Source organism: Rutidosis leptorrhynchoides, chromosome 8 (assembly GCF_046630445.1).
Source record: "Rutidosis leptorrhynchoides isolate AG116_Rl617_1_P2 chromosome 8, CSIRO_AGI_Rlap_v1, whole genome shotgun sequence".
NCBI classification, from domain to species: domain Eukaryota; kingdom Viridiplantae; phylum Streptophyta; class Magnoliopsida; order Asterales; family Asteraceae; genus Rutidosis; species Rutidosis leptorrhynchoides.
The window spans coordinates 297039265-297111353 of NC_092340.1; the positions used below are offsets into that span (position 1 = coordinate 297039265).

Sequence of the window (72089 nt, forward strand, 5' to 3'; positions counted from 1 at the left end):
TATCAGATCAACTCCGGACTAACAGGCCAATCAAAATCAGTCATACTAACTAATACCTAAAGCATGGTACTTAACAAATCTAACATGTTGCATACAATAAAAGTAGCAAATCCAAACTAGCATGTAAACACGCTACAGTAACTAAGCCACTATGTACTAGCTAAAAAGGAAAATTTTCTAAGGCCATTTAACCGTTTCCACTACCACATCAAACAACATTTATGAAGCATACATATCCACAAATGACGACTTACAATATGCACTAACAGATTACAAAATATAATAAAACACGTACCGGCATTTAAGTCATCTTATGTATCACAAGCCTCCGTCAACATCTAACATGCTCCAACTATATCATCTGTGGGGTTTCTCCTCTCCTGTCCAACAACAAGAGCAGAAGATCACCCGGCTGATAAAGTCTGTGCCCCGGACCCCACCCCAGAACTCAATCTCTGATTTGCCGAACACTGTAACGCTTTGTATCCCATAAGTTGATAAATCCTTTATATATATGTATTATCTCTGCAAGAATCCAACTTCGCCTCTTGATTTATCATACCACATCCCACATTTAACATCGCAAGAAGGAATCATACCCCGAAGTAGAACAACCTGTACCTGTCACTCCTCATCTTTTACAAAGAACCCATATCGTTTCATCTTTATCCTTCTACTTGATTAAATCCAATAAACTTCCTAATTCACTGATCAATTTAACCTGGAATACCTAATAGGTCGAGTACACCAACTCCGTCCAACAGAATCTTTTTCTTTATTATTATCATTATTTTATTACTTTTACTACTGACTACGAATGCTTCTGTATCAGATAATAGTACGGTTGTCTAACTGTTGTCGAGGTTGTATCCTCGGTGACTAAAATACTATCCATCGCGGTTACATCTAAGCAGAAACTGAACATCCACCTGACACTGACTAGACCGTCTGATCTGAAGTATAATATCTAAGTCCACTTGTACTTACTGCTCTAACGTATATTACCTGCCCTGAATCTTCAATAACTGTCCTTACAACCTTGACATCTGTCTCCGAGGTTCTTCACCTGATATAAATCTGTACTCTGCAGCTCTAACTGTTCTAGGGGCGTTGGGGTCACAGCGTTACCGTCACTATCAATCATACCTGTACTGCACATCATCTTACACCAAAGCTTAGTATAAACTCGGTTAGTACTAACAACTAACACATAACCTATCCTAATACTCACTTAACCCATCCCCAGCATGTTATGTTTGACATGACTCTTCTAAGTTTGGGAACATGACATGTAGATCACAATGCACATGCTGCCAAACTAAGCTCTGATACCAACTTGTGACACCGCTGATTTTTTTTTTTTTTTTTTTTTTATAAATACGTGGCGGAAGCATTAACGTTAATTAAACCATTATAATAATATAAACATATCATAATTACATAACCAAAACAGTTGACAGCTAGCATTTAACTAATACATTTGGTGTCACGTGACGTTTCAACAAAAGTTTAGTTTTATAGGAAAAGACACATCAGAGTTGGCTCCTGTCAAACATAACATCAGCATGCCCCGTCTTCTCCCCAAAAGCATCATCTCTACAAAAGCTAATAACCTGCAGGGAGGAGATGGAGGGGAATTAGCACGAAGCTAAGTGAGTACGACTAACCACAGGCAATAGTATACAGAACAGTTATACTAATCATGTCACAAAGAGCTAACACACAAACATCACCCAAGTGCCGTCTACAGAGACTCTGGCGGCTCGGCCAAACCATTAACCACCAGTTGATCGGGTTGGGGCTTACCAGAAGTTCCTCCACCACCGTATGTATATACATAATCCACACGCGACGGACGCGTCATTCACATATATATACACCACGGCTGTCAAGGCTACCACAGAGGAACCCAACTCGCAGGTTGATCTCTCCTACCGAGGCTACCACACAATAGGGACGCACTGGGCTCCAGCAGACAAGCATCAACTAACATGCAGTCATCACAATAAACTAACTAACTGTATCAATAAGTACAACTAACTAGCATGGCAGTCATAATATAACATGCTACTCTATACTAAATTCCACAGTTAGTCCCACTCACCGATTACCAGCAAACGAGAAGGTGTTCAGCTATCTAATCACTGAACCTTCTCTTTCTCCTTTTCTCCTGAGAAATACATATACACGAGTTAGTTTATGTCCATAAACACCAAATAACACAAATATAGAAATTTTGTCAGAAAATCTGTCCGCTAAAATTTTTCTGTTAAACACTTCTGCACTTTTGAAATTTACATCAAAATCTCAAAATACAAACGGACAGCATAACGGCTAGAAATCAACACTTAGTAAAAATTTCACTGTCTAAGACCATCGGTCCATCGTCAGAGACTATCGGCCGATCGTCACTACTCCATCGGCCGGTGGACTACACCATCGGTCGATCGTTAAATTTTCAACAGTTCGTCGAAGGACTTCCACCATCGGTCGATCGTCTAGTCCGTCGACCGATCGTCTCACTCCATCGGTCGATGGTCAGAGACCATCGGCCGAGGGTAGTTCGTCTGCAGAAGCTGAAGCCAAAGTGACGGGTTTCACCCAAATTCATCCAATTCTTGCTCTAGAGCTCGATTTTTACCTCAAAACTGACCAAATCTAAGACACTATACATCAAGAAACATAAACCCACAAGATTTGGACTCAAACAACATCAAATTCAACTCTTTTGACCCAAATTACCCACTTTGTAAAAACTATCACAAAAACCCAATTTGAGCAAGAATCACTACATGAATCTATGAGAAGCTTACCTTAAAATGATCACGAAATCACAGAGAACAAGAAGCTATGATTAATTGAGCTCAAGACCTTGATTTGAAGATTAGGGTTTGATAGGATGGAGAGGTGAGTGAACGGGTGGGTTTGGAGAATTTTCTAGAAAATGGAAGAATAACCCTCCCACCAAACACTTATGAGTCTTAAAACTCATACATCACAACACACGGGTATTTATCAGTTATCTGATATCTTTCGTACATCATTTGGCAACCCAAACGAAGTCCAAATTAAATAAACAAACCTGTTCTGTGACCCTTGTCACAAACTGGTCCTAACCACATTATTATTTAATAATAAATATTAAATAAAAATAAAAGCATATAATAACACAATACAAACTTAAGGGCAAAATAGTAATCTTACATCTAGGCCCGATTGAGGATGTTACAAAAACACTAGACAAATACTCTCAAATCTTAAACTAAAACTCCTAAGTGTGGGATACACTAGGAACATTGAGGACAATGTTCGTCTAAGTGTGGAATGTTGGTATAATCTTTTTATGCTATATTATAATAACCCATTACGAAGATTCCAAGTCCTTAAGCCAAATTTCAAAATTTTTGCAAAAGAAACCCTTTTCGAAAGAGTATTTTTGAAAACCTGAAACGTTTGTCAATAAAAATAAGGCTTAAGTAAGGTGAAAATCTTGTTAGAGTAAAATCTCTAATAGAGCATTGCATGACTAAGGCATTATCGACCTAAATTGATTATGGTGAGGCACCCCAAATAAGACCAGCATTCATCTTTAATGCTTCACTATTTTCCGTTGAGAGTGCCGATGTCTGTGCTCAGAATCAGAACTTGCTTTAGATCTACATCTCCAAGCAGCGAAACGCGATTCGGTTGTAATCAAAATAACTAGCCATTTGTCAAACATAAACCTTCCGCACCTCCACTACTTCTAATCCACCACCACATCCACATCACCTTTACTATTTCTCGAAAAATCCAGAAAATGAGATTCCTTCCGAAAACCCGATGTTATAAACCTCTCAAGTATCATGGCAAAGGTCTTGAAAAAGTTTACCGGCAAAAATTTTCTCGAGATGAAGTCTCAAAAAAAAAAAATTAGTTCTGAGAAAAGGAGCAGATCTTAATAAGAGAAATGCCGAAGAGAACTCGACCGAAAATGATTATCAAATGAAGAAAAGTTCCAAAAGTTCTTCTCAAAATACTTCAGCACTCCTATCTATCCGAATAAAAGTCTGTATAAAGACCACATTACCCTTTCATCTCACCCCTCAAAACAACTTCACTACCACTCTAAAATTCCTTTCCCATCATTGACAAATGACCTATAAAGTTGAGATTACTACCGTTCTCGCATTAGCAGCAAGGATTTGAGTCTTTATCAAGCCTATGACGATGGGTGCAGCATGACTGGCTATGAGTGTATTCATTTCTTAGATCTATAGGGAACCCTTAACACTTGAGTGATTTGAGTGACCCGTGAAAGCTAGTCTATGTCATGTAACCTCTTTGCATTCTTGCAGAGATAACTTCAATCCTAACATAGATAACTCATCTTATCTTTTGCTCTTATAATAAAAGAAAACCGCTTAGGCTATTAGAAAAGAAACACCGAAAAGATTCTTAAGAATGAGAGTTTGCTTGAGGATAAGCAAAGTCTAAGTGTGGAATATTTGATATCGGCTAAAAAGTCACGTTTTCACCCCGGTATTAAGGCCCAAAAACAATAAAGATTCGAACTTTATCGACAAAATACCTACTTCGTCGGTTAGAATTGAAGAACAAGTAATTACGAAGGCGGTGCAAAAAGAATCAAGATAATCGGAGCTAAAACGAAGATTCTAGAGCGAAAACGGTGAAAGACAAGAAATCAAGTTACGATCCGGTGAATCAAGGCTGACCGGCATCAAAAACGGCCTGCCATATGGCCTGCCAGTATGGAAACGGCCTGCCAAATATGGCTCACCAAGCGGCCTGCCATACGGGCTGCTAGGCAAACGGCCTGCCAAATACGGGCCACCAAACGGGCTGCCAAACGGCCTGCCAGCCGTATTTTGACAAATTCCTAGTCTATTTAAAGGGGTTTTGTCATTCATTCCAACACACACTTCAATTTACTTCTTTCTCTCTCTTGTACAATATTAGTCATACTCTCAAGGCCTTCGACTCCGTGCGGGAAACCTAGTACCCAGAGAAGAACGCTGAAGATTGTATTAGGAGCGATCTGGAGTCTTGAAGTTGTCACTTTTGTATTCAGAACTCGTTTAATCTACTGGTACTTCTATCCTTTATCTTATATATTGTTTTATTATATTGTTGCCATGATTAGCGAGTAGTTATCTTTAGTGTATGCTATGATGAAGCAGTTATAATGCCGAAATAATATTATGGTCTGTGTATGCTGTTGAAATGCTTTCCGATTATGCTTTAAACTCAATCGCTTTTCCAACTAATAGAACGTAGTTATAGGCTCTGTTATTGTGAAGTCGCGAACCCCGATTCAGAGTACACTATCTGTGTCACCCCTTGGTAAGAGAAGTCTATCGGATACAACGTAAGATCGACCGAGGCACACCGGTTGTAGTAAGTCTATCGAGCTTTGGATTCCGACTAAGGAATCTTTCGTAGTGAAACATCTGACTAGACCCTTAGTACATTGTCGGTCCTAGACCATGCTAGTGTAGTCACCAAGCATATAAACTTCGTACGTGCACGCTGAAGCACATCGGTTGTTGTAAGGTGTACCTCTGCTAAGTAAGGCCATGGAACCCGGTTAGTGTTGACCAGTACACTGCACCATAACGCGGTCTCAAGCATTGCACCCCGCTTGAGGGATTCTTAGTTAATTAAGGAACTGTTTGTTTAGACACATAAAGGATTGGACCGTTAGGATAACCGAACGTGTTCATGGAAGTCAGCTTGACTTGGCCATGGTGTTCTTTATGGTTGAACTCTTTTTAAGGGCCTAACTATCTTTTACCAATCATTAACGAAAGCATTAAAACGCATCACGTCTCTCGGATATGGTAAACCATGTATTCTATTATGCTTAAGAAAGTTTAGACCATTTCGAAATGTTAATACATCACCCAACCGAGTCGCTCAATTGGATGAGCCGTCTGAACGTGTATGCCTGTAGTCAGACTGCACGGGCGTCGGGGGTAAGGGACGTTGCTGTCTATTCAGAATCTTCAAGCCTAACGCAGTACCCAGTGACATGTCTTATGACAGGGGCGTTTAGGACCAGTGTAATGAATACAAGGCCTCTGCCTATTCATGAGCCAGCATTCCATAATCTCGACAGAATAACTAATGAAGTCATAGTATGCACTCACTTTAACCTTATCTGAATTACGAATTTTATCGCATTTACTTTATCTGTCTTATAAATTAGAAAACCCAAAATAAATATTCACTACTCCCTAAGTATCTTAGGCTTAAATATAGGTTCGATTCTACTGATATCTCAAAAATACGACCCTAGGTCATACTTCCCTTACTTATAAGGAGTAGTAAGATTTAGGCCCCGCTAAATATAAATTTAAAACAAGTACCTTCCTCCCACGAGTGGCTGATCCTGGAGAGTCGCGGCCTGACGACATTGCGCGAATAAAAACCGTCCGTTTCGGCCATATCATCGCCCCTTGTATAATGACCGTTGTATCTATATGGACAATTTTTCCATGCCCAATGCATGAAATCTAGACTACCCAACATTCCCGGAAAACCATGTATTTCCGCATGCTTAGTTACAAGTCGTTGTACGTCTTGTGGAGTCAGTTTTCCCAAATATTCAAAAGCGTACAAATGAAATACACATTTACAAAAATTATTCAATCGTATGATGTTTGTTGGCCCATATGTAAATATTCATCAAAAACATCAGGTACAGTACTGTATGCTAATTGTCGTATCGTGGATGTGAATTATTGAAAAATATTGAAAGCAAGCAACGGGGTAGCATCCCACCTTTGACGAAAATATAAAAAATAATCCAGAATAAGTTCTTGAGAGAAATTAATTATACCTTGGCATATGCGTATGAACAATGGCTGACTCATTCTATAATGTTTGCGAAAATAATCTCCGGGAAAAATGGGATTATCGGAAAAATAATCATTCCACAAACCCATACCGGTTCCCTCTCGATCTCTTGGTAAAAATCTTCTAGCCGCTCTTGGGATCGTTTCGACAATTTCTTCGTCTTCTTCATCGATCATATCAAGTAGATCAAGTGTGACATTATTAAAATCGAAACTCGCAATATCAATTGCAAATTGTGTGAGAGTATTCAATTTTGGAGCCGGATGGGTGATATCAAGTTAAAATGTGACTAAATTTAGAAAAAAGATATATCTTCACCCTATATATCTATACACACAAACACACACACACACACACACACACACACACACACATATATATATATATAATTGCAAATAAACAAAAAAAGAATATAATGGTAAATAAATTTGAATATAGGCATTTAAATTTTTTAATTATGATTAAATTAAAAAAATGCACAATTTGAGAGTTTTGAGGTTTAAGTTAGGTATATATGTAATTTTGATATCTAGGTGGGGAAATATGTAATTTTGATGTTTACTTAGCGAAATATGTAATTTTTGATGTTTAGGATGGGTATATATGAAATTGACTCTAAGATAACTCCAAATATATAGTGGACCTAGTATACATTGGTGGGAAGTGATATTTTCAAACAAAATTTTGATAGATCCACACACTTTTCTTGACATTTTCCAATAATGCCCTTCAGTAAATTGTAGCAAAAAACTTGGGCAGCATGTCATTAAGGGCAGTTTAGTAAATCAGTGTGGATCTATCAAAAAGTTGTTTGGAAATATCAATTCCCTGGTTTAAAACTAAAAATTTTACAGATAGCTAGGTTTAAAATATAATTTGTTAATTCTTAAATTATTTCTTGAATGCCACATACCTACAAATACGTATTTGAGTACCACTCAAAATCTAATTTCTAACTCAATGATATAATAGGAACGCTTTCTATTATATTATATATCCACTTTTAGCCTATTTCATACATTCAATCTTACATTAATCACTCATGGCTGCATCGAATAAAACATCATCAAGTTCCAACAAGACGATCAAGTTACATTACGGCTATGGCGGTAAAATTGTGTATGGTAATGATCGAATAAGGTATCATGGTGGCACAAACAAGATTATGGTGGTTAATCGTGATATCTCTTATACGAAGTTAATCATAAAGTTATGGGACACATGTGGACCATCAATGCGTTTGAGGTTTAAGTTGCCGGGAGATGATCCTGATTTGTTAGTATTAGTAACATCGGACGAAGATCTTAAATATGCTATTGAAGAGTACGATCAAATGCGAAAGGTTCAAAAATTGAAGTCATCCTTGATGACTCCTTATCAACTGTCGTTGAAGAGTGTAAAAGAGAAGAGACTAAAGTCGATGATGGTTTCTTGCGCTTGAAGGCATCCTTACAATTTGGTTATAAAGTTTTCGCAGATTAAGAATTTTAGTTAAGCATTTTTATATGTACGTACGTACGATTGTGGTTTAATAGTTAATGGTTATATTTTAAGCAAATTTTAACAAGATTATATGCATGTGAAATTTTAATGTAAAGCTAACTTAACGAATATTATTGATTTAATCAGGTTGTATGTTTCTTGATCTTAATATTTAGGTTTATGTAAGTTCCATGATTTTTTTTGTCAAAAAAGAATATTTATGTACAAATTAATTTTATAACACGTGCTAATTAGTTTGCCGAGATCAATATCAATATATAATTATTACATGAAATATATTAATTGGTATATATACAAACTTTCATCTATATATGATGCTTGAAGATATAGTTTTTCTTCTTCTTCTTTTTCATGAGAAAGAGATCGAGAGTGATGGGATACTAACGATTCAACTTTTTAGTTCATTATTTTAAATATAATTATTTTAGTTAATTTTTAATTTAACTTAGTAAATAAAGTACTTTAAAAAATTTTCAATTGGCGAATCACATATTTTATAGTTAACTTCTTTTAATTACATCATACATTGAAGAATATTCAAATGAATCTAATTTTTTAAGTTGAGATTCAAAGGACCAATTAGAGTGTGATATGTGTCACGACAATTACATGTAATTAAAAAAAATTCTTTTTTTTTTCAATTTTTTTTTCGAATTCTTTTATTTAATCACATGTGATTGAATTTGAAATGCAGTAAATCACATGTGATTCTGCATACTAATCACATGTGATTGTAAATTTCAATCACACGTGATTCTGCATATCAAATTCAATTACATGTGATTGGAAAAAAAATATATTTGAAAAAAACATTTGAATTTTTTTTTCCAATCACATGTGATTGGATTTGACATGCAGAATCACATGTGATTGGGTTTTACAATCACATGTGATTGGATTTGACATGCTAAATTTAACAAAAAAAAACAAATTTTTTTTTTTCTCAATCACATGTGATTGTAGCGCCGCATGTCACGCTCTGATTGATCCGTTGAATTTTTAGTAAATTATTGAATTCAGAGGATTATAACTCTACATTCATCTTATCATATTGTTGTTCAATTCGTGTATTAATATTATAATATTATATTTAGTATTAATATAATATTATAATATTATATTAAATATTTAAGTTATTGTTATTATTCACAACGAAAAAAACTGGTCCATTCCATATATATCGATATACGTTCTCTTTATATTACTCCGTACTTATTAGAGTTAAAGTTATAAATACGCTATATACTTTCAATTTTGTTTTAATGTAATGTATGCTATATAGCCAAAAAAATACCAGTGTAGACTATATATTTTCAAAAAGTGTGCTAATATGAGCGCATTGAACTTCTTAACCGGATAAAACAAAAATGAGAGAACAAAAGTGAAATTATATAGCCTACATCAGAAAAAATCATTTTTGTATATAGCCTACATCGGAACACAAATGAAAGTATATAACCTATTTGTAGCCATATAAAATTAAAAAAAAATGTTAAAAAATCGGTTCAACAGGTAGTCGGTCACCAATAGCCTACATTAGAACACCTTTTGAAAGTATGTGACATACACTGGTAATTTATTGAATATATAGCTTACATTAGAATAAAAGTGAAAATACATAACGTATTTATAGCTTTAACCCTACTTATTAATTATAAATTATTTAATTAATTAGTGTTTATTAATTACAAATTTACAATAATTCTTAATAATTTATAAACCTGATGTATATTATTAGTATATATCATCAATTGCTTAACTATTTCTTAACAATTATTATTATTATTATTATTATTATTATTATTATTATTATTATTATTATTATTATTATTATTATTATTATTATTTTTAATTTTTTAGAACGGCAATTTTGTTATCGAATCCTCTCATTTGTCACTCACACACCCGTTATGAAGAAACTCATCGCATTCATCGCGCAAAACATACCCGAAATGTTTTAGGTTAACTACTTGGCCCGTACAGAGTGAAGAATACCATAACTAACTGAGACTTTTTACCACTCAACCAATAGTTCGGTATTATTATTATTATGAATATGGTCCAAGCTAGTAAGACCACTCCCAACCATGACATGTTTTTTTAAAAAGACTGAGTGATATATCAGCGATACCTCAACATTTATTTAGAAATATTGAAAAAGACTTACTACTACCAACAATAACACACTTCTTCAGAAAAAAACTAGGACGGACTCATCATCAATTAATCAAAAACTAACATTTTAAATAAAAAAACATCACACTTTTTAGGATAAAAACGTAAAATAAGAAAAATGGGTATATCCGTATATGCAAGATTTCAAAGATTAGTGGGCCCCATTTAACTGACATGGTACCGTCTTCTTTGATTTGTAAATAGACGAAATGAAAATTTGTGTACAAAATGACGAGAAAGACAATCATATACTGTGTCTTTATTTTCTGAAAATTGACTATTAAAAAGACTAACCCGTTGGTACTACTAGTCTAATAAATGTGATTTCAAAAATCATTTTATGTTAACTTTAATAACTATGTATGAAAAATTGCAACTCACTCCGCATGAAAATGGTTTATGGAGTTGATCCATTTGCTAATAACAATACACTGCATCACCGGTCAACAAGATCACTGCATCAAACTTTTAAGTTATTCAAACACAATGCATCTTGTTTATAGGTAAAAAATAATCATATGTTTATAATTATGTTGGTAATATTTTGAAAAATACTAACAAATTCTAATAAAAAATATAAAACAAGTTCTCAATTAAAAAAATAGCTTGACGCGGTTCGACTTAAAACATTATTTACTTATTATGAGTACATTTTTAATATAATTAATCAAAGTTTGTAAGCTGGCTTGTAATTTTATACTTAACACACTCGATTTTTTTTTTTTTTTTTTTTTTTTTTTTTTATAACCAAAAATTCCATATACTGGGTTACAAACCTGCAAATCTGCAATACAAGTATACAAGGTGCTGTACATATATCCTCAATGACAAACAAAAATGCAAGGTTTTCATCAGCTAAAACAAATTACATCAGCTTCGTATAGTTACGCAAATTTGGTCATCTCGTGTGCATTAAATGCGCTTGACCTGTAATGTACTTAACGGCTTGACCAGTGAAACTCTTGTACCATTATCACATTCAACATCCATACATTAGAGAATAGGTCTTGTATTTGTAATCACTCAGTAACAAGCCAGCCCGGTTTGAAGATAGGGTCATTATTGAAATCACGACCTGTCACCGATGTCGATTCTCCCTGGCGTCGAAAACACTGCAAAATTAAAGATGGACGGAAATCAGTTTGGGTCAACAAGGTCAAACTTTGAACTAATATTATTATGAGGTAGTGAATCAAAGTAAGACACCTTGTAGCAAACTATGGTATCGTCTGGATACATTGCAAATAACTTTGTACCAAGTCGTGCATGACATGAATCACATAGGCTCTCATCGTTTATCTGTACAAGTCGAGACCTTTCCTCTAATCTTGCTAATTTTGCATCAAGATTAACTGCTCGAGATAAATTATGGACAACCTGAAATGGTGACAACTTTGCACAATTATAATCTGAATATCTCACGTTAACATACATATCGTGTTTTTCTTAAAATCCTCACTATTTAACAAGAATAACAGATAAACGATTTGAACAGAATGTACCAAATATGACCCTTTGAAGACGTTAGTATTTTCATAACATTTATTCTTGAAAACCCATATTTTCATTTTTAAAGTAAACAACACGAAGCTACATATAGTGATTCTGGATAGATATTGTAAAGCTTTATTAAGAAACGGTAAGTAAATAGTGAGACGAACGTACTTGTCCTTGATAATGATGATGATGGCGAGCTCTTAGCATTCTTAATATTGTATCAGAAGCAAGTTGTAAAGGCATGCTCGGAGATAATCTCTGCAAATTAAAAAAGAGACTTTATCAAAAAAAAAAAAAGGAACTTAATCAATATTACCGATTGGGGGGTATGAATACACCATTTTATAGGTCTTATATTTTGTTTATAAATGTTCAATATATACATTGTGTTAAACATAATTCAGACGGTAGTGTGTTTGGGTTGGGTCTTAATCACTGAAACATCAAGAAAATATAAGATTAGATACCTCAAGAACCTGCATCGGATCAAGCAATTCTCCATGATTATGAAGAAGCCGAACAGCAGCTTTAAACATGGGCTTTTTGCCATCTGTGGGGTTTAGGTAAATATCAAGCAACCTGAAATTACAAATCATGATGTATAAAAATGCATGTTTAATATAAACCACGTCTGAAGTATATTATATGTTTTTGTTTTTGTTTTGGTGTGTATGAGTGAGAGAGAGAAAGGGATGTGTGTATGTGTTTGTGTGTGTATACTGTATAGGGAGAGGGAGAGGGAGGGAGGGAGGGAGGGAGGGAGGGAGGGAGGGGGAGAGAGAGAGAGAGAGAGAGAGAGAGAGAGAGAGAGAGAGAAGGGACCAACTGCATATAGGCATCTGGTCTACCAATCTCGGCACAGTAGTGTTCCGCAGCATCACTGTCCTCCAACTTCCTGTAACATTTTACGTTATACGAATTGTGAGCTTAACAACAAAAAATAGTTAAAACGATATGGTGTATTTCTTTATTGACTTTATTTTAGCCAATACTGTTCTTAAGTAAGATCTAAATTTCTATATCAACCTTTTAGATTCAAATTCACACATTTCACCTTGCTATATTCCGTTTACAATCATTATCATTATTTAGTAAATATAAGCAAAAAATTTAAAATTAATTTGTTCCATTTATCCCCCTTACAACCTAGAAACATTCTTTATAGAGACAGAATGTTTCCATTAAGGAAAGTATTAGAGTACCTTTTTGACAAACTTCTGGAAAAAAAATCAGTTTCCTAACTTACGCATGTTTTACATAATTGTACATACCAACTGCTTATTTTGAAAAACTAGTAAAAACTTACACGGCCAGTATTTGGAGCACCAGTGTTTCTTGCCCTAGTTTTCGATAAAGAATAGCCTGCCAAAAAAAAAAAAAAAAAAAAAAAAAAAAAAAAAAAAAAAAAACATAATAATTTAACCCTCTTGAAACATGCAAGAACGTGATGTGACCCGTTACCCAACCCGCCCGACCTCTATCATATTACTACCTCTAAGCCCAATAAGAAATCAGGGTGGCAGAACACACCATTATAACCGACCTTTTCCAACCATAACTCTGATTCTTCTATCAAATCGAGAATGTCTTCGGGATCATACAAGTCTGAAGATTGTAAGAACACTTGCAGTCTCTCTCGAATAGGATTTTGGAATATTAAATGGCTTCCAGGCTCTGAACCACTCATCTTCTCTAATTGACTTTTTGTTTGATAAGTTTCTAGTGCTGATCTGGTGAGTAAGAGTGCATAGGATGTATGAAACTGAGGGCCCTCAGACCCTTGATCTTCAATTAACCATTGAAGATATCTGTGACGTTATAAAACAATATGAAAAAGGAAAAAGATGTACATCAATAATCACAAATCATTTTTTATAATAAATCATTAATAAATAAGTACACAGATGAGCAGAAACTTCAGGTTGTACCTCTGAAGAATTTCGGGTTTCTTTGGATCGATTGCAGCAATTACTTCATCTGTAAATAACAATATGTTAGAACTCTATAACAGAATAACAACAAATCTATCCATAGATTCGAATTCACGTTTTTTTATAAAATCACTCACAAACTACGGTATTTTTCTAATACAATTTCACAAACACGAGAGCCTTAAATGAATAGAGGCCATGTGCAATAAAATGGTCCACTCTCACCAAACAAAATGCTGCAATAAAAAGGACACTAAGAAAAATTGTTCAAGCTATTCACAAGTAAATAGAGCTTGAGAAAAACGATGCTCAGAACGTTAAAAATAGAAGTGCCAAATTACTGGTGGCTCACACGGGTTGAGTAATAATATGTCGCTTGAGCCCAGGCCAAGACATGTAAATTTATAGCAAGGGCCATAAAGCTTCATTTTGACCCACAAATATGAAATATGATAATATGAAAATATATTTTTTAGAGGGTTTGAAGCTTAGAGAACACATTTGGCGACTTTCAGTCCATTTGAACAGTTTCCTTTTTGGCTATATTTTTAATTTGACCTATTTAGGATGACCTGTTAACAAATCAGCTCCATCATTCATAAAAGAGTATAAGATTGCCAACAACCAGTTTAAAAAAGTTAAAGGTCCAGATTTTAGCCATACCTGGGGAGAGTTGATGACTCCTTTTCTCCGACGTCAATACTTGAACAGTAAGCACCTGATTGATATCTGCAATCTAATTGAAAAGGCCAGCATTTCATGAGCTAGCAAAAAGTAAATGTCTGATGCAAAAACTGACAGTCATCGATTATTCGAAGCACTAAACACTTTGCTTTTCACTGAAAACAAAACATTAGATCTTGCAAAAATTGCCAAAACAAATAGACAGTTTTGAAAGAATTGGTGATTTCTGGAAAACTGAGGGAATATAAACAATTATAATCTTCATTGATATAAAATTGTTGAAAAGTGTAGCATTTCATTTGCATTTGGTAAAATAAATCACTTTCTTTTGATTTTATTTTATTTTATTTTATTGACCATCATGCTAGTACATCATTCTAGCAATAATGTCATAAATATTTAATTACACTTCAACTTGGAAAAACTGAGCAACTTTTGACAAATCAAGAAAATATACATGTAGAAGCAACCATTGTACATTGTGCATTTCGCTCCAGTCATTCCTTTTTGTTAAGCTAAAAAAACAAAGTACTTCGGTTCAAAATGTCTATAATTCCTTTTTACAAACCCAAGTAGAAGTAGCAGATTTTACCAGTTTATTACAGATACGGGTCAAACTGACGAATAAAATCAAACGAGTCTAATGCATCAAAAGCCATCTAAATTGGACTCAAATGCATATAAAGAAAGCCCTATATTTATTTAATTAGAAAAATCAAAGAGGTTGTGGGTTGGTAGCCCGACCAGATACGACCCGTTTGACGAGCACGAAAAGATTATCCATTTTAACATTCCCCAACCATTTTACCAAACTAATACTTCTTAAGTTCTTATATAATAAGCCATACCCATCCAAGATGTTGCAGTATCAAATCCTGATCTGATAATTTCTCAAGGATCCGTACAGCTTCAGTTGCTGCAGTCTCTTTACCCGACATAATATTTACACCTAAACCCTGATTTTCATTTGTTAGTGTCGGGTCCTTCCAGTAACCAGATGAATAGTTTCTTGCCAAAATACGCCAAATCGCAAGCGCTTTCGCGCTCATCCCTTTACTTTCACAGAGAAAGGCAAGTGTCCTTAAATGTCCTGAATCGTGTAATATGCTTTCCAACTCCTCCTGCATTATACCAAACTTTTATTTGTCATATTCTTCAATAGATCAAATTTAACTGTAAGACATATATCAAATGAATCATTATGGCATATATCATCTTTGTAGTAAAAGCTATCTAGTAAAATCAATAAGGCCAAACAAGCCGGTTAATCAGAATAATGATAAATCCAGAGAACTGCTCATTGTTTCCATTGAAGAATCTACAAGTATGAAGTTTAGAAGAAGACGAATGTCAACATGCCAGATTTAGCATTTTTTTTTCGTGGCAAAAATAACGAAAACTCAAGCTAGATTTAGCAATTGAGAAGATTAGATAAACGTGTATTAATTCAAGCTAGTAACCTCATCCACCGAACTTGCCAGCTAATAGAATGCGACCTTAGGTTAAATGCAGAGGTTGCAATTTCGGTCAAGCAATCACAGTTGGATCCGATTCAATCAGTTATATTTCTATGAGGTCACACAGAACCTACTATATAATTTCATTCAGATATTTGGATTATTAGTAAAAAAATTTGTTTTCATACAATCTTTACGTCTTTGGCAAACTATTATTCATACAGAATTTAGATAATTTGACATCCAATCCATCTTAATTCTTGCCAAAAAGAAAAAACTAGATTGACCAGAATTTCGTATAATACAAATCAAGAGTTGAAGTGATCAGAATTTCGTATAATACATATACAAAGATACGATGAAAGATAAAGTAAGGCCAATCGTACCACTATACACCAGTTTTCAGAGGATGCAAGTTTCTCCATTTCATTAACAGAATTGAGAGCTCTATATAGATACATTAACAGTGTGTCAACTCCCTCCCTCACAGATGATGTCAGATCTTTCTCACGCGAAGCTTTCAAGTACCTATAAAGTTTTGAGAAAGGCATGAAGTAGAAACTCAATAAAAAGGGAAACTAATTTCATATCAAAGCATCTGAACCTGATCAAGTTTTTTATTGCAGAGTTCAACAGATCATCTCTATTTGGAGGATTTAGAAGAAACTCATCATCCACAGCTGTCTCCAAACCAGCTTTTTTAAGAAATATCGCTCTTTGAATAGCCATTAATCCATTGTCAATAACAGTCTCGAGAGTGGCAGGTGGAGGATGTAAACCCCAATAACGATTTCTAGGTACCTAAAATTAACTTGTTATCAAAGACTCGAAGATATAAGAAGTGCTGATTGCATACAAATTTAGCCAACTTTTGTATCATTTCTATTTTACGATAAGCAACTCATCTATGGAATGAAAATATCAGTCCAGACAGAAGGTAATCAAATTCTAAAATATCATTTTTTTATATATATGTGATCAACACAGGGTTATCTTTTTTTTTCATGCAATTAGCCTGATAATAACGAACAAATAAATGATGGAAGTAAGCGTATTCAAGTGTACCAGCAATGACCAGCGGTTTGGATCTGGCATGATGAATGGAAATATTTCAGAAGGTTCCATCATTTCAGAGAGTAAAAAGTGGTCCACGGCTTCATCAAAATGTAAGTCGAACATCAACTGGAATCCAACTTGAGCGTGAATAAGTGAGAGGGTCTCATTTGTAATTTCACCATCATCATAAAGCTCCTCAACTAACGTGATGGCCTCCTTAAAATCCTTCTTTTTTAACAGATCTTTAATCTGTTCTTCCGAGGGTACTCTCAAGTAACAAAAAACCTATATATGGAATATATGCACAAAATTATACTAAGTAAAACTAGCAGTCATATCCCCTTATAGCATTTTACTCATCTAAGGAAGATCAATACAATGCGCATGAAGTTCTATCAAATATACAAAGTCAGTTTACACTAGCAAATGTGATATGGAAATTAAATATAGTTAGTTTCATAGTTCAATAGGTACAAACAAGGTTGAAAAATATGTGAGATGGAGACGAGTCGGTCGGGACCTTGAAAGGTCGAGTCAGTCGAGACGGGGTCGAGATAGACGTTGACCAAACGTTGACATTAAATGATAATATATTAAAGGATAGGGCCTAGTTGACAGACTTTTGACCTAGTTTACACTAGAACAGAGCCAGAAAAAAAAAAGTCAATTTATGACTGATGTTGACAAACTGATTCCCGACTTTGACTTGATTTTTTGCATTGACCGACTAATTCGACTTTTTTGGGTGAAATGTGACGCACTAGTCACCAAGCCGCCGCAACCGCCGTTTGCAACCATGGGTACAATTAGTCACACATGACTGAGAAAATGATCTGCAGGCTACCATGAGACAAAAGATCTTCTTTCTAAAGAGATTCGATTCGGAACATGATCTCTTGCTGATACAAGCTGATAAAAGTTGATTGTTAAATAGTCTAAACAGCTAAATTTAACACAACAACAAAACCTAATCCAACGAAAAATACTAAATTCACAATATAGGCTTTATGGAGTGCATGCATAAAACCTTCAAGATAGATCGTTAAATATAGGTGAATATACACATTCCCCCCATTCTAAAAACTACTCGTAGATCAATTATAAATGGAAGCATACCTTGGATGACGTTGCTACAACAACCAACTTGCCAGTTCCATCTTGATCATCGGCTATGACACATTGACCAACACCATCTGCTACGACAATTTTCTGAACACATTTTCCCGATTTTTTTAAATACAACTCCATCTTACCACTATGAAGAGCAACGACACTCGAACCCATCTCCCCGAGACCATTCGGGGATCCATGAAACACCAAACTTCCACCCACGGGTTGCCCATTCGAATTAACAATAATCCCCACATTATCAACCATCATAACAACATTATACTCTTTCCTCAACACCTTAAGCCTTGGTGTACTCGAAATATCAGGCAAAGAGAATATCAACCCACATTGACCAGTAACACACGAACACAAATAATAACCACTTGAACTACCTACAATAATCGAATCATCTATCCAAACCATATCCTTAACCAAATCATCACATGAAATCTCCTTCAACGTTACAAGTGACCCTGCAACACTATCATAATTCTCACTGCTCCTACCAACAAGTCCCACCAAAACCATTTTCTTCCCAACAGCAGCAGCAAAAACACAATTATCATCAATAGGCAGATCACTCACACCGCCATTCACCCTTCCGCCGCCAGCACCGCCACCTAACCTCTGCAAAAAACTCGATCCCCCGACTGAATCACCTCCACCACCAACTGTCAACTTTGAATAACTGTCACTTCTGTTACTCCTCAACCTCCTAGCAACTACACCAACACCTTTCAAAGCACTAATCTTTTTCACAGGCCTAAGTAACTCTAAATCAACAAAATGTATAAAACCATCTGAAACTACTAAAAGCTTCTCAATTTCACCAAATACATGTATTGATTCTACTGCACGATCACTTATTAACATATGGCGTACAAATTTAACTTCATTATTGTCATTACTACTGCTATTATTACTAGAATTACAGTTAACTTCATGATGATTAACTGATAGTAAAAGGAGATTACCGGAAACAGTACCGACGTATATTAGGGTTTCGAATTGAGTTGGGGAAAATAGACATAGAGATCGAATTGATGATGCAGAGGTGTTGAATTGTGTGAAATGATCGAGGATCGTGCGTGATTTGAGTAAAGGTTTAGCCATTGCAAATTAAGGTTTTTAGGGTTTACAGCTTCGAAATTTCCGCCATTGATGTAGAGAATGTTGAAGATGATGATGGACGGATTATGAACTTATCTTTAGGTGATTTTAACATTGATCATTCACTGTCACTACAATAGTATATATAGTATAGTATACTCCGTATAATATATGAACTTTGATCGGGGTGTTAGGGCGTCAACTGTGTTTAATGTGGGTAGTACAACTCATGTTTAGGATTTGGAGGGAGCTTCTCCTAATTGCTTGATAATATTTTTTCTTGATATGTGTAGATAGACTTTGAGATTATGAAAGTTATTATCAAATATTTATATTTTTTTGTGATGATTAGTTGTAGGTCATTAATTTGATTAATGATGATAATTATGTTCAAATGTGAAAGTAATGGAAACTTATTAATTATCTTTTGAAAATTCATATAATTATGCGTTAGATCGAGTTTCAACCATTAATGGTGTCAAACCATAACTGATCATTAGATTTGAAAGTTGTGTTTTGATCAGTTAAAAAAACTACGATCGATATATGGTTTAGCCGCGATGTGGACCGTGTGGTTACAAAGCATGGACGGTATATCCAACGGTCCAACCGTGATAATTGTCATGTGTATGCTTTGATTAAAATGACATTTTTCTTATTTAAGCATTGTGTAGTTTGATCGTTTGCTAGAGAAAAAGTAAATTTATGAATTTGCATTTTTTACTTTAACATTACTTGTCAATTTTTATGATTATTGTCATTATCAAAACATAGATTAATGTCAAACCTTAAACCAACAATCACATTGAAGTGTTTTAATGGAGAGATCAGATTGCGTTTTAACATATGTATTGAAAGCTTTAAAGATAGAAAAGACTTGTGATTTGTGGGCAATTGGGAAAGTTCAAAGAAAATTTGTGAATTGTCCAAAAAGAATACTTAATATCTATGTCCTCAATTGATTATGATATGGGAGGTCCATAGGTCACTATGAATTATATCAAAAGGTGCAAGTGTAGTAAGAGACCAGGTATCAAAGGTAAATTTTATTTGCTTGCCAATCACACAAGAAGAACAAACTATATTAATAGAATTACTATTATTACTATATATACTAATTGTGGTAAATGTCATCCAACCACATTCCAACAACTCATCAAAAGTTACTGTTACACTGTAGCAATTACTGTAGCTTTTTTTTTCTTTTTTTTTTGGTTCTTTGATGCTAGAAGTATCCAGATGAATCTTCACCTGATTAAGCCCCAACTCCACCTAATTCTCATCATTTATTTCTTGACTTTTTTCTTGCTCGATTTTTCACGCTCCCAATTTCTATTCTAATTTAATTTTGTATGATCGAATCATGTAGAATATAGTAACGTTTAAAGTCACGATTTCCATGTCACAAATTGGGGTGTAAAGTGTTTGAATCGGTTGTTTCAAAAGACTCAGATTTAGGTTTTAATGAGCTTCAGAAAATAATTGATCAGAGAAACGATTTGGAGAACAATTTGGAAAAAATGATTGATTCAAACACAACGCAAAATTGCCGTTGTCTGCTGCTGTTAATAAAGGTCGCCGCATATTTTCAGGTACGATGTTATCATTTCTTTTTTTTTTAATTTATCCGTCTTCATCTCATACCGACGCTTTGCGTTATCATTACTTATTTTTCGTTTGTTATTAATATTTATGGAGTGTATAGTTTTGCAATTTACATCTGATTGTTGTTTGCGTTATTCTTCGATTTGTTTGGCAATTGTTTTGAACTTTACATTCGCTTGTTATTTGGGTGCTTCTTCGATTTGTATGCTGCTGTTTTTGGTTCAATATGTTTTAATTTTGGTAGTTGGTTGCGAGTATAAAAGTGGGTTGATAATGCCTCCTATGAAAAGAGTTAAAAAAAATCGTGTATATACAATATGATCATAAAGCTGATGTACTCAGATTTTCAATAGTGCTATGGAAGCTTCTAATGGAAGAGGTAAGTGAATTTTGAATAATAAATGAGAAGTTTTAGTTTTATTTTGACTTACATTTTTATGCTTGACAGGTTGTTTTTGTTTCACCCTTTTAGATCAGTTGTTGTGGTAAAGATTGCGGTTTCTTTAAATCGACTGAAGATTTGCTTATAAATTTGGGTCTGAAACGAATGTCTTCAAACTGTCACCTCAAACGGTCAGTTCGTAGTAAGTCGAAAGTAACTTCATTCTTCACTTTCTCTTGGTTACGCGTACGTTCCGTTATTCGATTCTTCCAATTAGAATGAGAATAAAGAGGGTTGTTTTTTTTTCATTGCGGAATCAATTTCCACTTAGAGAATACAGTCGTGTGTATATATGTGTGGGTTTTGAACTGTATTGATTTTTTGCAATGTTAGACCGAGTCCCGACGAACAACTATTGTTTCATATGCTTATATTTTTTCTTTTTCTATGCAGGCTTATATTTTGTTAACTCGGTTTCCTCGGAAGGAGGCAGGGAGCATATTTATATATATGTGGTGAAGTCAAAGGTAAGGCTAAAGATGTACAACAAACTCTCCACATCACTGACCAAGCACAATAACAGGTATGTTGAACTTTTCATCACTATAATTATTTCAAACTTAATATGATTTGTGAGGTTTTGTAGAATCAAAAACATGGATATGGTGTCACAGTAATGCATTATAAATGTATATCCTAATTATTGCTTAATAGTGAAATGGAGGTGGATGTGTCTTTGGATACCAACAATTCTAAAGGTATGTTTTTTACATGTGTGATGCTACAAGTGCTCTATGCAACCTTTCGATTAAAGCTATATTTCAACTTTATAGGAGTTTGATAAAGATGTGCAAATGTCAATTAAATTGCGACTATTCAAGTGGATAGAAAGCGTTTGATAAAATATTTGAAAGAAATGTAGTTACATGGTACGATATCCTTAACAGCTGCTTTCATTTACTAGATAGAATTGTGGTTAGTTTTTGTTTTATACTACTATTAGTTACATGATCCACACAATTATGTGCATTGTAGAATGTGATATAAATTTACTACGTATTCCAGCATTAACTAATGAAATCCGTGTCTTTGTAGTTGTTTGCATTTTATGAAGTTGGATGCTCGAAGAAATGTCTAATTGAATTTGCAGAGGCGACGAGCATAAAACCATACTATTTGACTCACTGAGATTAATGCAACATTAATGTATGCATGTCAAATGAATGTATCAATGTACTGATTCATTTCTAACTGCATTTGCAGAGGCGACTAGCATAAAACCGTGAAGCTGTATGTAAAGTTGTTTAATGAAAAAGGTAGGTGATAATGCTAAAAATGAACACATATTTAAAAGCATTATCCTTCAAGAAAGACAAGCTTTTAGTTGCAATTGTTCTATTTACAAGTGATATTCGTTTAAATATTAAAAGGTGAAGACAAAAGACAGATTCGACGATTTGAAGACGCAAACGACCAAAAAGCTAAAAAGTATAAAGTACAATCCAAGTGGTTCAAATTATTGGTGAGAAACGTCTAAGAATTACAAGAGTACAAGCCGCAAAACGCAAAGTACAAGATATTAAATCGTACGAAAGGACGTTCGAAAATTCGGAACCGGGACATGAACCAACTATCAACGCGCGACTCAACGGAACTGAAAGTATAAGTCAACTATGCACAAAAATATAATATAATATATATTTAATTGTATAAAATTATATATATTATATTATATATATTAAATAAAACGTCGGCAAACAAGAAAACAAAAATATGTGAGCTGTCCCAGGCCTCCATGCAATCGTATGGAAATAACACTCCCAGGCCATGCGATCGCATGGCCCCAAATTATTGGTCAAGTGCTATAAATTGCAAGTTTGGGCGACGAGTTATTTACACCTTCATCATGCACTTCTCTACACTCTTTCACTCTTCTTCTTCTGTAAGAAATATATATATTTATATTTATAATATTAAGTTTAATTTAAGTTTAATAATAATTGGGTTAATGTAAGAAATTTTTTACGGGTTTTAAAGTCGGAACTCTGTCCGTGTAACGATACGCGATAAATAATCACTGTAAGCTATGTTATTCCCTTTTAAATTAATATATCGTAACTAAGTTATTATTATGCTTATTTGAGCCGAAGTAATCGTGATGTTAGACTAAATATTAAGATGGGGTTATTGGATTTTGTACCATAATTAAGGTTTGGACAAAAGACCGACACTTGTGAACATTGGACTATTGACTATTAATAAGTATGGGGTATTTTCTAATTGAATGACAACTCATTGGAACCTGTCGAACATATCTTCAAATTAGTTAATCTAATAATTATTAAAATGATTATGTATGTCCTATTTAGTGACGTTTATACGACATCTTTTACGATCATTTAATTAATTATTCGGGTTGGGTAATTGATTATTCATTCTGATCAAGTGGGTAAATTAATATTCATATCTCATTAAAACAGGAGTGGATTACATACAAGGATAATTGGTGTAATTGTTAACAAAGTATTAGAACCTTGGATTACACGTAGTCGATAACCTGGTGTAATTATTAACGAAGTATTAAAACCTTGTTACAGTTCGAATCCCCAATTAGTTGGAATATTTGACTTCGGGTATAAGGGTAATTTGACGAGGACACTCGCACTTTATATTTATGATCGATGGACTGTTATGGACAAAAACCAGATGGACATATCGAATAATCCAGGACAAAGGACAATTAACCCATGGTAATAAATTAAAATCAACACGTCGAACATCATGATTACGGAAGTTTAAATAAGCATAATTCTTTTATTTTATATCTCATCGCTCTTTATTTATCGTTATTTTATTTATCGTACTTTAAATTATTGCACTTTTAATTATCGCACTTTTATTTTATCGCATTGTTATTTATCGTCATTTTATTTATCGTACTTTAAATTATCGCACTTTTAATTATTGTACTTTTATTTATCGTCATTTACTTTACGCTTTAAATTAAGTCATATTTATATTTAATATTTTACATTAGGTTTTAACTGTGATTTAAATCTTAAAATCGACAAACCGGTCATTAAACGGTAAAAACCCCATTTTTATAATAATAATACTACTACTTATATTATATATATATTTATACAAATATAGTTTAAAATATATATAGCGTTAAACTCAGCTAGCTCCCTGTGGAACGAACAGGACTTACTAAAAACTACACTACTCTACGATTAGGTACACTGCCTATAAGTATTGTAGCAAGGTTTAGGTATATCCCATTCAATAAATAAATAAATAACTTGTGTAAATTGTATCGTATTTAATAGTATTTCGTAGTAAAATATAATCTATTTCGTACCCCATCGCTTTAACATCAAGTTTTTGGCGCCGCTGCCGGGGACTCGGTGAAAAACGCTATATTTTATTAAAACTATATTTTTCTAAAAATATATTATTTCTTATTTCGTAAAAATATTTTATATTTATAATAAGTGTTAAAAATATTATAAAAAGAAAAAAAATATTTTTAAGATTTTATATATAAAATTAACAAGTATTTTTATTAGATTTTAAATTATAAGTTTATTTTAATTTATATAAATAATAAATAATTTCTAATATTTTGTAAATTAAAATTCAGAAAAAAATAGAAACTGGGCCGAACCAGTCGAAGTCCAAAACTTATCTGCAATCCAGGCCCATGCGATCGCATGAACCTGATGCTTTAAAACCATGCGACCGCATGGTGTTGTCTGACAGCTGAAACCTAGTACGCATTAAATACAGTTTAGGATTTAATTAATTTTTATTATTATTATCTAACCTAATTAGGGTTTTAATTATTTAATTATTTAATTAGTTTTTAATTTTAGTTTATAATTATTAATATTAAGTTTTAATATTATTATTAGATATATAGATTAATACTTTTATAAAATATAATATAAAAATAATATTTTTATAAAATTTATATTTTTATCATTTTATTTTATATTTTGTATCTTTTTATCATTTATTCGTAGTTTTTAATATTTGTAGTTCGTAATATTAATTTCGTAGTTATAGATTTGCCATAGATTTTTAGCTTTTAAGACTTTGCCGTAAAATCCCTTAAGTGCTTTTTCTTTAGAATTAAGATTTAGGCACTTTAGAATTTTGCGACGCCGTTTATATATTTTAGTGCCGTTTAAGTAATTGCCGTTTTGGATATAGAATTCCTTTAAGCTTTAATACTTCTAGACGCAAGTTTTAATTTTTAGTTTTTAGACTTTTAAGTTTCGACGCTTTACTTTCTTATTATTATTTTTCGATCTTTTTATTTTTCGACGTTTGTTTTTCGACTCTTATTTCTCGACGCTCTTTTTCTTTCTCATTTCTATGCTCTACTTTTTAGGATATAAAATTTTCTTTATTTTCTTTAAATTTCGATGAAAAATTATTTTAAACGGTTAAATTGATAGACATCCAAAATTTTCTGGTTCGTAGTAATAGTTGGATTTGTTAGTGGCGAGTTGTAGGCTTTCGATTTAAAGGGTCCTGGCTACCTGTTGCATCTATTGGCTATTGTAACGACTCGGAAATTTTCGATCAAATTTAAACTTAATCTTTATATGTCTCCGACACGATAAGCAAAGTCTGTAATATTGAAATCCCAAAAACTTTGAACTATATTCATATATACATTTGACCTTGGACTATTCCTGATGATTCACGAACAATTATTTGTAAATAAATATATATATATATATATATATATATATATATATATATATATATATATATATATATATATATATATTATACAAATATAAATATAAGAATTAATAATATTTGGAATTAATATTGTATACCTTAATTAAATTGAATTTAAAATGTAAAATAATAATTAAAATAATTAATTAAGTTACTGTTAAAATATATATATATATATATATATATATATATATATATATATATATATATATATATATATATATATATATATATATATAGTTATTATGAATCTATGATTTCTATTAAATACATATATAAAATATATAAATATTAACTATTCAGTAAATGTCATCATATAGCATAATATTACATAAATAATAAATGGTATTATATTACATTACAAGTTTGAAATATTAATATTATTTTCATTACTTTCATTATTATTATCATTGTTAAAAATTAATATATTTTTTTCTTCTAATATAATATATATATATATATATATATATATATATATATATATATATATATATATATATATATATATATATATATATATATATATATATATATATATATATATACACACACACACACACACATACAAAATCTGATATGTTTAAGTTGTATTATTATTAATGTTATTGTTATCTTCAATAATATAACTAGTATTATTAGTATCATTAATAAGTTTACTATTACCATTTATATTATTATTATCATTATTAGTAAATAAAATCATCATTTTTATTAGTATTAATGATATCATATTATTATTTGACATTTATTATTATGAGCCTTTATTAATAATATTATTAGTAATATTATTAATGTTATTAACACTAGTAGTATTAATATTAAATAACTATCAAAAATAAGAATTATATATATATATATATATATATATATATATATATATATATATAATTAATATATATAACTACAATTATAATTAAATAAATATACATATACTGAATATAGATAACCGATATAAATAAATACACATAAAGATTATAATAGATATATAAATACATAAATATATGATGTACCAATCTGAATACAGAAAAAGAATACGTATTTTGGCTTAACATCACAATCAAAACTTATTGACCTGTCTCTAATTCTGTTAGAAGTCGATCTCGATCCTCTCTCATGTACAGAATCAGATTTGGATTTAAGCCATCTGTTTTATTTTTTTATTTTTTTCTTCTGTCCTTTTTTATTCTTGCTGTCGACCTTTATTTGTTACAAAATTGAACCAATCAGTGGTAAACGAAATCTAAACAAGTCACAATATCAATTATCAATTGCCAACTCCCTTAACAGATTCCAATTAAATCGAATTTAAACTGAAACGATTCAAAACACAGGAAACACTCTGTTTTCTTATTCATTTTCCAAAAACATCGAATTTGAGTTTAAATTCAAAATCCTTTAATGCAATTTCGTTATAAACCTTTCATACAAACTTTCTGAAAAGTTACAAATCCCAATTTCTCAAATTGATCATGAATTTCGGAGTCAAAGTTTTTAAATAAAAAAAAGTCAAACAATCTGTTTTGAAGAAATTCGAATTTGGTTATACGTTTTAAGCTAAACTGATGATTCAGTTAGTTTCTAGGAGAGAAAAGCAAACCTTTTCATGTTATGATCATCATCTAAAACTGTCCAGAATTTGAAATCAATGTTTGAGTTAGGAAGAGGGTCGTACGAGCTGTTTACAGTCTTCTATTTTTTTTCGTATTCTGTTTTAACAAAAGTAATCCCCACTTATTTGTTTCTGTTCGATTAATGATTCTAAGAGTGTTTAGTAATCAATTAATTTGATTACTTATACCTCAGTCGATTTGGTTCTGGGAAGAGAGGAAGGAGAGGAAGGTTATGAAATATGGGTTAAATGAATTTAGATTGAAATATAAAACAGAAAAACAGTTACAGAAGAGGGTTAAGTGTTGGTGCGGGTAGCAGGAGGTCTCAGGTTCGATCCCTGCGTGGTGCATTTTTTTATGGGCTTCTAAGGTTCATGAATCCGAGGCCAACCCTACACTTGCTCAATATAGTCATATGTATTTTTACTACAAAATACATTATTGTGAGTTTCATTTGCCCTTTTAACTCTTGACATTTTTGGGCTGAGAATACATGCAAATGCTTTATTAACTGTTTTAAAATATTTATATGCGTGAGTTCATTTGATTCCCTTTTACTCTTTACATTTTTGGGACTGAGAATACATGCGCTGTTTTATAACTGTTTTGTTAAATACTTTTGAAATATATTTTGAACTGCGAATACATGAAATACTTTTATAACTGTTTTACGAAATAGACACAAGTAATCGAAACTACATTCTATAGTTGAATTATCGAAATCGAATGTGCCCTTTTTATCATGTCCGATGTTTTCCCGAAATGATGGCGAATTTATCATGTCCGATGTTTTCCCGGAATGATGGTGAATTTATCATATCCGAAGTTTTCCCGGAATGATGGCAAATTTATCATGTCCGAAGTTGTCCTGGAATGATGAGGATATTCTATATGCAATTTGTTAAGGTCGATTAACAGGTGTTCAATCCATATGAATGAATTTTATGCATAATGGTTATGGGAAATGGGAATATTAAATCTGGTGGTCTATTAAAATGATGAATTTTATTGTTTACGATAAACCTGTGAACTCACCAACCTTTTGGTTGACACTTTAAAGCATGTTTATTCTCAGGTATGAAAGAAATCTTCCGCTGTGCATTTGCTCATTTTAGAGATATTACTTGGAGTCATTCATGACATATTTCAAAAGACGTTGCATTCGAGTCGTTGAGTTCATCAAAATTATTATTAAGTCAGTTATAGTTGGATATATTATGAAATGGTATGCATGCCGTCAACTTTCGATGTAATGAAAGTTTGTCTTTTAAAAACGAATGCAATGTTTGTAAAATGTATCATATAGAGGTCAAGTACCTCGCGATGTAACCAAATGTAATGTATTCGTCCAGATGGATTAGGACGGGTCACTACAGCTATTCGAAACGTGGGCAAAATCAGAAAAGTCTATTAATTTGATAACTTACATAATTTTTTTTTATTTTTTTTATAACTAATAGGATATTCAGTGAATGCACCGAGCAAAACGTTCACCACCTTTCATACGTTCACCACCTGTAACTCGATCAAGACATCTAGCCAACATTGTCGCCGTTGATTTTTGATGTGTGCAGCGGGGTGTACGAAATAGTATTAATTTAAATACAAAATACGACGAAATATTACACAAGTTTTAATTATTTATTTACAAAATGGATATACCTAAACCTTGCTACAACACTATAGGCAGTGTACCTAATCGTAGAGTAGTATAGTTTTTAGTAAGTCCGGTTCGTTCCACAGGGAGCTGGCTTATTTCACACTATATTTTAATTAACTATATTTGTACAAAATATATATAATTATATATAATAATATATAAAAGGGGGTTTTACCGTTTAATGACCGGTTTGTCGATTTTATATTTTAAGCGAAGCGTAAAGTAAATGACGATATTTAACTAACAATATAAAATAAATAACAATAATTAAAATGACAATAAATAAAAGTACGAGGAAATATGAAATAAAATATATTATGCTTATTTAAACTTCCGTAATCATGATGTTTGACGTGTTGATTTTTAGTTTATTCCCATGGGTTAATTGTTTTTTGTCCTGGATTATTTAATATGTCCGTCTGGTTTTTGTCCATAACAGTCCATCAGTCATAAATATAAAGTGCGAGTGTCCTCGTCAAATTATCCTTATATCCGAAGTCAAATATTCCAACTAATTGGGGACTTAAACTGTAACAAGGTTTTAATACTTTGTTTAATAATTACACCAGGATGTCGACTGCGTGTAACCCAAGGTTTTAATACTTTGTTATCAATTATGCCAAGTGTCCTTGTACATAATTTCACCCCTGTTTTAATAATTCCATAGACTATTAATCCATTCCCGTGTCCGGTTAAATGAACGATTATTCGTACATATAAATATCCCGCCCATCGTGTCCGATCGAGTGTATATGGTTATTTATAGGGACGTCCAATTGTAAATCTTTATATTAAAATTAACAAACTATCATTTAGTTAAACAAATATAAAGCCCATTAATAGCCCATAGTCTAATTTCCACAAGTGTCGTTCTTTTGTCCAAACCCCAATTATGGTACAAAACCCAATTACCCCTATCTTTAATATTTAGCCCAACATCACGATTACTTCAATTTAAATAAGCATAATAATAATTTAGTTATGAGACATTAATTTAAAAAGGAGAACATAACTTACATTGAGTATTTATCGCGTAGTGTTACACGGACAGAATTTCGACTTCAAAACCCGTAAAAATAACCTTTACATAACCCGAACTAATCTAATATAAAACTACCCTATACTATATATATATATATATATATATATATATATATATATATATATATATATATATATATATATATATATATATATATATATATATATTATATATATTTATTATATATTACGGAGTATTATTATTATTATGTTTTTTTAAACTCGCAGAATTCGTGGCCTTTTATAGGCATTTCTGAATTTCACTGCTCCGCGAGTCGCGGCCCCCTTAGCCTACAAACTCCGCAAGTCGCGGAGTTTACTTTTCCAGCTCACACCAATTTGGATCTTAGTCTGACGACGGTTTTAATATATAAATATAATATATATATAATTTATATAATTAATTATATATTATATTATATTTATATACATAGTTAACTTGTAATTTTTAGTCCGTTGCGTCGAGCGTTGAGAGTTGACTCATGTACCGGTTCCGGATTTTCGAACGTCCTTGCGTACAATTTAATATCTTGTACTTTGCGTTTTGTAACTTGTACTCTTGTCATTTTTAGACGTTTTTCATCAATAAATTGAACCTTTTGAATTGTATCTTGTACATTTGAGCTTTTTGGACGTTTGTGTCTTCAAATCTTCGTTTTCGCCTTTTGTCTTCGCACTTATTTATTTAAACAATTACAATGAAAATATAATACAATTACATATGAAAACCTATTATTTAGGAGGGATATTGCTATGAAATATATGTTCCTTTTTAGCCTTATCAAATATCCCCACACTTGAGCGTTGCTTGTCCTCAAGCAATACAGAACTTGAAATAAAAACATACATGAATCACTTTTTTATTCATCACACTTTGTACATCAGTGATTTTGATATGGTGGTATAAACAATGATAGTAATGATAGAACCATGGTTAAAGGTGGGTGTGTCATCCACAGTTGCCTCGGGTTTAGGTCAACGACACTTGCAATCAAATAGCCGACTTACTTTCGGTTTTCAAAGCAAAGTGCACATTTGAAAGGCGGTTTACAGTCCTACATGACTATGAAAATGTAGATCCTTAAGGAAATTGGATCTTTATGAAAACATTTGATCTTTTTAAAAATTTAATCTAGCTTTTACCCTAGATAAGTTTTCCGGAATAACCCTTCACCGGTGTTGCAAAATATTTTTGTGGGTTTCAGATTTGAAAATTTTAGCTCAAAACTTATGGTTTTGTGTCACCCACTTGCTATCCTTGTATTAGGAAAGCAACACATCTAGTTTACTTGTTCCGTATATTACCTTTCGGTAAACTACCGTCCTGTTGTAAAGGAAAGCGATGAACAAGAACTATTAAGGCAATGTCCCCTGACATGCTTTTAATTATGGTCTATAACGTGTCGGACGCAATTACTATCCTTTGTAGGAGCAATAGTAAAGCTCACCCTTATAATTTTTCGGTCTGGCACAAGGTCCTGTCTTCGACCATGCTATGCAACCACCGTTCTTACGGTTGACACCCGATTTGGTTCAGGTGACCTAATGAATTCCAGGTGAATTCCTAGGATTTTACGTTCAATGGTAATGAACGCATTGAAAATAGGTTTTCAAAAAACAAATCGGTTTTAATTTTGATCAAAATATTTTCTCGTTCAAGCTCGAGTTTAGATATCATTGAATTCCATGAGTTTGTAATTCTCAATCTTTAAGGTCAATCTCAAGGATTGAGTAATATCAGGCTTAAAAGCTGATTTTTAATCTTTAAGGAGATTATCCTTTTTGGGGATCTGATTCATTAGTCTTATCAAGCTAATTTGCACGGTGCCCTCCCCATTTTACGAGACAGATCCTCTCATGGTTAGGATAAGTCTGACCACTTGGCGACCCTGTTTGATGCTGAGGTCCGTGGATTTCCTGCTGATTTTAGAGATGACTTTTCTAGATTTTTCGTCAACCTACAGCTGGTCTGGACGACAACTTCCTGACCTAAATCAAGAAGCGCGTGTCTTTTTTGAAAGACTTTACTTCCTTTTAATGATGGAATTGATTCATCGTGTAGATTCATCTTTTCTTTCAAATGTATTTACAATAAACGGGTAAAACAATTAATTTAGTCCAAAATAGAAGTACCTGCAATAACTTTACAGAAACATGTGATAGATAGTTTTTAATTGAATAACTTGGTACATTCTCCCCACACTTAGTTTCTTTTTTTGCCTTTTTATTCTCCTTTATTCCATTTTAAATGAATTCAATCGTTTTAGGGTGTTTCTCAATTTATGTCCTTTCCGAGGTAACGATAATTTTGGTATTAACGCCTAATTTTCATCATTCATAAATATGTATAAACATGATTTTGAATTCATTTATTTGAAAATTTTAAAATTTTCACAAAATTTGGCAGATAAACTAAGTGCAAACCCGAGAGAATTTATAACCTTTCCCCACACTTGAGATCATGCAATGCCCTCATTTGCATGAAATCAGACTATAATTATAAATTCACGAGGGTGATAAGTGTAGAAAAGTGATTAAAAATACCCAGTTTGTAATTACAAAGCTCGTCGAATGATAGATGGCGCGCCTCATCATTCATTCCTTCTTGTTTTATCACACATGTTTTTCTTCAAAAACGGTTGCTTTTCTGGATTGTTTGCTAATTTTTGAAAATGCGTCTTTTACCCTAATAGTGCATTTTTATTAACTAGTTATGCACTAACCCGAACCCCTAATTTAACGTTAAGTGGGGTTAGACTTCCCCACACTTAGCTGACGATATGTGAAGTCGGTAGAATAAGTTCCACGAATTAGAATAGTGAGCCAGTTATTTACATCTCGGGTGGTGTATAATATATCAATGGGTTTAAAGTTTAGACTCTCCCGATCGTTACTACTTAATTCTTTTTTAAGTGTAGCTTTTAGTAAATGGATATGTCTCTTTTCTGGTTCTTGGTCAAATGGATCGATATATATCGACATACATATTATAGGGCGAACAATTCCTAACATTTCCTTCCGTTCATTCTCGGGATCAAAGGTTTCACCTCTATTACCCAATTGGGTGAAATTCGAGGTGTCATTATCTATTACAGCTCGTAGTTCATTTCCGGTGGATGACTCGTCTATTGAGAATATTGGGTTGGAAGGTTGTGGAATGGTGAATTTCGGGATCAAAGCAAATTCTTCTTCATTAATGGTACTTATTGGTCTCACCATTTTGGTCTCGGGGGTAAAATTTTTAACGTTATCGTTTTCCCAAGAGTACCAATTTGTCACCCTTACTTCTTCTTCATTCATTGATGGATCGATGATTTTGTCGGTAGAGGCTAATGTGTCAATATGTTGTGAAATTGGTAAAACTGAATAAAAAGTATCATCGGGATAGTTGGTGATTTCGGAGCTCTCGAATTCATCAAAATTCGATGATATAAAATTTTCTTGCACAATACTCCTCAGATCAACAGGTGTGTAATCTGATAGGGTTTCAGCTTGCCGATTTACAAACTCTCTCATTTGTTCATTTTGAGCATTGAGTTCTTCGAGTTTGATTTTCATATTGTCTAATAAATTTTCAGACACGTAATTTTCCTCGTCTACTGGTTGTTGAGTTTGGAAATATTCTTGGGAATAATCCCAATTTAAATTGTATTCTTCATAATCATTCCATTCAGGTTCCGTGGGTGCGTAATTTTCTATAGGAACGTAATAATAACATTCCCATGTTGAGTGATAATCTCCACAGATTTCACAACCAGTTATTGTTTCGTCATTCGTGATCCAAGATTGACCGAATGAATTGTCATCAACACCTGTTTGAGAGTATTGATGAAATTGATTTCGGATGTCATAAAGAGTTTCTAAGATATTTTCGAGATATTCCATAATGCGTTTATTACCAAATTTTAGCTACAATGTGGTGCATTTACTAATTATCCTATTAGTTTTAAAATAAAATAAAAAAAATTATATAAGTTATCAAATTAATAGACTTTTCTGCTTTTGCCCACGTTTCAAATAGCCAATAGATGCAGCAGGGAGCCAGAACCCTTTAAATCGGAAGCTCACAACTCAGCCACTAACAAATCCAACTATTACTACGAAGCAGAAAATTTGGATGTCTATCAATTTAACCGCTTAAAATAATTTTTCGATGAAATTTTAAAGAAATTATAGAGAAGAAATAGAGAAAATTCTAAGTCCTAAAAACTAGCGTGTCGAGAAATAAGAAAGAAAAAGATTGCGCGTCGAAAAATGTCGAAAAACAAAAGGTTGAAAATAAAAAGAAAGTAGCGCGTCGTAACTTAAAAGGTACTAAACACTAAAAAATTAAAAGTTGCGTCTAAAAATATTAAAGCTTATAAGTAAAACTATATCCCAAATGGCAATAACTTAAAAAGGTACTAAAACTTAAAAAGGCGTCGCAAAATTCTAAAGCACCTAGATCTTAGTCTAAAGAAAAAGCACTTAAGAGATTTTACGGCAAAACCTAAAAATCTAGAAGTAAAAATAATTATGGCAAAAACTATATCTTAAAACTAAATAAAAAAAATACAAAAATTACTCTAAAACAATTAAAAAGGAACAAAATATAAAAATATACTAAAAGTTGTAAAAAGTACAATTTTTATAAAAATATTATTTTTATATTATTTATTTTATAAAACTATTAATTTTACAATTTAAATAAAATTAATTATTACAAATTAATTAAAACTTAAACTAAATAATAAATTAATTAACCCTAAATACTAAATAATTAATAATAATAATTAAAACTCCGTAATAAATGCAAATTTGGGGTATCTGCAGGCGCGTCAGAGTGGCTCCGCGAGTCGCGTTGCCACGTGCCCTAAAATTCCGCAAGTCGCGGAGTTTGCATTTTCGTTTTTTTTTTAAATAATTTTATATTGTTTTTCTAAAAATATATATAAGTATATTTATACAAAAATAAATTAAAAATATAGAGTTTCGCCGACTTCCCCGGCAGCGACGCCAAAAACTTGATGTGTGCAGCGGGTGTACGAAATAGTATTAATTTAAATACGAAATACGACGAAATATTACACAAGTTTTAATTATTTATTTACAAAATGGATATACCTAAACCTTGCTACAATACTATAGGCAGTGTACCTAATCGTAGAGTAGTATAGTTTTTAGTAAGTCCGGTTCGTTCCACAGGGAGCTGGCTTATTTCACACTATATTTTAATTAACTATATTTGTACAAAATATATATAATTATATATAATAATATATAAAAGGGGATTTTACCGTTTAATGACCGGTTTGTCGATTTTATATTTTAAGTGAAGCGTAAAGTAAATGACGATATTTAACTAACAATATAAAATAAATAACAATAATTAAAATGACAATAAATAAAAGTACGAGGAAATATGAAATAAAATATATTATGCTTATTTAAACTTCCGTAATCATGATGTTTGACGTGTTGATTTTTAGTTTATTCCCATGGGTTAATTGTTTTTTTGTCCTGGATTATTTAATATACCCGTCTGGTTTTTGTCCATAACAGTCCATCAGTCATAAATATAAAGTGCGAGTGTCCTCATCAAATTATCCTTATATCCGAAGTCAAATATTCCAACTAATTGGGGACTTAAACTGTAACAAGGTTTTAATACTTTGTTTAATAATTACACCAGGATGTCGACTGCGTGTAACCCAAGGTTTTAATACTTTGTTATCAATTATGCCAAGTGTCCTTGTACATAATTTCACCCCTGTTTTAATAATTCCATAGACTATTAATCCATTCCCGTGTCCGGTTAAATGAACGATTATTCGTACATATAAATATCCCGCCCATCGTGTCCGATCGAGTGTGTATATGGTTATTTATAGGGACGTCCAATTGTAAATCTTTATATTAAAATTAACAAACTATCATTTAGTTAAACAAATATAAAGCCCATTAATAGCCCATAGTCTAATTTCCACAAGTGTCGTTCTTTTGTCCAAACCCCAATTATGGTACAAAACCCAATTACCCCTATCTTTAATATTTAGCCCAACATCACGATTACTTCAATTTAAATAAGCATAATAATAATTTAGTTATGCGACATTAATTTAAAAAGGAGAACATAACTTACATTGAGTATTTATCGCGTAGTGTTACACGGACAGAATTTCGACTTCAAAACCCGTAAAAATAACCTTTACATAACCCGAACTAATCTAATATAAAACTACCATATATATATATATATATATATATATATATATATATATATATATATATATATATATATATATATATATATATTATATTTATTTATTATATATTACGGAGTATTATTATTATTATGTTTTTTTAAACTCGCAGAATTCGTGGCCTTTTATAGGCATTTTGTGAATTTCACTGCTCCGCGAGTCGCAGCCCCCTTAGCCTACAAACTCTGCAAGTCGCGGAGTTTACTTTTCCAGCTCACACCAATTTGGATCTTAGTCTGCCGACAGTTTTAATATATAAATATAATATATAAATATAATTTATATAATTAATTATATATTATATTATATTATATTTATATACATAGTTAACTTGTAATTTTTAGTCCGTTGCGTCGATCGTTGAGAGTTGACTCATGTACCGGTTCCGAATTTTCGAACGTCCTTGCGTACGATTTAATATCTTGTACTTTGCGTTTTGTAACTTGTACTGTTGTCATTTTTAGACGTTTTTCATCAATAAATTGAACCTTTTGAATTGTATCTTGTACATTTGAGCTTTTTGGACGTTTGTGTCTTCAAATCTTCGTTTTCGCCTTTTGTCTTCGCACTTATTTATTTAAACAATTACAATGAAAATATAATACAATTACATATGAAAACCTATTATTTAGGAGGGATATTGCTATGAAATATATGTTCCTTTTTAACCTTATCAATTTTTCTTTAGAATCATCATCTAGTCGACCAAGTACTCCAAATCAAATTTCCGATAATCCATTTTTTGAACCCAACCTCACAACTGAGAACCCCGGAGGATATTCAAAGACAATTCAGAGACCCTGAACCACTAATCATTCCTCCTGAACCACAAATCATACAACCAGAGATTGTCGAGGAAGAAACCATTAAATCAGAATCCTCTAGTGATTCAGATTCAACAAACTCAATCATGGAAAATCAGGAACCTCTAAGTATGGAAGATCGAATGAGAGTTACACGCACTGGCCAAGGTCACGCAATTACTCAATCAGACATTAATGCGCTAGATTATGAAATCAAAGGACAAATCCTACACATGGTAACTAATCAATGCCAATTTAGTGGTACGCCAAAAGAAGATCCAAACGAACATCTTCGAACCTTTAATAGGATCTGTACTCTATTTAAAATCATAGAAGTTGAGGATGAACAGATCTATCTCATGTTATTTCCCTGGACTTTAAAGGGAGAAGCCAAAGATTTGTTAGAATCGTTACCAAAAGGGGCGATTGATACATGAGATGTTTTAGTTGAGAAATTTCTTAAAAGATTCTTTCCGGCATCTAAAGCCGTGAGACTTCAAGGAGAAATTGTTACGTTCACACAGAAGCCAAATGAAACTCTATATGAAGCGTGGACAAGATTTGGAAAGTTGTTAAGAGGATGTCCTCAACACGGTTTAGATACTTATCAAATAGTACAAATATTCTACCAAGGATGCGACATTACTACACGAAAAGACATCGACATAGGAGGTGGTGGTTCCATTATGAAGAAAACCGCAACTGAAGCTTACAAAATTATTGATAACACAGACTCCCACTCACATGAGTGGCATCAAGAAAAAGACATCGTTAGATCATCTAAAGCGGCTAGAGCCGATTCTAGCCATGACTTTGATTCCATTTCTGCAAAGTTAGATGTTTCCGAGAGATGAATGGAAAAGATGACTAAAGATATTCACGCTATACGAATTAGTTGTGAGCAGTGTGGAGGACCACATTTGACAAAAGATTGTCTCAGTATTGAACAAACAATGGAACAAAGAGAGAATGTTTCATACATGAACCAAATGCCTGGAAATAATTATCAAAATAATTATCAACCGCCAAGACCGAACTACAATCAAAATCAGAATTATAACCGAAATGTTCCATACAATAACCAACAAGGTCCTAGCAATCAACAAGTATCTAATAATACTTACAACCAGCAAAGACCTATTTTTCCAAATAAACCACCACAAACTGATGATAAAAAGCCAAATTTAGAAGATATGATGTTGAAGCTAGTTGAATCTCAAACGCAGTTTTTCACATCTCAGAAACAAACTAATGAACAAAATGCTCAAGCATTTAGAAATCAACGAGCTTCAATCCAAAATCTAGAACAAGAAGTAAGTAACCTAGCAAGGTTGATAGGTGAAAGAAAACCGGGGAGTCTACCTAGCGATACAAATGCTAACCCCCTGAATGAAACAGCTAAAGTCATTACTACAAGAAGTGGTATTACACTTAAACCACCTGAAATACATGTAATTTCTGATGACGCTATTCCTACTACACAGGCACCACAGCCTGAGCAAGAGAAGGAAACAGAACCGGTAGTTGAAAAGGTTAATGAAGATAACACAGTTAAGGCAAAGCCTTATGTTAAACCATACCAACCACCGCTTCCTTACCCGAGTAAAATGAGAAAAGAAAGACTTGAAGCCGAGCAATCCAAATTTTTGGATATGTTTAAACAAATAAATGTCAATCTTTCTTTCATTGATGTGATTTCAGGAATGCCAAGATATGCTAAATTCCTGAAAGATCTAATCACAAATAGAAAGAAAATGGAAGAACTCTCGACTGTTACTATGAATGCTAATTGTTCTGCAGTGCTGTTGAATAAGCTACCAGAAAAACTCTCTGATCCAGGAAGTTTCACAATTCCATGTTTTCAGGGAAGTCTTAATTCAATAGAAGCATTGGCAGACTTAGGTGCTAGTATAAATTTAATGTCATATTCACTATACGCTAAACTAGACCTTGGAGAATTGAAACCAACACGAATAAGCATACAACTAGCAAACCAATCAGTAAAATATCCTAGAGGGATAATGGAGAACGTGCTAGTTAAAGTTGGTACTTTAGTATTTCCAGTAGACTTTGTTATTCTGGACATGGAAGAAGATTCTCGAGTTCCTCTCATATTAGGAAGACCATTCTTAAACATGGCTAAAGCGATAATAGACGTGTTCGGTAAGAAACTGACCCTAAGTATAGAGGACGAGAGTGTTACCTTTTCAGTTGATAGAACCATGCAACTACCGCAATCTGCAGACGATACATGTTATTATGTTCAAACTATAGATTCACATGCAGAATTGTTACAAGAATTTCCAGAATTACAAGGAACAGGAGAATGTTCTTTAGGAGAAGGAATTGAACCAATTGATGAAGCTGAAATATTAGCCACACTCATGGCTAATGATTACGAACCAACAATAGAAGAACTTCAAATGCTAAAAGAAGAAGACAGATATCGATACAAATCATCGATAGAAGAACCACCGATATTAGAGTTCAAGCCACTTCCAAACCATTTGGAATATGCTTATTTACATGGTGAATCTGAATTACCTGTAATAATATCGTCTTATCTTACTGAAAATGAAAAATCTCAACTTATTTCTGTGCTAAAAGCTTATAAACCAGCTATTGCATGGAAGATTCATGACATTAAAGGTATAAGTCCTTCATATTGCACACATAAAATCCTTATGGAAGAAGGTCATAAAACCTATGTGCAACGCCAACGAAGACTAAATCCAAAAATGCAAGATGTTGTTAAGAAAGAAATTATTAAACTGATAGATACAGGATTAATTTATCCAATCTCTGATAGTCCGTGGGTAAGCCCAGTTCAATGTGTACCTAGGAAGGGTGGCATGACTGTCATCACAAATGAAAAAGATGAGCTTATTCCTATAGGACTGTAACGGGATGGCGTGTCTGTATTGATTTTAGAAAATTAAATGACGTCACCAGAAAAGATCACTTTCCCTTACCTTTCAATGATCAAATGTTGGAAAGATTAGCCGGAAACAGTTACTATTGTTTTCTTGACGGTTTCTCCGGAAACTTTCAAATTTCAATTGCACTCGAGGACCAAGAGAAAACCACATTCACGTGCCCTTATGGTAATTTTGCTTACAAACGCATGCCATTTGGACTTTGTAACGCCCCTGCAACCTTTCAAAGGTGCATGATGGTGATTTTTCACGACATGATAGAAGAATGCATGGAAGTTTTCATGGATGACTTTTCAGTCTTCGGTGATACTTTTGAAACATGTCTAGTTAATCTTGAACGAATGCTTATTAGATGCGAACAATCAAATCTAGTACTTAATTGGGAAAAATGCCATTTCATGGTTAAAGAAGGCATTGTTCTTGGTAATAAAATTTCAAAGGAAGGAATTGAAGTGGATAGAGCTAAAGTAGATGCAATTGCTAAACTTCCACATCCCACCAATGTTAGAGAAGTTAGGAGTTTTCTAGGGCATGCCGGTTTTTACCGACGTTTCATAAAAGACTTTTCTAAAATTGCCACTCCTATGAATAAACTCCTAGAAAAGGATGCTCCAATCATCTTTTCGGATGAATGCATCAAATCTTTTAATATTCTTAAAGAAAAACTCACTAATGCGCCGATCATGATAACTTCAAATTGGAATCTGCCATTTGAACTCATGTGCGATGCAATTGATTTTGCAATGGGAGCCGTTTTAGGTCAAAGGATTGAAAAACGATTTCAACCTATTTATTACGCTAGTAAGACGTTACAAGGAGCACAAACGAATTACACAACTACTGAAAAAGAACTCCTTGCTATTGTCTTTGCTTTTGACAAATTTCGTTCATATCTCGTTTTAGCAAAAACGGTGGTCTATACCGACCATTCTGCTCTTAGATACCTATTTTCAAAACAAGATGCCAAACCACGATTAATCCATTGGATCTTACTCTTACAAGAGTTCAATATTGAAATCCGAGACAAAAAGGGAGCAGAAAATCTCGCAGCTGATCATCTTTCTCGTCTTGAAAATCCTGAATTAGAAGTTCTAAATGAATCAGCCATACAAGATAACTTTCGTGGTGAATATCTTTTGAAAATCGATTATAGTGAAATTCCATGGTTTGCAGACTATGCAAACTACTTAGTATGTGGATTCCTTGAAAAAGGGTTGTCGTACCAAAAACGAAAGAAATTCTTTAGTGATTTAAAACACTATTTTTGGGAAGATCCACATTTATTCAAAAGTTGTGAAAATGCTAAAAACGAACATATATTTCATAACATTATCACTCAAGAAAGATAAGCTTTTAGTTGCAATTGTTCTAATTACAAGTGATATTCGTTTAAATAATAAAAGGTGAAGACAAAAGACAGATTCGATGAATTGAAGACGCAAATGACCAAAAAGCTAAAAAGTACAAATTACAATCAAAGTGGTTCCAATTATTGATAAGAAACATCTCAAAATTACAAGAGTACAAGACGCAAAACGCAAAATACAAGATATTAAATTGTACGCAAGGACGTTCGAAAATCCGAAACCGGGACCAAAGTCAACTCTCAACGCGCGACGCAACGGAGCAAAAATTACAAGTCAACTATGTACATAAATATAATATAATATATAAATAAATCTTAAAATTATTTATATATTATATTTATTTATTAAAACGTCGGCAAAATAAGAAAACAAAACCATGTGACTGGAACCAGCTGGCCATGCGATCGCATGGCCAGGAAGAATGAATGTCATGAGGTTGCATGACCCCAATATGCTGGCCACATCTATAAATTTCGCGTGTTTTGGCCAAAATAAACACACCTTTTTCTCTAGCTCTCAATCTCACGTATATATATATATATATATATATATATATATATATATATATATATATATATATATATATATATATATATATATATTATAATTTTAATTTTAATTTTAATTTTAATAATTAGGGTATGTTAGCGAATGTTGTAAGGGTGTAAGTCGAAATTCTGTCCGTGTAACGCTACGCTATTATTAATCATTGTAAGTTATGTTCAACCTTTTTAAATTAATGTCTCGTAGCTAAGTTATTATTATGCTTATTTAAGCCGAAGTAATCGTGATTTTGGGCTAAAATATTAAAATTGTGTAATTGGGCTTTGTACCATAATTGGGGTTTGGACAAAAGAACGACACTTGTGGAAATTAGACTATGGGTTATTAACGGGCTTTATATTTGTTTAATTAAATGATAGTTTGTTAATTTAATATAAAGATTTACAATTGGACGTACCTATAAATAACCATATACACTCGATCGGACACGATGGGCGAGATATTTATAAGTACTAATAATCATCCATTTAACCGGATACGGGAATGGATTAATAGTCAATGGACTTATTAAAATAGGGGTGAATTATATACAAGGATACTTGGTGTAATTATAGTTTAAGTCCCCAATTAGTTAGAATATTTGACTTCGGATATAAGGATAATTTGATGAGGACACTCGCACTTTATATTTATGACTGATGGACTGTTAAGGACAAAAATCAGACGGACATATTGAATAATCCAGGACAAAGGACAATTAACCCATGGTACTAAAACTAAAATCAATACTTCAAACATCATGATTACGGAAGTTTAAATAAGCATAATTCCTTTATTTCATATTTAATTGCACTTTTAATTATCGCACTTTAATTTATTGTCATTTTATTTATCGTACTTTTTAATTATTGTAATCTTATTTATCGTCATTTTCTTTATCGCAATTTCTATTAATCGCAATTTCATTATCGTTATTTACTTTACGCTTTAAATTAAGTTATATTTATTTTTAATATTTTACATTAAGTTTTAACTGCGACTAAAGTTTTAAAATCGACAAACCGGTCATTAAATGGTAAAAACCCCCTTTTATAATAATACTACTACTTATATTTATATATATATATTTACAAATATAGTTTTAAAAATATAGCGTTAAACTTGGTTAAGATCCCTGTGGAATGAACCGGACTTACTAAAAACTACACTACTGTACAATTAGGTACACTGCCTATAAGTGTTGTAGCAAGGTTTAGGTATATCCATTCTATAAATAAATAAATATCTTGTGTAAAATTGTATCGTTTTTAATAGTATTTCGTAGCAAAAATAAAACTATTTTGTACCCCTTCGCTTTAACTATCAAGTATTTTTGACGTCGCTGCCGGGGAACTGCTTAAACGCCGGAAGCGAAACGCTATATATATATATATATATATATATATATATATATATATATATATATATATATATATAAAATTCTTAGTTTACTTTTGTAAAAATACGCTTTTGTAAAAATACGTTTTAAATATTAAAAATACAAAAATATAAAAAGAAAAACAAAATATATATATTTTTAAGAGTTTGTTTAAAATATATAAAATTATAAAATTTTTATTGTTATTTAAAAATTAAGTTTTTATTTAATTTTTATATATATTTTGTATAAATATAAAACAGAAAACAGAAAAAAAAGTAATCGGTCTACACTGTAGCAGCCCAATCAATCTAGCCCAATTTCCTACTTCATGCGACCGCATGAAAAATGTACTAGCACTCCATGCGATCGCATGGAGTGATTTGACTCGTCTGTTACCTTAGCTGTACGAAATTAGGGTTTATAATTATAATTATTATTAATTAAAAACCTAATTAGGGTTAATTATTTAATTATTTAGTTTTAGTTTTTAATTAATTTGTATTATTTAGTTTAATTAGTTTTATTAATATATAAAAATTAATACTTTTATAAATAAATAATATAAAAATAATATTTTTATAAAAATTGTATTTTTATAACTTTAAGCCTATTTTTATATTTTGTATATTTTTATTCGTTAAAGCGTAATTTTATAATTTTTCGCTAGTAATTAGTTTTAAACTTAGTTTTTGCCGTAGTTATTTTTATTTCTAGATTTTTAGGCTTTGCCGTAAAATCCCTTAAGTACTTTTTCTTTAGACTAAGATTTAGGTGCTTTAGAATTTTGCGACGCCGTTTTATAAATTTTAGTACTTTTTAAGTTATTACCGTTTTGAATATAGAATTTCTTTTAAGATTTAATATTTTTAGACGCAACTTTTAATTCTTAGTTTTTAGACTTTTAAGTTTCGACGCGCTACGTTCTTTTTATTATTTTTCGACCTTTTATTTTTCGATGTTTTTCGACGCGCTCTTTTTCTTTCTTATTTCTCGACGCTCTAGATTTTTAGGACATAGAATTTTCTATTTCTTCTCTAAAATTTCTTTAAACTTCAACGAAAAATTATTTTAAGCGGTTAAATTGATAGACATCTAAAATTTTCTGGTTCGTAGTAATAGTTGGATTTGTTAGTAGCGAGTTGTGGGCTTCCGATTTAAAGGGTCCTGGCTACCTGCTGCATCTATTGGCTATTCGAAACGTGGACAAAATCAGAAAAGTCTATTAATTTGATAACTTATATAATTTTTATCTTTTATAACTAATAGGATATTCAGTGAATGCACCGAGCAAAACGTTCACCACCTTTTATACGTTCACCACCTGTGACTCGATCAAGACATCTAGCCAATATTGTTGCCGTTGATTTTTCTTTAGAATCGTCATCTAGTCGACCAAGTACTCCCATTCAAATTTCCGATAATCCATTTTTTGAACCCGACCTCACAATTGAGAATTCGGAGGATATTCAGGGACAATTCAGAGATCCTGAACCACTAATCTTTCCTCCAGAACCACCAATCATTCAAACAGAGATTGTTGAGGAAGAACCCATTAAATCAGAATCCTCTAGTGATTCAGATTCAACAAATTCAATCATGGAGAATCTGGAACCTCTAAGTATGGAAGACCGAATGAGAGCTAAACGCACTGGCCAAGGTCACACAATTACTCAACCTGACATTAATGCGTCAGATTATGAAATCAAAGGACAAATCCTACACATGGTAACTAATCAATGCCAATTTAGTGGTGCGCCGAAGTACCTTTAATAGGATTTGTACTTTATTCAAAATAAGAGAAGTGGAGGATGAACAGATATATCTCATGTTATTTCCCTGGACTTTAAAGGGAGAAGCCAAAGATTGGTTAGAATCGTTACCTGAAGGGGCTATTGATACATGGGATGTTTTAGTTGAAAAATTTCTTAAACAATTCTTTCCGGCATCTAAAGCCGTGAGACTTCAAGGAGAAATTGTTACGTTCACACAAAAGCCAAATGAAACTCTATATGAGGCATGGACAAGATTTGGAAAGTTATTAAGAGGATGTCCGCAACATGGTTTAGACACTTATCAAATAGTACAAATATTCTACCAAGGATGCGACATCACTACACGAAAAGACATCGATATAGCAGCTGGTGGTTCCATTCTGAAGAAAACCGCAACTGACGCTTACAAAATTATTGATAACACTGCTTCCCACTCACATGAGTGGCATCAAGAAAAAGATATCGTTAGATCATCTAAAGCGGCTAGAGCCGATTCTAGCCATGACTTAGATTCCATTTCCACAAAGATAGATGCTGTCGAGAGACGAATGGAAAAGATGACTAAAGATATTCACTTAATAAGAATTAGTTGTGAGCAGTGTGGAGGACCACATTTGACAAAAGATTGTCTCAATATTGAACAAATAATGGAACAAAGAGAGAATGTTTCATACATTAACCAAAGGCCTGGAAATAATTATCAGAATAATTATCAACCGCCAAGACCAATCTACAATCAAAACCAGAATTATAACCAAAATGTTCCATACAACAACCAACAAGGTCCTAGAAATCAACAAGTATCCAATAATACTTACAATCAGTAAAGACCTAATTTTCAAAACAAACCACCACAAACTGATGATAAAAAGCCAAATTTAGAAGACATGATATCAAAGCTAATTGAATCTCAAACGCAGTTTTTCACATCTCAGAAACAAACCAATGAACAAAATGCTCAAGCATTTAGAAATCAACAAGCTTCTATTCAAAATTTGGAACAAGAAGTAAGTAACCTAGCAAGGTTAATAGGTGAAAAAAACCGGGAAGTCTACCTAGTGATACAAATGCTAACCCCCGGAATGAAACAGCTAAAGCCATTACCACAAGAAGTGGTATTACACTTAAACCACCTGAAATACCTATAATTTCTGATGATTCTATTCCTACTCCACAAGAACCACAACCTGAGCAAGATAAGGAAACAGAATCGATAGTTGAAAAGGTTAATGAAGATAACACAATTAAGGCTAAACCTTATGTTAAACCATACCAACCACCACTTCCTTACCCGAGTAAGATGAGAAAAGAAAGACTTGAAGCCGAGCAATCCAAATTTTTGGATATGTTTAAACAGATAAATGTAAATCTTCCTTTCATTGATGTGATTTCAGGAATGCCTAGATATGCTAAATTCTTGAAAGATCTAATCACAAATAGAAAGAAAATGGAAGAACTCTCGGCTGTTACCATGAATGCTAATTGTTCTGCAGTACTGTTGAATAAGATACCAGAAAAATTTTCAGATCCAGGAAGTTTCACAATTCCATGTTTTCTGGGTAGTCTTAGTTCAATAGAAGCATTGGCAGATTTAGGTGCTAGTATAAATTTAATGCCGTAATCATTATACGCTAAACTAGACCTTGGAGAATTGAAACCAACACGAATAAGTATACAACTAGCTGATCGATCAGTAAAATATCCTAGAGGGATAATGGAGAACATGCTAGTTAAAGTTGGTACTTTAGTATTTCCAGTAGATTTTGTTATTCTGGACATGGAAGAAGATTCTCGAGTTCCTCTCATATTAGGAAGACCATTCTTAAACACGGCTAAAGCAATAATAGAAGTGTTCGGTAAGAAACTGACCCTAAGTATAGAGGATGAGAGTGTTACCTTTTCAGTTGATAGAGCAATGCAACAACCACAATCTGCAGATGATACATGTTATTATATTCAAACTATAGATTCACATGCAGAATTGTTAGAAGAATTTCCAGAATTACAAGGAACAGGAGAATATTCTTTAGGAGAAGGAACTGAACCAATTGATGAAGCTGAAATGTTAGCTACACTTATGGCTAATGGATATGAACCAACAACAGAAAAAATTCAAATGCTAAAAGAAGAAGACAGATATCGATACAAATCATCGATAGAAGAACCACCGAAATTAGAATTAAAGCCACTTCCAAACCATTTGGAATATGCTTATTTACATGGTGAATCTGAATTACCTGTAATAATATCGTCTCCTCTTACTGAAAATGAAAAATATCTACTCATTGCTGTGCTAAAAGCTCATAAACCAGCTATTGCATGGAAAATTCATGATATTAAAGGAATAAGTCCTTCGTATTGAACACATAAAATCCTTATGGAAGAAGGTCATAAAACGTATGTGCAACGCCAACGAAGACTAAATCCAAATATGCAAGATGTTGTTAAGAAAGAAATTATTAAACTGCTAGATACAGGTTTAATTTATCCAATTTCTGATAGTCCATGGGTAAGCCCAGTTCAATGCGTACCTAATAAGGGTGGCATGACTGTCATCACAAATGAGAAAAATGAGCTTATTCCTACTAGGACTGTAACAGGATGGCATGTTTGTATTGATTATAGAAAATTAAATGACGCCACCAGAAAAGATCACTTTCCCTTACCTTTCATTGATAAAATGTTGGAAAGATTAGCCGGAAATAGTTACTATTGTTTTCTTGACAGTTTTTCTGAATATTTTCAAATTCCAATAGAACCCGAGGACCAAGAGAAAACCACATTCACGTGCCCTTATGGTACTTTTGCTTACAAACACATGCAATTTGGACTTTGCAACGCCCCTGCAACCTTTCAAAGGCGCATGATGGCGATTTTTCACGACATGATAGAAGAATGCATGGAAGTTTTCATGGATGACTTTTCAGTCTTCAGTGATACATTTGAATCATGTCTAGTTAATCTTGAACGAATACTTATTAGATGCGAACAATCAAATCTAGTACTTAATTGGGAGAAATGCCATTTCATGGTTAAAGAAGGCATCGTTCTTGGACATAAAATCTCAAAGGAAGGTATTGAGGTGGATAGAGCTAAAGTAGATGTAATTGCTAAACTTCCACATCCCACCAATGTTAGAGGAGTTAGAAGTTTTCTAGGGCATGCCGGTTTTTACCGACGTTTCAAAAAAGATTTTTCTAAAATTGCCACTCCTATGAATAACCTCCTAGAAAAGGATGCTCCATTCATCTTTTCAGATGAATGCATCAAATCTTTTAATATTCTTAAAGAAAAATTCACTAATGCGCCGATCATGATAACTCCAAATTGGAATCTACCGTTTGAACTCATGTGCGATGCAAGTGATTTTGCAATGGGAGCCGTTTTAGGACAAAGGATTGAAAAACGATTTCAACCTATTTATTACGCTAGTAAGACATTACAAGGAGCACAAATGAATTACACAACTACTGAAAAAGAACTCCTTGCTATTGTCTTTGCTTTTGACAAATTTCGTTCATATCTCGTTCTAGCTAAAACGGTGGTCTATACCGACCATTCTGCTCTTAGATACCTATTTTCAAAACAAGATGCCAAACCACGATTAATCCGTTGGATCATACTCTTACAAGAGTTCGATATTGAAATCCGAGATAAAAAGGGAGCAGAAAATCTCGCCGCTGATCATCTTTCTCGTCTTGAAAATCCTGAATTAGTTCTGAATGAATTGGCCATACAAGACAACTTTCCTGATGAATATCTATTGAAGATAGATTATAATGAAATTCCATGGTTTGCAGACTATGCAAACTACTTAGTATGTGGATTCCTTGAAAAAGGGTTGTCGTACCAAAAACGGAAGAAATTCTTTAGTGATATAAAACACTATTTCTGGGAAGATCCACATTTGTTTAAAAGTTGTCCCGATGGAATAATACGCCGATGTGTATTTGGAGATGAAGCTAGTCAAATCTTAAACCATTATCACACAGGACCAACAGGAGGGCATTATGGGCCTCAACTCACAGCAAGAAAAGTTTACTATGCTGGATTCTATTGGTCTACAATTTTCAAAGACGCACACCTTCTTTGCAAATCCTGTGATGCTTGTCAAAGGGCCAGAAAAATAAGTCAACGTGATGAAATGCCACAAAATGTCATTCAAGTATGTGAAGTATTTGATATTTGGGGTATTGACTTTATGGGTCCATTTCCAAAATCTCATAATAATCTATACATTCTCGTTGCCATTGATTATGTATCTAAATGGGCGGAAGCACAAGCTCTCCCAACTAACGATGCACGAGTTGTAGTCAACTTTTTAAAACGTCTTTTTGCAAGGTTCGGAACACCAAAAGCTTTAATAAGTGATCGGGGTACTCATTTTTGTAATAATAAACTTGAGAAAGTTCTCAAAAGATATGGAGTAACTCATAAAATCTCAACCGCTTATCATCCACAAACAAGTGGACAAGTTGAAAATACCAACCGAGCTTTAAAACGTATTCTAGAGAAAACCGTAGGATCAAATCCGAAGGAATGGTCCATGAAATTGGAGGATGCACTCTGGGCTTTTTGAACAGCCTACAAAACTCCAATTGGAACCACACCTTTTAGACTCGTTTACGGAAAAACATGTCACCTTCCAGTAGAAATTGAGCACAAAGCATTTTGGGCTTTGAAGACATGTAATCTTGATTTACATGAAGCCGGACGTCTACGGTTAAGTCAGCTAAACGAATTAGAAGAATTAAGACATGAAGCATATGAAAATTCGTTAATCTATAAGGAAAGAACTAAGAAATGGCATGATAAAAGAATTAGAAGTTCAAAAGAATTTAAAGAAGGAGACAGAGTTCTTTTCAATTCACGATTCAAGCTATTTCCTGGAAAATTGAAATCAAGATGGTTTGGACCATTTATAGTCAAAAGAGTTTTCCCGTACGGAAAAGTGGAATTAATAAATTCAAATGGGGTTGAATTTAAGGTTAATGGTCACAGAGTTAAACATTACATAGATAATCTAATGGAAGTTGAAGATGAAGTTAATCACAATTTCGACACCACATCTAACTAAGTGTGGGAAGGTTCGAATCTTTTTAGGGCAATATATATTTCTATTAGAGTTAGATATTCTGTTTTCGTGTAGTTTCCGAGAATGGAATCCGAATGGTCTTTCCCTAGCAGACCCTAAAGAACTAGTCTTCTCCCCCCATTCTGAATTTTTGTTTTTTGTTTTTTAGTTTTACGAGATGAAGAATTCTTTTGATCTGAACCATGGTCTAATGCTACACGCTATGATTACTAAACGTAATAATGACACACTTCCGAGTGAACTGGTATAATTCATAAGAGGCAAAATGGATGGAGTAAGAAAAGAACTAAAAAAAGATCATCATAAGATACATTTTGGTAAAGGAAAATCAAAATTCGCAACAAAAAGAAGAGCAAGACACCTTGAAAAATGTTACAAATGCGGAAAATGGTCACACAAAGGTAAATGTTCAAATAATCAAACATATTCAAATACCGAATTTGTTACTCTATGCAGAGAAGGACCGTTTATATGTTTAGAAGAAAAGATATTGAAGATTCGAGGTTATGCTTACGTAGCTATGGAGAACCAAATCACACGACTCTCCTATGAGTCGGCTAAAGCAGGTCTCTGAGAATTCTTTCTCATAAGTAAGTATGTACAGTTTTTATTTTTATTTTTATTGCTTTTAACCTTTTAATAATAAACGCTGAATCGTTCACTATAAAGTATTAAATTGGTATTCAATAAAATTAGGTATGCGTAACCGAAATTATTGATATCATACAAAAATTTATTACACCACTGCGAAATTTACCGTTTATTCTTAAGGTATAAATATCTTTAATCAATCAACCCAAAATATTTCAGAAATTCGTCAGGAGTAAAACTAGGTAATATAGCCGAAATTACTTTACTGAAAAGAGGGGCGTATATTTTTGATAATATTTGATTGATTAAAGTGGGATAAAAGACCAAAAAGATTTTTAATTTTTAATTTTTACCTTGTTTTTAAAATTAATATATAAATATTAAATTATTATTGTAAACTTTTTAAAATCAATATATTTAAGTTTGTTCCTATTTGAAAAATTAATATTTTTAATATAAGTTTGTATGTTTAAAAACAAAAATATAATATAAGTTTGGTGTGAATTTTTAATATGAATTTTTAATTTTATGCATTTTAAATTAAAGTTTGGTGTGAATTTAAAAACAAAAATTTACTTTATTTCACTAAGTTAAAAATATGATTTTTAAAATTCGTCGTGAGTTGAAAACTAGGTCGTTGAACCGAAATTGCTTTACTCAAGGGAGGGACGAGAATTTTTATTATCATTATTTTTAATCTTATTGAATTAAAGTATGCCAAAAACATTAAAAAAACCCAAAAATCTTTGCTTTTAAAACAACGCTTAAAAAGTAACAAATTTTAAAACTTTGTTGAGAGATGGACTAGGACAACGATCCGAAACGTCCTCACTCCTAAAAAGAAACAAATTTTTAAAATTTATTGAATTAATTGTTTTAAAAAGTATAAGGTTTTTATAAAAAAAAAAAAAAAAAAAAAAAACAAACCCCCATGCGATCGCATGGGGATTGCACAGCAAAGCCATGCGATCGCATGGAGTCCAAAATCTGGTCAGGAACAAATAAACAGACGAGCTGTTCTGCTCCTCCCACAAACACACACATACACAACCGAAACTCTCTCTAAAACACCCCTAAAATCACTATTTTTCACCAAATTCAACCAAATTTCGTCCTACAACCAGCTCTAATCATGAATTTGATAAGAAGTTTATCAAGAAAGGTAACAATTATACCCCTAAACCTCTTTAAATTTGATTTTTAATGTTCTTGAGCTATAATTTACCTAATTTAATTTTGTTAATTTCTAGTGTAATTAGAGTTAAATTGTTAGTATATTATGCATGTATTACCTAGATTGATGCTATTTAACATGATTTGAAGCCAAAAACTTCAAAATTTTTAGGAATCTAGGGTTTGTGTTTGAAATGTCCCGTTCATATTGATTATAAACGTTCCATATTAATTGATTTCGTTGCGAGGTTTTGACCTCTATATGAGACGTTTTTCAAAGACTGCATTCATTTTTAAAACAACCAAAACCTTTATTTTATCAATAAAGGTTCCAAAAGCATTACGTAGATTATCAAATAATGATAATCTAAAATATACTGTCTACACACGACCATTACATAATGGTTTACAATAGAAATATATTACATCGACATATGTTTCTTGAATGCAGTTTTTACATAATATCATACAAACATGGACTCCAAATCTTGTCCTTATTTTAGTATGCAACAGCGGAAGCTCTTAATATTCACCTGAGAATAAACATGCTTTAAACGTCAACAAAAATGTTGGTGAGTTATAGGTTTAACCTATATATATCAAATCGTAACAATAGACCACAAGATTTCATATTTCAATATACATCCCATACATAGAGATAAAAATCATTCATATGGTGAACACCTGGTAACCGACATTAACAAGATGCATATATAAGAATATCCCCATCATTCTGGGACACCCTTCGGATATGATATAAATTTCGAAGTACTAAAGCATCTGGTACTTTGGATGGGGTTTGTTAGGCCCAATAGACCTATCTTTAGGATTCGCGTTAATTAGGGTGTCTGTTCCCTAATTCTTAGATTATCAGACTTAATAAAAAGGGGCATATTCGATTTCGATAATTCAACCATAGAACGTAGTTTCACGTACTTGTGTCTATTTTGTAAATCATTTATAAAACCTGCATGTATTTTCATCCCAAAAATATTAGATTTTAAAAGTGGGACTATAACTCAATTTCACAGATTTTTACTTCGTCGGGAAGTAAGACTTGGCCACTGGTCGATTCACGAACCTATAACAAATATGTACATATATATCAAAGTACATTCAAAATATATTTACAACACTTATAATACATTTTGATGTTTTAAGTTTATTAAGTCAGCTGTCCTCGTTAGTAACCTACAACTAGTTGTCCAACGATAGATGTACAGAAAAAATTGATATATATTATCTTGAATCAATCTACGACCCAGTGTATACACGTCTCAGGCTAGATCACAACTCAAAGTATATATATTTTTGGAATCAACCTCAACCCTGTATAGCTAACTCCCACATTACTGCATATAGAGTGTCTATGGTTGTTCCAAATAATATATACACATGGGTCGATATGATATGTCAAAACATTTGCATACGTGTCTATGATATCCCAAGATTACATAATATATTAGAATACATGTATAATACAATATAAGTTAGCTAGGATATGATTAATATAGATTTGTTACCAATTTTCACGTTGCTACAACAAGAAAAATTATCCAATCTTGTTTTACCCATAACTTCTTCATTTTAAATCCGTTTTGAGTGAATCAAATTGCTATGGTTTCATATTGAACTCTATTTTATGAATCTAAACAGAAAAAGTATAGGTTTATAGTCGGAAATATAAGTTACAAGTCGTTTTTGTAGCGACCCGGCAAAATCATCATTGACGGCGCCGCTAACTTAGGTCCCGTTACGTGGTCGTAGTCCTTATATGAGACCCATTTGACCAAAATTATGTCGCATTCATTTGAAAAGTACAAGACTCGCAAAGTTTAGTTTACCAAACGGTTCGACAACAAGTTTAAGTTCACAAAAGTAGAAAGTATAAATGAAATAACTTGCGACATAATAAGTTTAAAATCACGGTTGCTATAACTAGCGTAAGTATGTAAACAAAAGTTTGAATCCAAAGGTGCTATCACTAGCGTATGTATGTATGTATGCTTGACCCCAAGCAAGAAATCAGAGTGTATGCATGTATGCTTGACTCCAAGCAAGTATGAGTGTACGCGGAAGCATGTATCAAATAGCCAAGTATGAACCTGAGAAACATATAGAAAACTGTCAACGAAAAACGTTGGTGAAATCATAGGTGTTTTAGTAAACGTTGTATTTGAACTACAAGATTTAATATAAGATGATTATCAAAATCATTTGCATTCCAAAGTTGTTATTTGTTTCGCGGGCACCCAATTATCAAACTTAACTGTTTTGCACCCTTTGCGTAGTGTTAGAACATACACTATACACGAAAATATATTTCATCCGCTAACGGTAGCGAACCGTCCGAATGAGGCTCGTCAAGCCCATGTGATCACATAATATAAGTTCTCGTTTACACCCTGCAAGTGTAACTAATGATAATTGAATTGAGGCTTTTTGTTCAAATCCGTACGTGGAATGTTCGTTTTCGTACTTGTGTTCAAAGTGTAAAAGTATGATACGTATATGTTTCTAATCCCATAGTTTAAAGCATAAAAGTTGTTTGAAATATGGGACTATGATCTCACCTCGAGTGCACGAGTATAAATGTACTTCACAAGTAAACGTGTGCATGAAAGTTGCTTAGCCTTAACCTAAACAAGTAAGTTGTATTAATTAATCAGTTACGACACAAGGTCGGGCGAAATGTGTTCGATTAGTCCTATGGCTCGTTACGACTCGATTAGTATAGCATGTGAATCACGTTGTCAAGTTTCATGCAAGAATCAAGTATAAAATACGATTAAAACGATTACATAAGTGTTTGGTTAAGTTTGACTAAAAGTCAAACTTGGTCAAAGTCAAAGTCAACGGGGTCGGGTCGGGTATCCGACGATTTTCCCATGATGAGAAAGTATATATAAACATGTTTGCCAAGTTTCATGTAAATCAGAGTTATGATTAAGCGGGGGTGAAAATGTGAAAAACAAAAAGAAATTGGGACAGGCCCAAATGGCGCGCCGCGCGGGGTTTTGGCGCACCGCTCCATTTCTCGGTTCAGCAAGTCCGGCAGTTTTCAAGTGTTCCAAACGAGCCAAACTTCAAACAAACATAATTTACGAACCGTAAACACTTAAAACGCGTATCTTATATTGTTGGAAAGGTATTTTGACAAGGAATACAACTAACCACTTTTCATCAAGCAAAAATATCATTTACAATAACCAAAAACTCGTCAAGTGATCATGAAATGTTCAAAATCATCGTTTCAAGTTTACAAAATGCATTTCTTGACTCGGGAATCCAATTCACACATATGATATGCCGTTTTGAAGGTAATGAAACATACATTACAACTAAACACTTACTAATAACGTTTCATGGCATTCGAAACATCGAAAGCTCGTTTTAAGTCTATCAAACCCTAACCAAAATTCACAAAAATCAATAATCATGTGTTTGAAGTTTTCTTAATCAACCTACGCATCAAAACGAAGCTAGTGGTACTAGTAACACAATTAAAACATGAACTTTAATAATTTAATAACATTAACTCATCCAAAATCAAAGATTAAGCACACCCATTTCAAATGTTCAAACTAGTTACTCAACACAACGAATCGAGCAAACAAAACATATATTCATGTTATACACGAGCCATACACACTAACTAACACCATTTCAAGTCAAAAACACGAATTTAGAGAAATCTAGAGTTTTAGAAATGTTACCCAAACGAGATGAAATTGGTACCAAAATGTAGAGGATGAAGAGAGGATCACGAATATGTAATTTGTTTTGATGTTTGCTTCCTTGAAATGATTTAGATGATGAATTAGTGATGAAGTTCAAAAGTGTGGAAGTTTGGAAATAAAAATTGAGAGAAAATGAAAAAGAAAAGAAATAAAATGAATGGAGGAGGTGAAGTTGACTAAGTCAACATCTAGTTGAAACTTTGGTCCCATGGCAAGTCTAGTCCCTCGAGTTTGTAGTCGGGTGCAGGAATTAACCGAACGAATATTTTAAATGTGCTAAGTAAACGAGAGATGTTATAATCCAATAACGGGAATATCAAGAACATTAGTTAACGAAGGACATGAATTTAGATAACGGAAGATATTATCTAAAAAAAAAGACGGTGTTAAAATAAATTTAACGGAAAAATGCGGGATGTTACATTACCTACACCTTAAAAGAAATTTCGTCCCGAAATTTAGTTGGAAGTAGTAGTTGTCGGTTCTTCCTCGAGATCTTGTGTTGCCAATTCTACGAATAAGTGAAGGTACGTCTTTGGGAATTTCAACGAACTTTGACGGTCGGGATTTTACGTTGTTTTAAGGTTCGGCTTTACGATCCATAATTTCAATCGGTTCTCTTATGAAGTAGAGTTTGTCATCGATAGCAAGCTCATCGAAAGGAATACAAGTTCTTGTTCGGCAAGACACTTTTTCGAGTTTGATACATGGAATGTAGGATGAACGGAGACTCAAACGAGTCGGAAAATCTAAATGGCTAGCAACGGGTCCAAAACACCCCAAGATTTTTAAAAGGATCAAATATCGTGGATTTTACTTTCTACGTTTCCGAAACGGACTACACCTTCTCAAGGCGCGACTTTTAATGTTATGCGGTCTCCCACATGGAATTCGTAAGGTTTACGTCTAACATTGGCATAGCTCCTTTGGCGACTACGGGCCGTCTCGAGCCTTTCTCGGATTGGAACGATTTTTAACGGTTACTCCATGAATGAGTCCGGGTCCGGTGGTTTGCTTGTCACCTACTTCGGTTCAACGATTAAGAAAACGACAATTATGGCTATATGAGTTCTCGAAAGGTGTGGCGTTAATACTCGGATGAAAATTATTGTAGTACTAGAATTCGGCTAAAGGCAAATACTTTTCTCAAGTAAATTTGAAGTTGATAATACAAATTCGTATTACGGTTTCCAAGGTTTGAATCATATGTTGGTTTAGTCCTTCGGGTTGTGGTTGATGTGCGGTACTCATGTCTAAACGTGGTCACGAGACTTTTTGTAAGGCACTCCGAAATCTAGAAGTGAAATGAGGATCTCGATCCGAAACGAAGTATATCTCCTTAAGATTTATTTTGAACAAGTTTTTGTTTCTCAAGAATTTCGCGCCGCGGAAGATTTATCGGTTTCCGAAAACGTTCGTTAGGACTATTCACCCTCGAGGCGAATACTAGTATAATGTGAAGAGTCTCTCTCTCCATTGAGAATTTAGATAAAAGATTTCCTTAAACGAAAGTACGAGTGTAATGCGAGAGAAGTTTCCGCCTGGATGTGAGCATACCAAACATTTTGTAGTTCGTTGATAAAACTGCGCGAAGACGAGATAGTATACACGTGTATCATATGTTTGAAGTCGAAAGAATTTGTCATTCATTCGAAAGCATAAATATGGTTCGACAATAGTCGACGATGTGTCCTGGGTATGGTTGTTATCAGTATTCTCGGAGTGTTCGGATGTTCAAACAAGAAAAATGAAGTCATGTACATGGCACATGGTGGTGATTAGGTTGATCGAGTCCAATCACCATCACGAGTCATTAGAACTTTGGTATGGCTTACCATAATATAACTACGTTGATCGAGTGTCGTTATATTATGCTAACTCATACCTCCATTCCCACATCACTCCATAAAATCAAGTTCGGGTGATCGTGAAGATTTAAAATAAACAAAGTGTAACGACGTCTCTAACGTGACTCGTATTGAATCGAAAGAAATAGTGCAACTCTAAAGAAGCGTTCCCCGAGGGAAATGTATAAATGATTGTTCACGTCAATGCGGTTCGAGTCAAACAATAATGTATTTAGGTATGAAAAGAGTAACGAATCATGATAACGAGTAGTACGCAACTGTAGTGATAAATAGTGATGACGACACTCACCTAGAGTAGTGATGGTAGTAACAAGAAGTGGTAGATAGAAAGGAACACCGGTGTGATACCAATAGTAAGTTGAAACGGTGGCGAATAAAAATCTGGAAGACAGAGTTCCCGAACAACTGTGACTAATGAAGTCGTCATCATCCTTACGCGTATGAATCATGAATTCACGTGTGTTACTAGAAAGGGGCAGCATACGGATTCGTATGATGAAAGCTTGGTACCCTTCAGAAGTTTGCCTAAGAATGATTCAAGTATAATGCACAAGTAGTCAAGTAAGTGCTATCTATAGCAAATGTATGTCAGAATGCAATGGCTAACTATCCGGTTGTAGTCTAGATTCACTAATGCGTCCTAACGACTCTGTCATACACACTAATGCATATCCTAGTTCCCTACAACCAATGCTCTGATACCATCTGTAGCGACCCGGCAAAATCGTCATTGACGGCGCCGCTAACTTAGGTCCCGTTACGTGGTCGTAGTCCTTATATGAGACCCATTTGACCAAAATTATGTCGCATTCATTTGAAAAGTACAAGACTCGCAAAGTTTAGTTTACCAAACGGTTCGACAACAAGTTTAAGTTCACAAAAGTAGAAAGTATAAATGAAATAACTTGCGACATAATAAGTTTAAAATCACGGTTGCTATAACTAGCGTAAGTATGTAAACAAAAGTTTGAATCCAAAGGTGCTATCACTAGCGTATGTATGTATGTATGTATGCTTGACCCCAAGCAAGAAATCAGAGTGTATGCATGTATGCTTGACTCCAAGCAAGTATGAGTGTACGCGGAAGCATGTATCAAATAGCCAAGTATGAACCTGAGAAACATATAGAAAACTGTCAACAAAAAACGTTGGTGAAATCATAGGTGTTTTAGTAAACGTTGTATTTGAACCACAAGATTTAATATAAGATGATTATCAAAATCATTTGCATTCCAAAGTTGTTATTTGTTTCGCGGGTACCCAATTATCAAACTTAACTGTTTTGCACCCTTTGCGTAGTGTTAGAACATACACTATACACGAAAATATATTTCATCCGCTAACGGTAGCGAACCGTCTGAATGAGGCTCGTCAAGCCCATGTGATCACATAATATAAGTTCTCATTTACACCCTGCAAGTGTAACTAATGATAATTGAATTGAGGCTTTTTGTTCAAACCCGTACGTGGAATGTTCGTTTTCGTACTTGTGTTCAAAGTGTAAAAGTATGATACGTATATGTTTCTCATCCCATAGTTTAAAGCATAAAAGTTGTTTGAAATATGGGACTATGATCTCACCTCGAGTGCACGAGTATAAATGTACTTCACAAGTAAAAGTGTGCATGAAAGTTGCTTAGCCTTGACCTAAACAAGTAAGTTGTATTAATTAACCAATTACGACACAAGGTCGGGCGAAATGTGTTCGATTAGTCCTATGGCTCGTTACGACTCAATTAGTATAGTATGTGAATCACGTTGTCAAGTTTCATGCAAGAATCAAGTATAAAATACGATTAAAACGATTGCATAAGTGTTTGATTAAGTTTGACTAAAAGTCAAACTTGGTCAAAGTCAAAGTCAACGGGGTCGGGTCGGGTATCCGACGATTTTCCCATGATGAGAAAGTATATATAAACATGTTTGCCAAGTTTCATGTAAATCGGAGTTACGAGTAAGCGGGGGTGAAAATGTGAAAAACAAAAAGAAATTGGGACAAGCCCAAATGGCGCGCCGCGCGGGGTTTTGGCATGCCGCTCCATTTCTCGGTTCAGCAAGTCTGGTAGTTTTCAAGTGTTCCAAACGAGCCAAACTTCAAACAAACATAATTTACGAACCGTAAACACTTAAAACGCGTATCTTATATCGTTGGAAAGGTATTTTGACAAGGAATACAACTTACCACTTTTCATCAAGCAAAAATATCATTTACAATAACCGAAAACTCGTCAAGTGATCATTAAATGTTCAAAATCATCGTTTCAAGTTTACAAAATGCATTTCTTGACTCGGGAATCCAATTCACACATATGATATGCCGTTTTGAAGGTAATGAAACATACATTACAACTAAATACTTACTAATAACGTTTCATGGCATTCGAAACATCAAAAGCTCGTTTTAAGTCTATCAAACCCTAACCAAAATTCACAAAAATCAATAATCATGTGTTTGAAGTTTTCTTAATCAACCTACGCATCAAAACGAAGCTAGTGATACTAGTAACACAATTAAAACATGAACTTTAATAATTTAATAACATTAACTCATCCAAAATCAAAGATTAAGCACACTCATTTCAAATGTTCAAACTAGTTACTCAACACAACGAATCGAGCAAACAAAATATATATTCATGTTATACACGAGCCATTGACACTAACTAACACCATTTCAAGTCAAAAACACGAATTTAGAGAAATCTAGAGTTTTAGAAATGTTACCCAAACGAGATGAAATTGGTACCAAAATGTAGAGGATGAAGAGAGGATCACGAATATGTAATTTGTTTTGATATTTGCTTCCTTGAAATGATTTAGATGATGAATTAGTGATGAAGTTCAAAAGTGTGGAAGTTTGGAAATAAAACTTGAGATAAAATGGAAAAGAAAAGAAATAAAATGAATGGAGGAGGTGAAGTTGACTAAGTCAACATCTAGTTGAAACTTTGGTCCCATGGCAAGTCTAGTCCCTCGAGTTTGTAGTCGGGTGCGGGAATTAACCGAACGAATATTTTAAATGTGCTAAGTAAACGAGAGATGTTATAATCCAATAACGGGAATATCAAGAACATTAGTTAACGAAGGACACGAATTTAGATAACGGAAGATATTATCTAAAAAAAAGACGGTGTTAAAATAAATTTAACGAAAAAACGCGGGATGTTACAGTTTTTGTAAAGGTAGTCATTTTAGTAGAAAGAACGACGTCTAGATGACCATTTTAGAAAACATACTTCCACTTTGAGTTTAGCCATGATTTTTGGATATAGTTTCATGTTCATAAGAAAAATCATTTTCCCAGAATAACAACTTTTAAATCAAAGTTTATCATAGTTTTTAATTAACTAACCCAAAACAGCCCGCGGTGTTACTACGACGGCGTAAATCCAGTTTTACGGTGTTTTTCGTGTTTCCATGGTTTAAATCATTAAGTTAGCATATCATATAGATATAGAACATGTGTCTAGTTGATTTTAAAAGTCAAGTTAGAAGGATTAACTTTTGTTTGCGAACAAGTTTAGAATTAACTAAACTATGTTCTAGTGATTAAAAGTTTAAACCTTCGAATAAGATAGCTTTATATGTATGAATCGAATGATGTTATGAACATCATTACTACCTCAAGTTTTCTGGATAAAGCTACTGGAAATGAGAAAAATGGATCTAGCTTCAAAGGATCCTTGGATGGCTTGAAAGTTCTTGAAGCAGAATCATGACACGAAAACAGTTCAAGTAAGATTTTCACTCGAAATAAGATTGTTATAGTTATAGAAATTGAATCAAAGTTTGAATATGAGTATTACCTTGTATTAGAAAGATATCTTACTGTAAATAAGAAAGATTTCTTGAGGTTGGATGATCACTCTACAAGATTGGAAGTAAGCTAGCAAACTTGGAAGTATTCTTGATTTTATGAAACTAGAATTTGTAGAATTTATGAAAAACACTTAGAACTTGAAGATATAACTTGAGAGAGATCAATTAGATGAAGAAAATTGAAGAATTAAAGCGTTTGTAGGTGTTTTTGGTCGTTGGTGTATGGATTAGATATAAAGGATATGTAATTTTGTTTTAATGTAAATAAGTCATGAATGATTTTTTCATATTTTTGTAATTTTATGAGATATTTCATGCTAGTTGCCAAATGATGGTTCCCACATGTGTTAGGTGACTCACATGGGTTGCTAAGAGCTGATCATTGGAGTGTATATACCAATAGTACATACATCTAAAAGCTGTGTATTGTACGAGTACGAATACGGGTGCATACGAGTAGAATTGTTGATGAAACTGAACGAGGATGTAATTGTAAGCATTTTTGTTAAGTAGAAGTATTTTGATAAGTGTCTTGAATTCTTTCAAAAGTGTATGAATACATATTAAAACACTACATGTATATACATTTTAACTGAGTCGTTAAGTCATCGTTAGTCGTTACATGTAAGTGTTGTTTTGAAACCTTTAGGTTAACGATCTTGTTAAATGTTGTTAACCCAATGTTTATAATATCAAATGAGATTTTAAATTATTATATTATCATGATATTATGATGTACGAATATCTCTTAATATGATATATATATATATATATATATATATATATATATATATATATATATATATATATATATATATATATATATATATATATATATATATATATATATATATATATATATATATATATATATATATATTAAATGTCGTTACAACGATAATCGTTACATATATGTCTCGTTTCAAAATCATTAAGTTAGTAGTCTTGTTTTTACATATGTAGTTCATTATTAATATACTTAATGATATGTTTACTTATCATAATATCATGTTAACTATATATATAACCATATATATTTCATCATATAGTTTTTACAAGTTTTAACGTTCGTGAATCACCGGTCAACTTGGGTGGTCAATTGTCTATATGAAACCTATTTCAATTAATCAAGTCTTAACAAGTTTGATTGCTTAATATGTTGGAAACACTTAATCATGTAAATAACAATTTCATTTAATATATATATATATATATATATAAACATGGAAAAGTTCGGGTCACTACAGTACCTACCAGTTAAATAAATTTCGTCCCGAAATTTTAAGCAGTTGGAGGTGTTGACGTATCTTCTGGAAATAAATGCGGGTATTTCTTCTTCATCTGATCTTCTCATTCCCAGGTGAACTCGGGTCCTCTACGAGCATTCCATCGAACCTTAACAATTGGTATCTTGTTTTGTTTAAGTCTTTTAACCTCACGATCTATTATTTCGACGGGTTCTTCGATGAATTGAAGTTTTTCGTTGATTTGGATTTCATCTAACGGAATAGTGAGATCTTCTTTAGCAAAACATTTCTTCAAATTCGAGACGTAGAAAGTGTTATGTACAGCCGCGAGTTGTTGAGGTAACTCAAGTCGGTAAGCTACTGGTCTGACACGATCAATAATCTTGAATGGTCCGATATACCTTGGATTTAATTTCCCTCGTTTACCAAATCGAACAACACCTTTCCAAGGTGCAACTTTAAGTATGACCATCTCTCCAATTTCAAATTCTATATCTTTTCTTTTAATGTCAGCGTAGCTCTTTTGTCGACTTTGGGCAGTTTTCAACCGTTGTTGAATTTGAATGATCTTCTCGGTAGTTTCTTGTATTATCTCCGGACCCGTAATCTGTCTATCCCCCACTTCACTCCAACAAATCGGAGACCTGCACTTTCTACCATAAAGTGCTTCAAACGGCGCCATCTCAATGCTTGAATGGTAGCTGTTGTTGTAGGAAAATTCTGCTAACGGTAGATGTCGATCCCAACTATTTCCGAAATCAATAACACATGCTCGTAGCATGTCTTCAAGCGTTTGTATCGTCCTTTTGCTCTGCCCATCAGTTTGTTGATGATAGGCAGTACTCATGTCTAGACGAGTTCCTAATGCTTGCTGTAATGTCTGCCAGAATCTTGAAATAAATCTGCCATCCCTATCAGAGATAATAGAGATTGGTATTCCATGTCTGGAGATGACTTCCTTCAAATACAGTCGTGCTAACTTCTCCATCTTGTCATCTTCTCTTATTGGCAGGAAGTGTGCTGATTTGGTGAGACGATCAACTATTACCCAAATAGTATCAAAACCACTTGCAGTCCTTGGCAATTTAGTGATGAAATCCATGGTAATGTTTTTCCATTTCCATTCCGGGATTTCGGGTTGTTGAAGTAGACCTGATGGTTTCTGATGCTCAGCTTTGACCTTAGAACACGTCAAACATTCTTCTACGTATTTAGCAACATCGGCTTTCATACCCGGCCACTAAAAATGTTTCTTGAGATCCTTGTACATCTTCCCCGTTCCAGGATGTATTGAGTATCTGGTTTTATGAGCTTCTCTAAGTACCATTTCTCTCATATCTCCAAATTTTGGTACCCAAATCCTTTCAGCCCTATACCGGGTTCCGTCTTCCCGAATATTAAGATGCTTCTCCGATCCTTTGGGTATTTCATCCTTTAAATTTCTCTCTTTTAGAAATTCCTTGTTGCGCCTCCTTTATTTGAGTAGTAAGGTTATTGTGAATCATTATATTCATAGATTTTACTCGAATGGGTTCTCTGTCCTTCCTGCTCAAGGCGTCGGCTACCACATTTGCCTTCCCCGGGTGGTAACGAATCTCAAAGTCGTAATCATTCAACAATTCAATCCACCTACGCTGCCTCATATTCAGTTGTTTCGGATTAAATATGTGTTGAAGACTTTTGTGGTCGGTATATATAATACTTTTGACCCCATATAAGTAGTGCCTCCAAGTCTTTAATGCAAAAACAACCGCGCCTAATTCCAAATCATGCGTCGTATAATTTTGTTCGTGAATCTTCAATTGTCTAGACGCATAAGCAATCACCTTCGTTCGTTGCATTAATACACAACCGAGACATTGCTTTGATGCGTCACAATAAATTACAAAATCATCATTCCCTTCAGGCAATGACAATATAGGTGCCGTAGTTAGCTTTTTCTTCAATAACTGAAACGCTTTCTCTTGTTCATCCTTCCATTCAAATTTCTTCCCTTTATGCGTTAATGCAGTCAAGGGCTTTGCTATTCTGGAAAAGTCTTGGATGAACCTTCTGTAGTAACCAGCTAGTCCTAAAAACTGGCGTATGTGTTTCGGAGTTTTTGGGGTTTTCCACTTTTCAACAGTTTCTATCTTTGCCGGATCCACCTTAATACCTTTTTTGTTCACTATGTGACCGAGGAATTGAACTTCTTCCAACCAAAATGCACACTTTGAAAACTTAGCGTATAATTCTTCCTTCCTCAATACTTCTAACACCTTTCTCAAATGTTCACCATGTTCTTGGTCATTCTTTGAGTAAATAAGTATGTCATCAATGAAAACAATGACAAACTTGTCAAGGTATGGTCCACACACTCGGTTCATAAAGTCCATGAACACAGCTGGTGCATTAGTTAAACCAAACGGCATGACCATAAACTCGTAATGACCGTAACGTGTTCTGAAAGCAGTCTTTGGAATATCATCTTCTTTTACCCGCATTTGATGATACCCGAAACGTAAGTCAATCTTTGAATAAACAAACGAGCCTTGTAGTTGAACAAATAAGTCATCGATTCTCGGTAGTGGATAGCGGTTCTTGATGGTAAGTTTGTTCAACTCTCGGTAGTCGATACACAACCTGAATGTACCATCTTTCTTCTTGACAAACAAAACAGGAGCTCCCCACGGTGATGTGCTTGGTCGAATGAAACCATGCTCTAAAAGTTCTTGTAATTGGCTTTGCAGTTCTTTCATCTCGCTGGGTGTGAGTCTGTAAGGAGCACGAGCTATTGGTGCAGCTCCTGGTACAAGATCTATTTGAGATTCAACGGATCGATGTGGGGGTAATCCCGGTAATTCTTTCGGAAATACATCGGGAAATTCTTTTGCGACGGGAACATCATTGATGCTCTTTTCTTCAGTCTGTACTTTCTCGACATGTGCTAGAACAGCATAGCAACCTTTTCTTATTAGTTTTTGTGCCTTCAAATTACTAATAAGATGTAGCTTCATGTTGCCCTTTTCTCCGTACACCATTAAGGGTTTTCCTTTTTCTCGTATAACGCGAATTGCATTTTTGTAACAAACGATCTCTGCTTTCACTTCTTTCAACCAGCCCATACCGATTATCACATCAAAACTCCCTAACTCTACTGGTATCAAGTCAATCTTAAATGTTTCGCTAACCAGTTTAATTTCTCGATTCCGACATATATTATCTGCTGAAATTAATTTACCATTTGCTAATTCGAGTAAAAATTTACTATCCAAAGGCGTCAATGGACAACTTAATTTAGCACAAAAATCTCTACTCATATAACTTCTATCCGCACCCGAATCAAATAAAACGTAAGCAGATTTATTGTCAATAAGAAACGTACCTGTAACAAGCTCCGGGTCTTTCTGTGCCTCTGCTGCATTAATATTGAAAACTCTTCCGCGGCCTTGTCCATTTGTGTTCTCCTGGTTCGGGCAATTTCTAATAATGTGGCCCGGTTTTCCACATTTATAACACACTACATTGGCATAACTTGCTCCGACACTACTTGCTCCACCATTACTCGTTCCGACACCATTTGTTCCTTTCGTTCTGTTAACCCCTGGTCCGTAGACCACACACTTCACTGTGCTATGACCATTTCTTTTACACTTGTTGCAAAATTTGGTGCAGAACCCCGAGTGATACTTTTCACACCTTTGGCATAGCTGCTTATGATTATTGTTGTTGTTGTTGTTGTTGTTGCGGTTATTATTGTTGTTGGGATGATTGTTGTAGTTGCTGTTACTGTTGTTGTTGTTGTTGTTGTTGTTGTTGTTGGGCCGTTTGTTGTAGTTGCGATTGATGTTGCGATTGTTGGGATAGTTGTTGCGATTATTGTTGTAATTGCTGTTGTTGTTGTATTGGTGATTCTTATCACCGTTTTCCTCCCACTTTCTTTTGACTTGCTTCACATTGGCCTCTTCAGCAGTCTGTTCTTTAATTCTTTCCTCAATCTGGTTCACTAGTTTGTGAGCCATTCTACATGCATGTTGTATGGAGGCGGGCTCGTGTGAACTTATATCTTCTTGGATTCTTTCCGGTAATCCTTTCACAAATGCGTCGATCTTCTCTTCCTCATCTTCGAACTCTCCCGGACACAATAGGCATAATTCTGTGAATCGTCTTTCGTACGTGGTAATATCAAATCCTTGGGTTCGTAACCCTCTAAGTTCTGTCTTGAGCTTATTGACCTCGGTTCTGGGACGGTACTTCTCGTTCAGCAAGTGCTTGAATGCTGACCACGGTAGTGCGTAAGCATCATCTTGTCCCACTTGCTCTAGATAGGTATTCCACCATGTTAACGCAGAAACTGTGAAGGTATGCGTAGCGTACTTCACTTTGTCCTCTTCAGTACACTTACTTATGGCAAACACCGATTCGACCTTCTCGGTCCACCGTTTCAATCCGATCGGTCCTTCGGTTCCATCAAATTCCAAAGGTTTGCAGGCAGTGAATTCTTTGTAGGTGCATCCTACACGATTTCCTGTACTGCTAGATCCAAGGTTATTGTTGGTATGTAGCGCAGCCTGTACTGCGGCTATGTTTGAAGCAAGAAACGCACGAAATTCCTCTTCACTCATATTCAAGGTGTGTCGAGTAGTCGGTGCCATTTCCTTCAAAATAGTCAAATGAAACGAGTTAATCATATAGAATATCAAGAGTAGTCAATAGTATTTCGTAGCGTAATATGAACTTATTTATAAAAGCTCTTTCTTCATATTAGCGTTTTATACTCTTTAATTCGGGTAGTACCTACCCGTTAAGTTCATACTTAGTAGCTAACATACTATTTCAACTACTACAATTCTATATGAAAAACTAATCACAAAAAAAAAAAAATCATATTCAAACCTTTATACAATAACTTGCAAACTTACAATACCGCTTTTTTTTTTTTATTTTTACATATAGCATGAAATATAGCACATAAAACTTTGATACAAAGTAGTTGCAAAGATAATTCTAGTTAATAAATAAGGCGTTCAGCAAAGGCAATAAAGACACGTAATTCATACGTCCAGAAACAAGTCATGCATTCTGGTTTTACTAATACCACTTCCCATCCTTGGTTTTGTGGAACATAACCGTTGTGACCGATAGTAAGACAATGTGTTGTAACGTCGTCAAAAGGATGAAGGTTACGTAATGACCAACAGTCTCGTAATAACCTAAAAACCTCATTTCTTACCCCAATTACCGACTCCGTCACTTGTGGGAATGTTTTGTTTAATAGTTGTAGCCCAATGTTCTTGTTCTCACTTTGGTGAGAAGTGAACATTACTAACCCTTAAGCATAACATGCTTCTTTATGTTGCATGTTAGCCGCTTTTTCTAAATCACGAAGTCCTATATTCGGATATATTGAGTCAAAATAATTTCTTAACCCGTTGCGTAAAATAGCATTTGGGTTCCCCGCAATATGTGCGTCAAAGTAAACACATCGTAACTTATGGATTTCCCAATGTGATATCCCCCATCTTTCGAACGAAAGCCTTTTATAAATCAAGGCATTCTTGGAACGTTCTTCGAATGTCTTACAAACTGATCTCGCCTTAAATAGTTATGCCGAGGAATTCTGACCGACTCTAGACAAGATTTCATCAATCATGTCTCCGGGTAGGTCTCTTAAAATATTGGGTTGTCTATCCATTTTGTGTTTTTTTATACTGTAAAATAGACAAGAGTTAGATTCACAAAAAAAAATTACTTATTAATGCAAGCAATTTTTACATATATCATAAAGCATAAGCACACTATATTACATATATTACACCACACGAATACAACTATCTTATTCCGACTCGCTCGTTTCTTCTTCTTCGGTTTTGGTTCATTTTGCCAAGTTTCTAGGGATATATGATGTTCCCCTAATACGAACCGTCATTTTCCACATTGGTTTAGAAAAACCTGGTGGTTTAGAGGTTCCCGGGTTTTTGTCACAACTTAAGAAATACGGGTGTTGACGATACATATAAAGTTCATCGGGTTTGGAATCAAATTTCTCTATTTTTATACCCTTTCCCTTATTGTTCTCTTTTGCCTTATTAAATTGTGTTGGGGTAATTTCTATAACATCATCGGAATCCTTGTCGGGATCTGATTCATCAGAGAATTGGTAATCCTCCCAATACTTTGCTTCCTTGGCGGAAACACCATTGACCATAATTAACTTTGGTCGGTTGGTTGAGGATTTTCTTCTACTTAACCGTTTTATTATTTCCCCCACTGGTTCTATTTCTTATTCCGGTTCCGATTCTTCTTCCGGTTCCGATTCTTCTTCCGGTTCCGACTCTTCTTCCGGTTCCTCTTCGGGAACTTGTGAATCAGTCCACGAATCATTCCACGAATCATTCCAATTTACATTTGACTCTTCATTATTATTAGGTGAGTCAATGGGACTTGTTCTAGAGGTAGACATCTATCACATAATATCAAACGCGTTAAGAGATTAATATATCACATAATATTCACATGTTAAAAATATATAGTTTCCAACAAAATTTGTTAAGCAATCATTTTTCAAGTAAACACGGTCGAAGTCCAGACTCACTAATGCATCCTAACAAACTCGATAAGACACACTAATGCAAAATTCTGGTTCTCTAAGACCAATGCTCGGATACCAACTGAAATGTCCCGTTCATATTGATTATAAACGTTCCATATTAATTGATTTCGTTGCGAGGTTTTGACCTCTATATGAGACGTTTTTCAAAGACTGCATTCATTTTTAAAACAACCATAACCTTTATTTTATCAATAAAGGTTCCAAAATTATTACGTAGATTATCAAATAATGATAATCTAAAATATACTGTCTACACACGACCATTACATAATGGTTTACAATAGAAATATATTACATCGACATATGTTTCTTAAATGCAGTTTTTACATAATATCATACAAACATGGACTCCAAATCTTGTCCTTATTTTAGTATGCAACAGCGGAAGCTCTTAATATTCACCTGAGAATAAACATGCTTTAAACGTCAACAAAAATGTTGGTGAGTTATAGGTTTAACCTATATATATCAAATCGTAACAATAGACCACAAGATTTCATATTTCAATATACATCCCATACATAGAGATAAAAATCATTCATATGGTGAACACCTGGTAACCGACATTAACAAGATGCATATATAAGAATATCCCCATCATTCCGGGACACCCTTCGGATATGATATAAATTTCGAAGTACTAAAGCATCCGGTACTTTGGATGGGGTTTGTTAGGCCCAATAGATCTATCTTTAGGATTCGCGTCAATTAGGGTGTCTGTTCCCTAATTCTTAGATTATCAGACTTAATAAAAAGGGGCATATTCGATTTCGATAATTCAACCATAGAACGTAGTTTCACGTACTTGTGTCTATTTTGTAAATCATTTATAAAACCTGCATGTATTTTCATCCCAAAAATATTAGATTTTAAAAGTGGGACTATAACTCAATTTCACAGATTTTTACTTCGTCGGGAAGTAAGACTTGGCCACTGGTCGATTCACGAACCTATAACAAATATGTACATATATATCAAAGTACATTCAAAATATATTTACAACACTTATAATACATTTTGATGTTTTAAGTTTATTAAGTCAGCTGTCCTCGTTAGTAACCTACAACTAGTTGTCCAACGATAGATGTACAGAAAAAATTGATATATATTATCTTGAATCAATCTACGACCCAGTGTATACACGTCTCAGGCTAGATCACAACTCAAAGTATATATATTTTTGGAATCAACCTCAACCCTGTATAGCTAACTCCCACATTAATGCATATAGAGTGTCTATGGTTGTTCCAAATAATATATACACATGGGTCGATATGATATGTCAAAACATTTGCATACGTGTCTATGATATCCCAAGATTAAATAATATATTAGAATACATGTATAATACAATATAAGTTAGCTAGGATATGATTAATATAGATTTGTTACCAATTTTCACGTTGCTACAATAAGAAAAATTATCCAATCTTGTTTCACCCATAACTTCTTCATTTTAAATCCATTTTGAGTGAATCAAATTGCTATGGTTTCATATTGAACTCTATTTTATGAATCTAAACAGAAAAAGTATAGGTTTATAGTCGAAAATATAAGTTACAAGTCATTTTTGTAAAGGTAGTAATTTTAGTCGAAAGAACGACGTCTAGATGACCATTTTAGAAAACATACTTCCACTTTGAGTTTAACCATGATTTTTGGATATAGTTTCATGTTCATAAGAAAAATTATTTTCCCAGAATAACAACTTTTAAATCAAAGTTTATCATAGTTTTTAATTAACTAACCCAAAACAGCCCGCGGTGTTACTACGACGGCGTAAATCCGGTTTTACGGTGTTTTTCGTGTTTCCAGGTTTTAAATCATTAAGGTAGGATATCATATAGATATAGAACATGTGTTTAGTTGATTTTAAAAGTCAAGTTAGAAGGATTAACTTTTGTTTGCGAACAAGTTTAGAATTAACTAAACTATGTTCTAGTGATTACAAGTTTAAACCTTCGAATAAGATAGCTTTATATGTATGAATTGAATGATGTTACGAACATCATTACTACCTCAAGTTTTCTGGATAAAGCTACTAGAAATGAGAAAAATAGATCTAGCTTCAAAGGATCCTTGGATGGCTTGAAAGTTCTTGAAGCAGAATCATGACACGAAAACAGTTCAAGTAAGATTTTCACTCGAAATAAGATTGTTATAGTTATAGAAATTGAATCAAAGTTTGAATATGAGTATTACCTTGTATTAGAAAGATATATTACTGTAAATAAGAAAGATTTCTTGAGGTTGGATGATCACTCTACAAGATTGGAAGTAAGCTAGCAAACTTGGAAGTATTCTTGATTTTATGAAACTAGAATTTGTAGAATTTATGAAGAACACTTAGAACTTGAAGATAGAACTTGAGAGAGATCAATTAGATGAAGAAAATTGAAGAATGAAAGTGTTTGTAGGTGTTTTTGGTCGTTGGTGTATGGATTAGATATAAAGGATATGTAATTTTGTTTTCATGTAAATAAGTC

General features: G+C 33.4%; 2 protein-coding genes across 5 annotated transcripts; one reads left to right on the top strand and one right to left on the bottom strand.

The window, feature by feature from the left end:
* Nucleotides 1-7900: 7900 nt before the first annotated feature.
* Nucleotides 7901-8299, top strand: LOC139864334 (RAF-like serine/threonine-protein kinase PRAF). The gene has a single exon (XM_071852911.1). The coding sequence runs from the start codon at nt 7901-7903 to the stop codon at nt 8297-8299; it is 399 nt and encodes a 132-aa protein (XP_071709012.1).
* Nucleotides 8300-11305: 3006 nt separating this feature from the next.
* On the bottom strand, nt 11306-19650 carry LOC139861253 (vacuolar sorting protein 3). Of its 4 annotated transcripts, XM_071849582.1 has the most exons (14): nt 18278-19645; nt 17171-17446; nt 16710-16906; nt 16492-16633; nt 15497-15769; nt 14628-14700; nt 13962-14010; nt 13577-13841; nt 13340-13395; nt 12860-12928; nt 12501-12612; nt 12202-12291; nt 11743-11913; nt 11306-11648 (listed from the first exon to the last, which is right to left on the bottom strand). In XM_071849582.1, the coding sequence occupies exons 1-14, from the start codon at nt 19382-19384 to the stop codon at nt 11556-11558; spliced, it is 2973 nt and encodes a 990-aa protein (XP_071705683.1). In that variant the 5' UTR covers nt 19385-19645; the 3' UTR covers nt 11306-11555. The 4 variants fall into 4 exon arrangements, 1 of the variants encoding a protein (XP_071705683.1); XR_011763694.1 differs by lacking the exons at nt 11306-11648; nt 11743-11913 and having other exon boundaries at nt 12277-12291; nt 12856-12928; nt 18278-19649; XR_011763695.1 differs by lacking the exons at nt 11306-11648; nt 11743-11913; nt 12202-12291 and having other exon boundaries at nt 13564-13841; nt 18278-19650.
* Nucleotides 19651-72089: the final 52439 nt, after the last annotated feature.

Bases quoted from the DNA above. Each gene is read 5' to 3' on its own strand.
- LOC139864334 (XM_071852911.1), top strand. From the start codon at position 7,901: ATGGCTGCATCGAATAAAACATCATCAAGTTCCAACAAGACGATCAAG.
- LOC139861253 (XM_071849582.1), bottom strand. From the start codon at position 19,384: ATGGCTAAACCTTTACTCAAATCACGCACGATCCTCGATCATTTCACA. The intron at 13,842-13,961 runs GTACAACCTGAA...ATAACGTCACAG, and splicing joins AAACCCGAAATTCTTCAGAG to ATATCTTCAATGGTTAATTG. The intron at 12,613-12,859 runs GTTGGTCCCTTC...TTGTAATTTCAG, and splicing joins AGACCAGATGCCTATATGCA to GTTGCTTGATATTTACCTAA.